Below are 52478 nucleotides of genomic sequence, written 5' to 3' on the forward strand. Positions count from 1 at the left end.
TAGTAGTGCACTTTCGTAGGCCAGCATCATGGGCTTTTGCCCAGGTCTTTCTGTTGTTTTAAAAATACTGGCATAACATTATTTGAATTAAAACTTTTTAATAAAATTTTGATTTTGTTCATGTTTTTCTTGACTGTTTGTTTCCTACATTTTCTGGGGAATCTAATGTCATGAAAAATAACCTTCTTTTAAGATTCATAGCAGTTCTTAAAATTATGTTAGAGATGAACTACAAACATGGCATATTACACTGTATAGTTATTTATTTAGGAAAAATTAGGCCAAAATGCAGAAGCAGTCCTGTGAAAAGCCAACTATACCCTTACTGCTCTCATAGAAATTAAGAGAGCACTATTAACTGATCGTCAGCAAGTGTGACCACCTCTATAAATGTTTAAAGTAATTACACTACAGTTAGAAAAAGAGTGAAGAAGGAAGTATCGCTTCCTTGGAAGAGCTGATTTCCCCAGCAAATGCTGTTTTGCATATCCTAATCCTCATGCCGTATGTTTCACCATTAGATCCCATCGTCACCATAATATTTATGGACTGATTAACTTTTTATTTTTTCATTGTGGTGAGAGTCGAGAGTTCCCCTGTTGAGACAAGAATATGACTTGACATGGTCCTTTTGGATCAGCCCCTGTTTCATCTAAATACAATCATCTCATGATGCAACTCAGTGTTTTTGTTCAAAAGGTCAATTGACCTAGTGGGAACTATCCTTTTCTAGCCCAATGCTAGAAGTGCTAATGCAGGGGTGTCGAACTCCAGGCCTCGAGGGCCGGTGTCCTGCAGGTTTTAGATGTTTCCTTGATCCAACACAGCTGATTCAAATGGCTAAATGACCTCCTCAACATGTCTTGAAGTTCTCCAGAGGCCTGTTAATGAACTAATCATTTGATTCAGGTGTGTTGACCCAAGGTGATATCTAAAACCTGCAGGACACCGGCCCTCGAGGCCTGGAGTTTGACACCCCTGTGCTAATGTTTCGATAAACATTAATGTCAGATCTTGAGCATCATCCACACAAGACGCTGCAGCATAATGGAAAGAATTGATGAACACAAATGGACAAGGATTAACACAAGCGACTAAATTTAAAGGTATAAAAATCAATTCTCATTTCTAATGTTTACTTGAAATCATGTGGGGCTCATTTATAGACCCTTCAACATCCCTTATGACAGTCATTTTCTTTTGTGGTACATAATTATGTAGTAGATTTTACTTTGGAATAAGATGATCTTGTCTTTGGGAGGCACAGAAATGAGGAAGTGGTGAAGTGTGGTAGAAGGAAACAACGTTTTACTTAAGTAAAAGTACCAATAACACAACTCAAGGTGAGATAAGTACAATCTCAAGGAGTAACATTGTTCCCTAAATTATGGTGAATGTTAAGAAGTAACATTAAATTTAAATGCCTATGTAAATTGCATGCACATTAGGTACACTGTGAGAAAAAATAACTTTCCATGGCTAGTGGTGAGGGTGGTGGTTAGTGATAGCTTCTCTCAGCAATGATATTTTCATTGTGGTGAGCTGATATTATACATCTGTGCAGTAGATGGTGCTCTAGTGCCGCAACATGAACATGAACTTGAAAGAAGAAAGTAGAAGAAAGAATATGGTTAAACATGGTTTGACAAGACTGTATTTATAATATTTGGCATCCTCTATCCTCTAAAATTTTGTAGTTTACTATAGGCAAAGTAAGCCAATCTGCAATACGCTCACAAACTCATTGCCACTCTTATTCATTGCTAAATTAAATATTTTAGTAAAAGGATTTAATTAACCCTATAACAATAGTGAAAAAGTTACAGTTTTCTCTCAGTTAAATCTTTATGTGCATCATCCATGAAAATAATGAACGATGCACACAAATCTGGTCATTTGAAAATCTTATAATGCAGATTTTCACATTAAGCTGCTAGTATTCAACACTATTATACACTTTGAGGATGTGCACTTGAGGTTTTAGCTTTCCCAAGTAGAGAACATAAGTGGCAAAAAATTACGACAGTCACACTTGTGTTGAAATTGCTTCATTAGTGTTTGGTCAGCGCTGTTTTGCTTTAACTTGACAATCCTCTGTTTTTGTATTTTCTGGTCTGGTGTTTCATTTTATCTTCCTCTTTCTTCTTCTTTCTCATGAATGATTTCTCACAGTTTTCAGCCACATGGTGCAATATTGACTTTTGGGGAAAAACTTGGCGAAAGCTTCTAATTTTCACAGAGTGAGCACCATTAGTCCAGCGTGCGATTACTCCCTAAAGATGTTTATTTAGTGCTTATTGCTTGTCTCAGTCTTAAATACTAAACAAAATAGTTATAATTTAGTCAGTTTAATATCACTTCAGTCCTAACTAACAACAGTCTATTTCTTTCAATCATATTGATCATATGCTTTGCAAATGTGCAGTTGATCTTGTGAAAGATTTATATGGTGGTTAGATGAACAAACCTGTCAACACCGTCTTTAAGCAAACATGACACCACAGCAGCTGTGGGTCTGACTTAAAACTTCTTTCTCATCAAATTCAAAATTAAGAAGAACTACAATTGCATCATCAGAGTTCTTCTTGTGAAAATTACAGAGAATTTGTGGGTTGTTTGGCTTCTTGACCCTCAGTGCATTCATAGTAAAAATGTGTTAAATGCATAAACAGTGAATAAAAAAATAAAAACACAATATGACAAGAGATCAGTAAAGGTCACAACACATTATGTTATTTCCCCTTTAGGGGATTTTTGCATTTAGCAATCCTATTATCTCTTTATCTCTGTCTAATGGCTGTTGACATGTTCAGGAGTAAATGAGGTTATATGACGTGTGGCCAGCAGCATTATCTGGAAACCAGCACGTACTTAGAAATACGAACTGAAAAAAGGGGCATCGTGAAATACTATTAATTTCTGCTTAGTAAATAAGAAACAACTCTACAGTTATATTTGAGGATACAGACAGACAGCTTACAGACTAGACTGCAACTAGCCAAGTACAGCCATGGCGTAACATTCACTAAAATGATTGCAGAAATGAGGAACTAGGAGACAAGGTTTCACTGAGGAGGGGGTGTTGTGCTGTGCAGTGTGCAAGTAAGATGCTGAAATCTTTTTCCTACTAATGATAAATTCATTCAGGGTAACAATGAGTGGGTGGTCTCCCCTTACTGTCACAGGGCAAGAACAAATTTCAGGAAACAAGAGTTTTAGAGATTTAAATAGATGTATCATATATCATCTGTGACTGGTTACTGTTGCCTAATATTTGGCAAATATTACATTGTTTATACACTGTAATTTTTCCAGAAAAGATTATGAAATGATGCTGTCAAAGAGATCAATATTATTGTACGCTTATTATTTGGTTGTAGTTTGTGGTGGTGGTGGTAGTGTGGTGGGTCAAACACACTGCTCGGTAACACAGTTCAATTTAAACCATTTCTATCCAACAAACACCAACCACATCACATCAGCCCCTGACAATTTATCATAATTGTTGTAATGGATTGCAATAGAACAGTGACGGCGTAAACGACGAGGCCGTTGAGATTACTGATACACGTGTGCTAGTGTTAGTAGAATAAATCCAGTCAGGGTAGGTTTAGCTGATATTTCTTTAACTATGCAATAAACGGCAACCTTTAACTGTTAGGCAACTGCCTTGTCAACATCATCACATATTCACTGTGAACATGCAGAGCACACTCTACATGAGCTGTGTACGTTTACGTATCTGTTTCAAGCATTAACGTGTCCCCATGACCACGCCCCAGTTACACTGAAAGAAAGTGTGCACTTCAGCACGTTCCATTGACCGCAGCAGTACTGCAAGCCTTTGCACATCCACAGTTCCAGAACACCAAACAGAACAACAGACAAGGACTGTGCTGCAGCGGCCTCGCATCACAGACCCTCCCCCTTACCCCAATAGCATCCCCTGACACCCCCCCCCCCCCCCCCCCCCCCCTCCAAAATGCTCCCATGTAGTTCAGCAGGAACGTGTCACATGGCTTTTTGCACACCAACTCATATCCATTTGTACTGTGCTGATTGTTTTAAAGGATTTTGCCTCCATCAACAGAAAAGTGGGGGGTTAACCTTTTGGAATTCAGCCTAGGCCATCCTCTTTGACATTCGCTCACTCCTGGCTTGCACTCTCTCTCACTCTTTCCCTAAGGAAAGCCTGATACTTAAGAGGGTTGATTTATCCTGAGGAATTCAGGTGAGATGATGGTGGGGGAGGATTTGTTAATGGCAGTAGAATTTATAAACTAGAATGGATAGCACTGGCTGGTAACCAGTTTTCATGCACTGTGACTATTTCGTAATAATGTGTGTATATTTCATGTTTCAGGGTCTTTATTTTCAGTATATTCATAGATAGTTTTAAATAATACATCAAGCATTTCTAATGATTCTAAAGATTTCATCCCATAAAGAACTTGAGATTCTAGACTTGTCTGTTTGTTTTATATATCCTGACAGGAATATGACGTTCAGATGTTACACACCAGTGTTGCAGATGTGTGCTGTCTCAATTTTGCTCTTACAGCTCAGAGAAAAACTGAACCCACATGTCTTGAAACAGATGCTTGATATGTTATGTTTTTAAAGTTGTTCAATATTTACCAAGGCTGATAGTGCAAGTGCATACCAGTCGGATAGTTGGTATTGTAGCTGATACTGTTTTCAATGTGTATGTGTGTGTGCCATAATAGCAAAATGGAAACTGTTACTGGAATTTCCACAAAGGCTGTTTTGAGTGTTTATATCTGTCTGTACGTGGACAGAATTTGTTAACACAAGATATAGTCGTGAAACTCCACAAATGTTTTGCTGAAATTAAAGTAAAGGATGAGTATGAAGATGGGTTTAGTCTGATCCATGGGTGCTGATTACTTATGCAACTATACCCTTACCCTAAAATGACCTCTAGTTACATCCAGATTTTATTTGTATCAGCTGTCACTGCCTTTCACAGCATTGCAAGTTATTTGTGTTTGCTGATTATATTGCCAGTCTATTTCCTTATTTGGTTTTTTGTGGCAGTTTATTTGCTGCAGTTGTAAGCACATAAAACACATTCAAAGAGTGAGCGAGAGAGCACGTGTTGCTATGAGCTGATTGCATTGCAGGTGGCACGATTTGTTTATCCAGGTCTGCAGCTGTCCTTTGCTTTGTTGTGAGAGATAACTGCGTCGATAAAACAAATTATATGCATAAATTTAGATCAATTAACTATAAGACCCACATAAAACTTCATGTTTGATAGAACATGATAAAAAATATCTTTATTAATAATGCAATCGCTTTGTTTTGGATTGACTCACAAACTGACTATGTGTCACGCTAGGATTCAGGGAGTGCAGTGGTATATATTCACTAATTCCTGGAAGTGAAGTGGTTTTAGAAGAATGCATTTAGCCTTTCTGATTTAATATAAATGAAGTCTGAATGAATGCAACGCCATAGTGACAGACATGTGGTGGCAACTAGATGTGGGCAGTTTTTGTTTTTACTCTTTCCATCTACTTCTTCAGGGTGTTACTGTCTCTTAAAACCATTCCCTACTTAATAAACATTAACATTATAGCACCAAGCTGTAAAGAAAATTACTATTTTCTTTCCTGCAGCTTTACTCTTGCACCACTGATTCCTATCTTCTTTTTTCTTTTGACAGTGCATAAAGCTTTAACCACAGTCATAGGATCACTCATGATGTACAGCTTCATGGGAGGGGGCCTTTTTTGTGCCATTGTGGGGAACATCCTGTTGGTGGTCTCCACAGCCACAGACTACTGGATGCAGTACCGTCTGTCTGGCAGCTTCGCCCATCAGGGCTTGTGGAGATACTGCATGTCTGGAAAGTGCTACATGCAAACTGACAGCATTGGTAAGTAGGGAAATTGTCCTCCACCCAAATTCATTACATTTAAAACTTTGTAAGGAACAGTGATCCTCCCCGGAGACAGTTGTTTATCTGGTCAGAAGCCAACTTTTCTTACTTTTAAGGTGCATCAACAGGAATTTCTTGACTTTCATTAGACACTACGTTTATACTATTAGATTGAAAGTCCAAGACCAAGTTTATAGCCGACCTCTGTGGTATTTGCTCTAATGTTAGTATGCCAGTATGATCACAGTTACACTGCTGATGCTTAGCACATATAATGGTTTACCTTTTATTCTTAATAAACTTATTTCCATGCTAAAATTGGCTCATCGGTGTTTATAATACAAAGGACTGCTGGGGCCCATTCTCATTGGTTATCTGGTGACAGTCTGATAACCAATGAGAGTGGGCAGTTTTGGACATGACAACTGCAGACAATGAAAAATCAGTTTTTCAAATATATAATCATTTAAAATGATCATTATGTCCACTACTTGAACTTTCCGCCTCATCCAACTAATCTATGTCATTCTGAGGACAAAAATAATAACTTTGGATCCCTGTATTGGTGGCAATAACCCATGATGCCCCTTGGTTTCAGCATTACATCATACTAATGTTTAGCTACCCTAACAGCTGCTGCTGATGTCATAAATGAAATAGGAATAAATTGTATTAATTGCAATTAAAACCACACAACGCACAAGGAATCGAAGAGTCAGTACCCCAAAATAGATCTCAAATATTTTTAGTAAATATATGAAATTATTAATATATTCCAATGCAACAGTTCGAGTTGATTAAAGTTGTCTTTTGTTTTTTAAAATTTATATTTATGCATTACAATAGAGAAAGTTACAAGTTTATGAGTTATATTTGGAGAGAATCTTATTCTGAACTACTATTCAAATTTGTTTATTTATTTATTTTTTTACATTTAAAATATATAATAAATACAACTGTAATTTCCTGGTTAGTGCTAGTATATAGTTCTTCTAGCATACATCTTCATAGTATTTTCTTGTTTTACTCCTCCTCAGCATACTGGAATGCCACTCGTGCTTTTATGATCCTGTCGGCCATGTCATGCTTTGCTGGCATCATCGCAGGAATCCTCTCCTTTGCCCACTTTTCTGCCTTTGAGCGGTTCAACCGATCATTTGCCGCTGGAATCATGTTCTTTGTTTCAAGTAAGTCATTGATGCAGAAAACAATTAACATTTTAACATTTATTAAAGTGATTATTTGGAAACTGATAGTATCATTATTTTTACACACAAGAATTATATTATGTCTAACTGTGTGTCCACTATACCAGCTCTCTTTGTTCTGCTTGCAATGGCCATTTACACTGGGGTGACTGTGAACTTCCTGGGCAAGCGCTTTGGTGACTGGCGCTTCTCTTGGTCCTACATACTAGGCTGGGTGGCCCTTCTAATGACCTTCTTTGCAGGTTTGTTTATGTAGATGAATCTAGTATCAGTACTCTGATATTAATCAGTTTTTGGAAATGCAGAAAAGCATTGAATAAACCAAAATTACAGCGGCTCTCATTTATTAATTTCTTAATTATAAAAACACAAATACATTTGCGTTTTATGAACACTTTCATTTTCTGAAAATGTTATCCATACTTATATATGTTAGAGCTGCTGGATTTCTGAGTTAGTACAGTCTTTACAGGTCAAACTATCCAGTATATATTTTCTAAATCTTCTACTCCATACACCAAATATATGTCTTACTATCAGAAAACAAAGTCTGTTTGGCATGTTATATTATAGAAAATGTCTCTATGTCTCTTTAAAGATGACTGTTGTTGATGTTTTGCAGGTATATTCTACATGTGTGCCTACAGAATGCATGAGTGCAGAAGAGTGGCTGGCCCACGTTAATGTAAAGAGGAAAAAGTGTGTCAGGGCTGCTGAAGACATTAGTTTACATTTAAAGATTGGCACCGTGGTGGAAAACAATAAAATTTGGAAAACTGCATATGTACCAAATGTGTATTTTTTTTTTTTTTTTTTTTAAAGAAAATGGTCAAGGATAACACAATCCCATTAAACAGCTTAGGATCATAAGCAATAGTGAGATATGCAAATTTAAGCTTGAATATTTTAAAAGATTTCAGATACAGCTCTGTATGTATGAATTGTTAAATATAAGACTCAAATCCTGATATAATTTCTGTAATTTATAGTAAATTAATAGAATAAAATGAATATATACATGTGATATTAAATATGAAGTAATTTTTACATTTTCAATCTTAGCTAGAGCTGTTGGTCTGCGCTTGCAGCCTTGAATCAGTGCACCTACACTTCCTAAAAAAAATCTTTTCTCTGAAGAAGCAGAAGTTGGAGGAGGAAAAGTAGAAGATAATGGGATCAATGCAAGTGTTGAAACAGCTAAGCAGAAAGGTGTAGTGCCTCCACTCTGGGCTTTGTCCCTGGATGTAACCCACTAAATGAGATAAATTGTATGGCAGAACACAAATAAGGAACACAGCAAGAGTCCCTGAGGCCATGCCAATGGCCTTCTGTTTCTGCATCTGGGATATCCTGGACAGGCTGTACAGAATCGAGATGCAGCGCAAGTAGCAGTAAACACAAATAAGAAGAGGTATGAGGCAGAGTACAAAGAAAAACTCCAGACGTACTGGGAGGAGGATCTCCAGCTGCTTTTTTGTGATGTGTTCATAGCACACACTGGAGTTATTGCTAGACAGAGATGGGTGATGCTGGATGATGAAAGCGATACTGCAGTGTGCTGTTGAGATCAGCCAAATAACAGCACTGATAACAATTGCATACACGGGTTTGTGCAGCTTCTGATAGGTGACAGGAAATGCTGCTCCTATGTAACGAACCACGCTGACTGCCATCAGCAGCAAGGAGCTGGTGTAGATAGTGGAGAAAAAAGCAAAGGATGTGATGGAGCACATGAAATAAGATAAATTCCATTTCATACCAGATGCTGCCTCGTGCATCTTGAGAGGCAGAATGATCAAAAACAGCAGGTCAGAGACAGTCAGATTGAGCAGCAGGATGTCTGTTGGAAGTGGCTTGGAGTGGATCTTGACACTAAATGCATAGAGAGCTAAGAGATTGCAGGGGAAGCCAATCAGGAATGAAATGATGTAAATGAAGAGAATGATCTCACTGCTCACAGTGGACTCCATTATGGACCTAAACCAAAATAAACAACACAGATTAACTTCTTCTTCTATGCTTCTCATACATCTTATACATATACAGTATTATTAAATCTAATATATCAAGCCAATAATGAATGAATACAATAAATTTACAGATGTTAATTGGCAAGTAATGTAGGAATTTTCAAACTTCAGAAAGTGAATGTCTCTAGTCACACAATAAAGGAAAATCAATGTCTTGCAGTTATGATCAATAGATAATACTAAAGCATCAGTGTTGCTTGCTAAACAATTAACATTTTACGTTAGTATAGATACAGTTATTTAGGAAAATGTGTTTCATTACTTCAATCACTTAGAGGTGCTAAAACAAATGAGGCAGTCAGCTGTCATCAGTAGATGATTTTCAGTAGCAAATAGGATCTTGGTATATTTTTACTTACCAAGCGGTATAATATTTCTCCGATGTCAAAACTTCACAATTAACACCCCGTTCTGTTCTTTTCATCAAAGACCTCCAGTTTCTAATCCAAGTTTAAAGATGAGTTGATATAAAGTGTTAGAAGCTTAAAACTCCATGCGACACACTGGGGCACACTATAATGACTAACAGCAGACGCCAGTAGGTTAATATTAACTAAAATAAATAACCGCAGCTCATGTTGACTTTCATCTTAGATATGTTAACAAAGGACTTCCTGTTACCAAAATAAATTATTATCATAGTAATTTGGATTTCATTAGGTCAGAAGCCTGCATTTATTAGAATTTATGATAAATTATTTTCCATTGATCCATGAGACATTTGTGGTTTCAGGAGCACTGTGGAGATTACCTATACATGTAGCCTTTAGTATAAAAACTGTTTTCTTTGACTTAAGGAGAGTTTAGATTTTGATTCCCTTTCCATTACCATGTAGACAATTAAAAAAAACCTTAACACTCTAACAGGAGATTAACTCAGACACCTGTATGTTAAAATATCACTGGATGCATCAGGGGCGATTTGTGGTTCATAAGGTCAGAAGCCTGCATTTATTAGAATTCAAGATATTTTCCATTGCTCCATGAGAAATTTGAGATTTTAGGAGCACTGTGGAGATTACCTATACATGTAGCCTTTATTATAAAAACTGTTTTCCTTGACTTAAGGAGAGTTTATACTTTCCTTAAGTCAAAGTCACTGGATGCATCAGGGGCGATTTGTGGTTTATGTCATGCCTAAGGACATTACAGCACATAGACTGAAAGAGCTGAAGATTGATGGTCTGCTCTATATCCTGAGTTTAGCCCATATACTCCTTGTTACACGGGAAACCTCACCCGGCCCGGACACGGAAAGGATTGACAGATTTCTCGATTGTTATATCAAAACACTAACACTGACCACCAGGGGTTAAAGTGGGGTTTGACAGATGGGAAAAAGATACATAACATAGTGGTTTAATGTGTGGAAAACATAATTTAAAAACAAGTTACTGTAATTTCTACTGCTAGCTCTACTAGATTTTTTTTATGTACTGGCTGTAAATAATTGTTGCTGCTTCGTGATTCGCTGCCTCAACTCTCGCGGCCCGGTACCAAATGACTGGCCCGGGGGTTCGGGACCACTCTCCTAGACAATATAAAGTTGGTATCAAAGGTAAAATTTGGTGAGTGAAGCTAATCATCATCGTGAAAAGTTCATCAGAAATCTCCTTACTTAAAAAAAATCCCTCTGAAAAACTCACAAAAACAGAAAAAAAATCAGTTCACTCCTCTTCTGTAGTACAAGCTAGATGTAGATTTAGTTTGAGGGAAATTTATCTTATCTGCACCGTGCCCACATCACAGTGATGAGCAGGACAACAGGATGTGTTAAGGATGTAAGGACGACTGTGGGAAGTGATTAATTCTTAGTTTTTGAGCAACTATAACCATGCACTCTGATATTATGCATTAATCGGCACCTCAGATTTAATTTCTCATTTACCGAAAATACTGAATGCCTTACCAGATTCTTCTTGCCCAGTTTAACCCTTTGCTAAAAGCCAAAGTACATCTGCTGACTTTCTTTACCTTTCAGACTTGTATCTTTATTCTTGTTAGTCAAGAATAATATGTGACCTTAACCAAGCAATTAAAGGTCTCTTTTAAATTTAGAACATTAGAAATACATTTGTGTAAATTATTCAACAAAATATCCAGTTTTATAGTTTCAAAGATTAAACAATACAAAACAATCTGATGGTGGAATATATTTTTTATAACAGAACATTTCACAGTCAATCAGGATAACAGTTCCAACTTCTAATAGTTCTAATGCTAATGCGGTCCAAGCACGACCACATTAGCAAAGAGGCCATCGAGAATAAAGCTTTTTGAGTAACAATATGACACACACTCAATAACTTTTAATCAGAAATATTACTAACATACACACATTGCCTTCAGACAGCTGTCTGGTGTTATTTCTGAGTGTTATCCAGGTTGCACTGTTCATAGTTTAGCTGGGATCCTTATTTTACCAGAGACCAAATTTTTGCATTCATTTGTCGAGACAGAGTTGAATGAGCACTAAAGAATCGCTTGAAATAATATAGAGGTATCATGTTGTCACACAGCACGAAGGTCCTGAGTTCAATTCCACCGTCAGGCCAGGGTCTCTCTGTGTGGAGTTTGCGTGGTCTCCCCATTTTTCTGTGGGTTCTCTCCGGGTACTCTGGCTTCCTCCCGCAAACCAAAAACATGCAGTTAGTGGGGTTAGGTTAACTGGTGATTCTAAATTGCCCATAGGTGTGAATGTGAGTGGGAATGGTTGTCTGTCTATGTCTATGTGTTAGCCCTGTGAGAGACTTGCGACGTGTCCACGGTGTACCCTACCTCTTGCCCTCTGACAGCTGGGGCCCTGAATTGGAAGAAGAGAATGGATGAATGGGTGTGAAAGGTATTGTGTCTACTTGGCTGACACTTCTCAGAACATCTTGTTTCAGGAGACAGGTAGACTGGGATAGGATAACTGGGGGATCTGAATAGATCAAATTTAATCAAACCTATTGAACATCTGCTTATTAGGCAAGGCAAGGCAAGGCAAGGCAAGTTTATTTATATAGCACAATTCAACAACAAGGTGATTCAAAGTGCTTTACAGAGACATTAAAAACAAAAACAAATAAAAAGCACGATTTAAAATTGATTAAGACAAGCAAACAAACAAACAAACAAACAAAACAGTATTTAAAATCAAAAATCAAAACAGTAGATAAAATCAGAACAGTAGATAAAATCAGAACAGTAGATAAAGTCAGTAGTTAAAATGTAAGTTTTGAAATTTAAGCTTAAAAGTGTGGATTTGGTGCTTTATTCAAAAGCAGCTGAGAACAGGTGAGTCTTCAACCTGGATTTAAATAAACTGAGTGTTTCAGCTGATCTGAGGCTTTCTGGGAGTTTGTTCCAGATATATGGAGCATAAAAGCTGAATGCAGCTTCTCCGTGTTTGGTTCTGACTCTGGGAACTGATAAAAAACCGGATCCAGATGACCTGAGGGATCTGGAAGGTTCATACTGGGTCAGGAGGTCACTGATGTATTTTGGTCCTAAACCATTCAGAGCTTTATAAACCAGCATCAGAACTTTAAAGTCTATCCTCTGACGGACAGGCAGCCAGTGTAAAGACCTCAGAGCTGGACTGATGTGGTCCACTTTTTTGGTGTTAGTGAGGACTCGAGCAGCAGAGTTCTGAATGAGCTGTAGTTGTCTGACTGATTTTTTAGGTAGACCTGTAAAGATGCTGTTACAGTAATCAAGCCTGCTAAAGATGAATGCATGGACTAGTTTTTCCAGGTCCTGTTGAGACATCAGATCTTTTATCCTTGAAATATTCTTGAGGTGATAGTAAGCCGATTTTGTTATTGTCTTAATGTGTTTTTCTAAGTTTAGGTCTGCATCCATCACTACACCCAAATTTCTCGCCTGGTTGGTGGTTTTTAAGTGTATAGATTGAAGTTCTCTGGTGACCTGTAATCGTTTTTCTTTGGCACCAAAGACTATTACTTCAGTTTTGTTTTTGTTTAGCTGGAGAAAATTGTGGCACAACCAGTCATTAATTTCCTCAATGCATTTACCAAGAGCCTGTACAGGGCCTCGGTCTCCTGGTGACATTGTGATATATATTTGTGTGTCATCTGCGTAGCTATGATAGTTTATTTTGTTGTTCTTTATAATCTGTGCCAGTGGGAGCATGTAGATGTTAAACAGAAGGGGTCCCAAGATGGAACCTTGGGGAACTCCACATGTGATACTTGTCTGCTCAGATGTGAAGTTACCTATTGATACAAAGTATTTCCTGTTTTCTAAGTATGTTTTGAACCAGTTTAGTACAGTTCCTGAAAGACCTGCCCAGTTCTCCAGTCGTTTGAGTAATATGTTGTGGTCAACTGTATCAAATGCTGCACTGAGATCCAGTAAAACTAAGACTGACATTTTTCCACTGTCTGTATTCAGACATATGTCATTAAACACTTTGGTCAGAGCGGTTTCAGTGCTGTGGTTCTGTCTAAAACCTGACTGGAAGGCATCATAGCAGTTATTCTGTGTTAAGAAGTAATTGAGCTGTTGAGAAACTGCTTTTTCAATGATCTTACTTAAAAATGGGAGGTTTGAGATCGGCCTGTAGTTATTCATTTGTGTCTTGTCAAGATTGTCCTTTTTCAGTATAGGTTTAATTACAGCAGTTTTTAGTGATTCTGGAAACACACCTGACGTTAAAGAAAAGTTTATTATCTGTAACAGGTCTGACTCCAAAGTCTTTGAGACCTTTTTGAAAAAACTTGTTGGCAGGACATCTAAACAGCAAGAGGAGGAGTTCAGTTGACCTAAGATGTCCTCCAGGTCTTTGTTGTTAATAGGGTGAAACTGTTTGATGGTGTTTAAACAGTTTTTTGGTGGACACAGTACATGTCCTGGATCTGCTGTTGATGTACCAATTGCTTGTCTAATCTTTTGGATTTTTTCTGTGAAGAATTTGGCAAAGTCATTGCAGGCCATGGTCGAATGAAGTTCAGCTGCCACTGACACAGGAGGGTTTGTTAGCCTGTCAACTGTAGAAAATAGGACCCGAGCGTTATGACTGTTTTTGGTGATGATGTCAGAGAAGTAGGACCTCCTTGCACTCCTCAGTTGTAAATTATAATTGTGAAGTTTCTCTTTATAGATGTCATAATGAACCTGGAGGTTTGTTTTTCTCCATCTGCGCTCAGCTTTCCTACACTCTCTTTTTTCATTTTTCACCAGTGTGGAGTTTCTCCATGGAGACTTTTTCCTTCCAGAGATAACCTTCACCTTAATGGGAGCAATAGTGTCCATTACATTTAACATTTTAGCATTGAAGCTAGTGACGAGCTCATTGACTGAACCTCTGGACAGGTCAGGTGTTAATGGGAAGACCTGGTTAAAGATCTCACTACTGTGTTCAGTTATACACCGTTTTGTGATCACTGCTGTTGATATATTTGTGTGGGCTGAGATTTTACTTTCAAAGAAAACACAGTAATGATCAGACAGGCCCACATCAGACACAGTAACCTTTGAAATGCTCAGGCCCTTGGAGATCAGTAGGTCAAGAGTGTGTCCTCTATTATGTGTGGCCTCTGTTACATGCTGAGTCAGCCCAAAGTTGCCCAGAGTGTTACTCAGGTCTTTAGTCCCTTTGTCCTGAGGGTTGTCCACATGGATGTTAAAATCCCCAACAATAATTACACAGTCGAAATCAACACAGATCACAGACAGCAGTTCACTGAGGTCATTAAAAAAGTCTGTGCAGTATTTGGGAGGCCTGTAAACATTAAGAAACACAACTTTGGATGGAGCCTTCAGCTGTAACGCCACATATTCAAAAGACTGAAAGCTTCCAGGAGATAGCTGCTTACATTGAAATGATTCATTAAATAAGACGGCAACCCCTCCTCCTCTCCTGCTCACCCTGGCCTCACTGATAAAACTGTAGTTAGGAGGGGTCGTCTCGATGAGAACAGCTCCACTGTTACTTTGGTCCAACCAAGTTTCAGTTAAAAACATAAAATCAAGGCTGTGCTCAGTGATTAAATCATTAATTAAAAATGTTTTCCCAGCTAAAGATCTAACGTTTAATAAAGCCAACTTAAGTGTTTTAGAGGTATTATTTGCCCCCTCGTGTTTGGGAGCAGTCTGTGGCACACAAGGTATGTTTACTACATTTAAAGATCTTTTAGAGTGCAGCTCTTTGTGTTTTGACCAGGCCACATGTCTCCTTCTGTCACCTAAAAGTACAGAAATTTTGAAACCTTCTAATAAACAGGGTCCCAGCTTCTCCTGGGAAAAGTCACCACTGTCATAATCCTCGCAGCCCGGACCCTCCACACATCACACATCAGACTGCGGAGACAGAGCATGAAGGTGGTAAGGAGGAACTAAGGGCGGCGAGGCTGCGCAGTGTAACTTTGATTGCTCTGTTGAGGGCGGGGCTCGATGGCGAACCTTTGGCTGCTCTGGTGGGGGGTTAATGGGGGACAAAAAGGGATTTGGCCGGGGGGTAGATCTGAGCCCAGCATTGACCCGCTCCATCATCTCCTCAGTGAATTTCAGGTGTGGGGAGGAGGGAGAAAGGGAGGGGGAGGAGGGTGATGGCCTGTCAGGGGTTTGGGGGACTGGGGAAGGTCGTGGTCCCTGGTCCTGGTCGTTGGTGTTGTTGAGAGAGGTGGAGGCAAATAGGGACCCCTCTTCTTGCCTCAGATGTCTCTCCTTTCTGAGGCTCTTCCCGGGTGGGGGCAGATGGAGCTCCTCCTCAAGGTTTCTGCTGGGCTTTGTTTGTTCTTGGAGTACTGTTTGTTCCTCTTTATTAGATAACTCCTCGTTTATCTCAGCCTTGGCACCAAGCACAGATGGATGACGTATGGAATAAAACAAGTTGGAGGTGAACAGTTTCACCCCTGACTTGTTAAAATTAAATCCATTTGCTTTAAACAGATGCCTGCGTTCCCAAAAAATATTAAAGTTGTTGATAAAATGCACTGAGTGGTCAGTACATGCTGATATAAGCCATTTATTCAGTGCAAACAATCTGCTGAATCTCTCGTCTCCTCCTCTGACGGGCGGTACAGGCCCACTGATGAATACAGCTGCATTCAGAGAGTTTACAGTATTTAATAATCCAGTAAAGTCCCGTTTCAGAACCTCCGACTGTTGTTTGGACACATCGTTTGACCCTGTATGCAGAACAATATTTGTCACAGTTGGATATTCATCTGCAATCTGAAGAATTCTCTCCTTCAGGTTGTTGACCATATCCTTAGGAAAGCATAGGACTTTAGTGTTCTTACCGCACATCCTTTGTACATCCTTTACGGCAGAGTCACCCACAATCAGGGTTTCAGGCCTAGCCTTTAGCTTTCCCTGTGGCCTTTTACTTTTCAACAGATTTTCAGACCTTACTTCGCTACTTTTAGATGGATGGTTGTCCGATATAGATCCAGGGTCCTTTGATAGTGGAGCAAATCTGTTCTGCAGTTTCACATTCAGTTGTTTTGGAGGTTTGTTGTTAACCTTTCTATTCACGGTTGTCCAGTCCTGTTTCCTCCCGTATACAGGGGTAGAAGAGCTTCTCTGTCTCGTAGGAAGTGAAGGCCAGTCGGTTTCAGAGATTTCAGCTCGCTGTGTTCTGCCTGTGATACGTCCTCCCCCTTCTAGGAGACATGATTTGTGTCTTGGTTTTGCACCAGGACAGTCCAAGGGGGGATTATCGCTTGATAATTTATAGTAATGCACAGAGTCTACTTTCTTGGTCATGTTATCTGTGCTCCTTAGCTGTGTACTAGCTTGCTCATCGCCATTGCTTTGAATCAAAGGCAAGGTTGTTTCATTTCCACACAGTCCATTTACCTCCACATTTACTTCTAAGCGATGAATTTTTGTCTCCAGTACTGCAATCTTCTGCAGGAGTTTGTGGTAGTCATCTGTGGAGAGGGAAGGCATCTTGTTGCTAGTTAGCCTAGCTAGTTAGCCTAGTTAGCCTAGCAGTTAGCACCTTTCCAGGCTATTGAGGCTGTTCGGAGTCCAGACGCTGTAATCAGGCTTCAGCTGTGTCTAGGCCACAGACACACGGAGCGCTGAGGATAAGGTAACTAAAAATGTTGCTGTTTCTGTTAAGAACACTTTAGTCCTAATGATCTATAAGTGTCCAGAAGCTCTCGCAGGTAGGCTCATACAGAAAAAAGGGAAAAAATCAGCATAAAAATCAATAAAAATCAATAAAAGAAGCAAAGCATTTGAAGAGCAAAGAGAGGAAGCGTCCACACTCACAAAAGGGGGCGGGCAAAAATTACTAATTTCACCTTTCAAGTATCTTCGATAAGAAGTAAATTATAGTAAATGTCAATAAGTTTAACCAGAAGACTATCGGTTTGACTTGATATGATGTTCTTCTGTCCTTTATTATTATTATTATTATTATTATTATTATTATTATTATTATTATTATTATTATTAACAATAATTACCTTTTTGGGTGTTAAAGCCTTTGCTGCTGTGTCCATGTTCTTTGTTTTCAGTGAGTCATGGCTACACAAACCAAATTAATAATTAATCTAGTGAATTTCCATATGATGCAAAATAGTTCCTAAAAAGTTCTCAGCAGGTAGAGAACTATAGTTACACCTTGTAACTGCCAACAGAATTGAGCATTACTTTTAGAATGATAAATTATATTATGTGCACCTTTCTGCATACCAGACCAATTTTCTTTGAAGTGCGTGCAGTGACCATTTACAGTGCTGTGACAGGCAAGTTTCCAGGCAAGCGTTTGAGGCTGATTGGCCCAGTTTATGACCTTCTGCGCAGGATTGTTAATATAAATGAGTGCTCTCAAGATATGTAATATTAAGGTATTCTGCTAATAGTAAAACAAATCAATAGATAGCATTACAGAATTAGAAAAATGCCATCTTTGCTTTAAAAAAATAAAATCAAAAATACATTTCAGTTTTATAAACACTTCTATTTTCATTAACATTTTATTTTGAGTCATTGAAAATGCAGCAGTTATGAGGAAGTTCAGAAAAACCCTGTACAGCTTTTTCAAAAAATTCTTATGTCTCGCTATCAGTAAACACATTTTCTAAACACATGCAAAGTGACTAGATCAGGTAATAATGCATCAGTTTATATCAAAATGACCTCACTTTTCCACTATGCGCCACCAGTGTTACGCAGCAATGTTTTTTTTTTTTGTCTTTTTAATCACCAAAATATTTGGAGCAGAAAACTTGGATATATTTTAGATTAAGATAAAATGTGCCAGATATAAAAGTTAAATAGACTGCAATGAGATTACATAATGCATATTATTCTATCTCTGTAATATGCACTCAAACAAATATAATCAAACTAAATATGAACAATTACTAATGAAATGAAATGTTAGTCTTAGCTAGAGCTGTTGACAGGTCCTTGGAACCCTGAAGGACTGAGCATACAATTCCTGAAAATGAACTTTTCACTTGACAAGCGGAAGATGGAGGAGGAAAAGTAGAAAATGATTGGATCAATACAGGTGTTGAAACAACTAAGCAGCAAGCTGTAGTACCTCCACTCTGGGCTTTGTCCCTGGATGTAACCCACTAAATGAGATAAATTGTATGGCAGAACACAAATAAGGAACACAGCAAGAGTCCCTGAGGCCATTCCAATGGCCTTCTGTTTCTGCATCTGGGATATCCTGGGCCGGCTGTACAGAATCAAGATGCAGCGCAAGTAGCAGTAAACACAAATAAGAAGAGGTATGAGGCAGAGTACAAAGAAAAACTCCAGACGTACTGGGAGGAGGATCTGCATCTGATTTTTTGTAAAATGGTCATAGCACCAAGTACTGGAATTATTGCTGGGCAAAGATGGGTGATGCTGGATGACGAAAACAAAGCTGCAGTGTGCTGTCGAGATCAGCCAAATAACAGCACTGATAACAATTGCATACACAGGTTTGTGCAGCTTATGATAGGCGATAGGAAATGCTGCTCCTATGTAGCGAACCACGCTGACTGCCATCAGCAGCAAGGAGCTGGTGTAGATTGTAGAGAAAAACGTGAAGGAGGTGATGGAGCACATGAAGTTGGGCAGATTCCATTTCATATCAGATGCTGCCTCGTGCATCTTGAGAGGCAGAATGATCAAAAACAGCAGGTCAGAGACAGTCAGGTTGAGCAGCAGGATGTCTGTTGGAAGTGGCTTGGAACGAATCTTGGTACTAAATGCATAGAGAGCCAAGAGATTACAGGGGAAGCCGATTAGGAATGAAATGATGTAAACTGAAAGAATCACTCCACTGTTCACGGTTGATTCCATTATGGACCTAAACCAAAAAAGAAAAACAAAGAACAGATACCAATCACAGTTTATTACAAATATACTCCATAATACTAAAATATTGAGCTTTTTTCTGACAATTTAAAAACAGAGTAAACGACAGCTGCCTATTCAAATGTTCACTGACCAATCACATTATATTGAACAGTTTTATTTCCAACCTGTCTATGTAAATAGTTAAATGCATAAATAAAGAAGTAAAATAAGCACCTTAAATATTGCTCTGTTGATACTTTGGATATTTACATTTTATATTGTGGTGAATAAAATGTCTTTTATTCACTTTGATCACTGATCAGTGCCAAACAAATGAGGCAGTCGACTTTTTCATCAGCTGTAGAATCTTCTGTATTTGGTGAGATAAGGTAAATGTATTTACTCACCAAGCAGAAGAAAGTTTCCAGACTCCACAACAACTAAAATTCCATTCTGCAACGTTCATCAAAGACTTTCAGGTTGTAACTCGTGAGTTCAAAGATGAACTGATATAAACTGTTAGAAGCCGGAAACAGTCACGCTGAAGTCACATGTGACACACCTCTTTGTTCATCCTATAATAGGTAAAAACTAACACCAGTGGTTAATATTAACTACGATGCAAAACTGCAGCATGTTAACAGTTTGTCTTTGATGGGTTAATAAAGGACCACTTCCTATGTTTTACTCTCCTGTAATCATTTATGAACTTATAATTAGAATTAAAAATGATATAGTTACACCTACAACAAAACTCAGGGAAGAAATAATCATTTTATATATACATTTTTTCCCCAAGTAGACAATTAATTCATAGTGTTTTAAGATATTTGTGATTCCAGCAGCGCAGGAGAAAATAACATGTAGGCTTTAACCTCTATAGTTCTGTTTTCTGTTGCTTAGGAACAGTTTGTCAATGATTTCCTTTTTCCGAAATTGACATCTCTTGCAATAGGAAATAACTATGGTATCAAGTATTTTAAAAATATCACTGGTCTTTTTCAGGGGTGGCTCTAGAGAAATTTTCTTAGGGTGGCATGAGGGTGGCAAAGAAATCAAATGGGGTGGCAAAATCAAAGCCTTTTTTTTTTTCAAACACATATGCAGGTGGTTACATATGGTTAAAATAATTCATATGCAGTAAGTATACACGTTTTTCATATAAATATAGTCGATAACTTAATTATTGTCTGTAGCCCACATAATTACACACTTTAGTTACATAAAACATGTGAGTTTTGATCTTATGTACTGTATAGCCTGTATAATAAATAAATATGTAGCCCAATAAGTATAAAATCCAGAAAGCTACACAACATGGGGCGGTTCATTTACAAACACAGGTCTAACTTAAGTTTCACACTGTTTTTTGTTAGAAAACAATCACATTGTTACATGCTTAAATTACACAAAATGTCAGAAATCTGCACTGTCATGAACAAAAATTTAAACCTAATTTTTCATGATTTGTTGGATTAAACCACTGAGGTCTGAAATACAACTGGCCATTTGTGACTCTTTTCGAGTTTACGTTTGTATTTCACCCTCAAATTGTTTCATTTTATTTTTTCCCCCTTGCATTGTTTGGTATCTTTTCAGCTCAAATGAATTTAGTTGTTTGTTTCACTGACATACTGCATTAGTATTACTGATCTGAAATCACACAAAGAACTGGTAGTATTTTTTTACAGTAAAAAAAACACAGACATGTTGAGTAAATGTTTATAACTTGAAATGCAAATATAAATTGTACATTTTGTAAACATATACAACTATTTATCTAAAAATGCAGCCAATACGCCTGCCGTTTTTTTCATTTTGTACAACCATTTAAAAATATTACTAAAACTAAAATGAGAGAACAATCAGGTGTCGCAATGAGATGCCCCACAAATGATGTGTGGCAGTAAAAAAAAAAAAAAGTTTGTCCACCAAAACAGCGGTCCCCAACCTTTTTTGCGCCACGGACCGGTTTATGCCCGACAATATTTTCACGGACCGGCAATAAGGTGTCGCGGATAAATACAACAAAATAAAACTAGTGCCGGTACTGAAAAAAAGAAGATTTATTCATAACACACTTGAAAAGACCCAGGAAAACTGAGTTAACGATAAAAATGATAACAAAATAACGCTGAAAACCGATAAAAACCCTGAAAACCATACATTTCACACCTGAGCCTCAACTCTCGCGGCCCGGTACCAAACGACTCACGGACCGGTACCGGTCCGAGGCCCGGGGGTTGGGGACCGCTGCACCAACAGACCTATGGAACGCCAGGACTGCCATAATGAATTACTTAAATACACCATTAAATAATTAATTAAATGTGGCAATAATTAATTAAAATTGGAATTAATTAATTAAATAAATAGTTATGACACATGTAATTAATTAATTATTGACACATTTAATTAATTATTTATGTATTTCACATTTTAATTAATTATTGACACATTTAATTAATTATTTAATGATATATTTATTTATTTCATTTTGGCAGTCCTGGCGCCTGGCTCTCATCATGAATTAATTTTATCTGTCAGCCTCACCCATCAAAATTAGGGGGCGGGGTTAACGCTGATCGACTCAAAACCATTGCTTTGGCCTGGTGGCCATTGTTTATAGCCCACAACAACCGGCAGAACTGAACTTTGAAAAACCCTGTTTGTGTGTCACCAAATACAGTTTTAATATTTTTTTTAGCCGAGAATGTAGTGGTTTAATCTTCATATGTGTGGTCGGTTTGTCAAGATACAGCCTCTTTGCAAAAGTGCTTCGATGATTTCGGAGATGTCTGCCCAGTCTCACGGCAAAGCGTGGGATAGACCTGCTCCCTCGCAAGCAATCAGCTGTTATTACCGCCGACAAAGCGCAGGCCCCGGTACACAGCTGTAATAATCCCCGCTGACACGGACTTCTTTTACTGAGGTTATATTTATCGGAGTGTTATTTCCTGATGTTCGTATGTGTCCTACGTGTTTCAGTCGCCAATTCTGAAGTATAACTAACATTAAAAACATGTTTAAGGAGGAGAGAGAGCAAATAAATTCGATTAACAGCTGATCTTTGGGTTTCTGTTCAGTAATCTGCGTGACCTGCGTATAAACGCATACAAGAGATAACGTTGGTGTTTCCGTCGTGTAGTAACTGATGGCTTTAACTGTACAAAGGTTGTTCGACACTATGAAACACATAAAGACTTCATGATGTTCGGCTAATATTTTTATTGTGAATATTAATCATGAGGGTAAACGGCCCTGTACACCACGGAGCGAGGTCAGCATCTCCACGATATCTTCAGCTCTCTGAGTTAACCCAGAGTTTCCCAGCTGACTAACTGTCATCTATGAATATGTCACGGGTCATATCAATTTGATTTTACAGAAAAGCATCCTTATTACTGCCAACTATTCCAGAGACTTGAAAATCTACAGCATAAAGAACACAAAAATATAGCAGTCTAACGCAACACTGTAACAGAGATGAACCGTCAGTTTGTCGCAGATCAAAGTGGAAAGAAAGTGATTGGTTGAACAGGTGTTCGTTATCTGTGTTTTCTGCATTTTCATCAGGGTAAGACTCAGCAGCAGATTAGAATAACACGTATACATTTAATAAATTACCAAATGAATCCACGATCGAACCTGTTCTGACAGTTTGAGTTTGTATTCCCTCAGCTGCAGACTCGCTGCTGTTTAAATGTTTGAGAGGAAGATTAGATATAAAGCAAACGTCAAACATAGACTCAGTCTGCGTTCACATTTGATATGAGGCCAGCACGTAAAGTGGCTGTGTCCTGTTTTAAGATCATACATGTAAAATTGTTGTCCAGCCGCTCCGAGTTAACTGAAGTTAACTTGGATAAATTACAGTTAAGGAGTATCACAGATAACACCCACGTGAGCTGTGTGACTGTTCACCACTACACTGAAATCAGTAGGTTATTACTGAAATACACGTGCTATTTCATATAAATAGGGAGGTCCTACTAACATGTTTAGTTTTAAAGGACACCTTCCTGCCTTTAGTCTCATTCATGAGCAGTATTAGTTTTCTTCTAACATCCAGAAGTCTGCACGATGTGTTTCATAGTTTGTAACAAACCTTTGACAGTTAAACACAACATGACCGAAAAAGCCAAAAAATAAATAAATGAATAAAAAGAGAGAGAGAAAAAAATCACACAAATTATATGTTAACCTCATTTATTTTTAGTTAAGTAAACTCTAAAAATTCTAACAGATAGCTGGTGCTTAGAATACAGTTGAATAACTATTAAAAAACAGATGATATAATATTTCAGTGAACCATTAAACGTCTGTAAAACTCTGCAGTTATGAAACGTAACTTTAGCCTCAGCCAAACTGATTTGCTCAGTTGTAAATAAAACAGCGAAGTAAACGTGACCCGACAGACAAAACCTGAGTGAATTAAGTCCAGCGTTTAACCACTGAGAGCTAAAACTCAGGTGAGGTTTCAAAGCTGTGTGCGGTGATTGGACATCAGCCGCTGATAAAGTGGCTTCGCCTATAAAGTGCTCTGTAAGGAAACAAGCTCCAGCAGCTCTGCGCTCGGGAGAAATACTATATTTACTTATCTTATGCAGAAAAATGCGCTGACATTGCGTTATATCGAGCACCGGCTGCCCAGTTAAACTGTGACGATCACCAGGTAAGGTGGGCTGTTTCTTGAATTGGCAGCAGGTGTTAAACAGCTGACAGGTGAGGAGTATGCATGCAGGTAAACTGACGGTCTGTTGAGCTGATCGCTGGTGTCGTGAGAAACATGTCAGCTCGTTCTTTATGTTACAGAAGCACAGACACACAAGACCAGGCGGAAAGAGACGATCGTTCGGTGAAAATGAGAATCTGCGAATGCAACATGTGGAACACGGAGAGTGGAATATGTAAACAAACCGGTTGACGTAACCCCCTCGGTGCACTCTGCATGCTGACTGTTAGCAGAGCAGTGAAATCTCTGAAAACATCTGAGCACTTTTGCAAACATGTTCAATGTTGACAACCTGACCAGACATGTGAAGATTACGGCGCGACATTCGTGGCTAAAACACTGTTAAAAGTGTAGTTGGTGACAGAAAAACAGGGTATTTTAAAACTACACCACCACCATTGCTGCCTGTGATTTGAAATGCATTCTGGGATACCTGGCTGCCTCAAGTCTACAGAAGCAATCGATTATCTAGGATCGACCTGTTTTGACTTACTTTGCACGGCAACCAATCAAATGTTAGAGAAGCTGCATGGGCAGCGTTAACCCCGCCCCCTGAGTTTGATGGGTGAGGCTGACAGATAAAATTAATTCATGATGAGAGCCAGGCGCCAGGACTGCCAAAATGAAATAAATAAATATATCATTAAATAATTAATTAAATGTGTCAATAATTAATTAAAATGTGAAATACATAAATTATTAATTAAATGTGTCAATAATTAATTAATTAAATGTGTCAATAATTAATTAAAATGTGAAATACATAAATAATTAATTAAATGTGTCAATAATTAATTAATTAAATGTGTCAATAATTAATTAATTACATGTGTCATAACTATTTATTTAATTAATTAATTCCAATTTTAATTAATTATTGCCACATTTAATTAATTATTTAATGGTGTATTTAAGTAATTCATTATGGCAGTCCTGGCGCTCCATAAAGACAGAGGAGAAGAGCACAGGGATAAACCTGCAGGCCTGACAACAGGAGGTGTATCACTCCGCTGGTTTTCTACTTAGTGACAGTGTTTACGTTGCAAATGTGCCTTTGTGACGTTCATTAGTGCCCTCACCGACACACAAAACAAAACGACTACACAACAGAACAACTTCACAAGACAACAGAACACACTATGTATATTCTCCACACTAAACGTTACAAATCTCCCACATCTAAACTCTCTCTCTCTCTCTCTCTCGCTCGCTCTGTCTCGCTCCAAAACTCTCTCCTCTTCCTAAACAACCAAATCCTACCTGTTGACTTTTTTTTAATTGACCGACATGGTACATTTTTCCACCGATAGGAAAGATGTGGCTTTTTTTCTTTCGCTGTCGTTATAAAACGCTTAAAACACACACACAAACGTGATGACAGTATTTAGAAAAAAAAGCATATCTTATATATATTATCATAACTCTGGATTTACTGGCCTGTAATTAAAATTTAAAAACTTTGAAGTCCGAACTTTCAATGTGGGCTGAAATAGAGACTGTACGAAGCAAAAGAAATAGAGGCGTGGCTGCAGCTTCTTGCTATGTCAGCTTACATCAGTCATGTGATTTGGAGGTGCAGCGTGTCCGTGGACCACGGAGGGTTAATAACACTCACCTTCCTTCCATTTTCAGAGTGTAACATCCAACCACCTGTGTAAAATCTGAAATTCTAATGGTGTTGTTCAAAATGTGCTCTGGCACAATCATAAGCATGCTTGCTACTGAAAACAAGAAAAAAGCCGGTCCTGCTATGGGCTGAACCATTTGTTAATGGGGGGGGGGGGGGGTGACGACGACACTATGCAATATATTCAGTTTTAGCATTTATATTCACTGTTGACTGTAACTAGGCTCAAACTGTTAATGCTATCTTATTTTAATAAACAACACTGTCATATGCAAAACTGGGGTGGCACTTGGGGTGGCAAGGGATCATTTTAGGGTGGCACTTGCCACCCCATGCCACCCTTCTAGATCCGCCCCTGCCCACATCACAGTGATGAGCAGGACAACAGGATGTGTTAAGGATGTAAGGAGAACTGTGGGAAGTGATTATTTTTTAGTTTTTGAGCAACTATCACCATGCACTCGATATTATGCATTAATCAGCACCTCAGATTTAATTTCTCATTTACCGAAAATACTGAATGCCTTACCAGATTCTTCTTGCCCAGTTTAACCCTTTGCTAAAAGCCAAAGTACATCTGCTGACTTTCTTTACCTTTCAGACTTGTATCTTTATTCTTGTTAGTCAAGAATAATATGTGACCTTAACCAAGCAATTAAAGGTCTCTTTTAAATTTAGAACATTAGAAATACATTTGTGTAAATTATTCAACAAAATATCCAGTTTTATAGTTTCAAAGATTAAACAATACAAAACAATCTGATGGTGGAATATATTTTTTATAATAGAACATTTCACAGTCAATCAGGATAACAGTTCCAACCTCTAATAGTTCTAATGCTAATGTGGTCCAAGCACGACCACATTAGCAAAGAGGCCATCGAGAATAAAGCTTTTTGAGTAACAATATGACACACACTCAATAACTTTTAATCAGAAATATTACTAACATACACACATTGCCTTCAGACAGCTGTCTGGTGTTATTTCTGAGTGTTATCCAGGTTGCACTGTTCATAGTTTAGCTGGGATCCTTATTTTACCAGAGACCAAATTTTTGCATTCATTTGTCGAGACAGAGTTGAATGAGCACTAAAGAATCGCTTGAAATAATATAGAGGTATCATGTTGTCACACAGCACGAAGGTCCTGAGTTCAATTCCACCGTCAGGCCAGGGTCTCTCTGTGTGGAGTTTGCGTGGTCTCCCCATTTTTCTGTGGGTTCTCTCCGGGTACTCTGGCTTCCTCCCGCAAACCAAAAACATGCAGTTAGTGGGGTTAGGTTAACTGGTGATTCTAAATTGCCCATAGGTGTGAATGTGAGTGGGAATGGTTGTCTGTCTATGTCTATGTGTTAGCCCTGTGAGAGACTTGCGACCTGTCCACGGTGTACCCTACCTCTTGCCCTCTGACAGCTGGTGCCCTGAATTGGAAGAAGAGAATGGATGAATGGGTGTGAAAGGTATTGTGTCTACTTGGCTGACACTTCTCAGAACATCTTGTTTCAGGAGACAGGTAGACTGGGATAGGATAACTGGGGGATCTGAATAGATCAAATTTAATCAAACCTATTGAACATCTGCTTATTACTAATTTCACCTTTCAAGTATCTTCAATAAGAAGTAAATTATAGTAAATGTCAATAAGTTTAACCAGAAGACTGTTGGTTTGACTTGATATGATGTTCTTCTGTCCTTTATTATCATTATTACTATTATTATTAACCCTTAAGGACCCACAGTGACACTGGTGTCACCGCCCCTTTACACTTAGAGAAAAACGATTTATAATGGTTTAACATTGACTTTTAACTAATAAAGTCCCTAAGTGACGTCTACTGCACAAACTAGTTCAGTCATGTGACAAGTGAGGCACTCTGGGTGTTCAAGACACCATTTTCAAAGTCTTGGTCCACCTGGTTAGCTAATGAGACCACTATGCTCATTTTAAAAACTTTTTTTTCTTTTTTGCAAAGGTAAGCTTTTACTCATTCAGCAATTCTAAACTTTAGATAAGATGTCATAGGTCACTTGTAACCTAGTTTGGTAATATTTCTGAAACAATTTGATCTAGAATCAGTTTGTTAAATATCGCTGTGACAAATATGTCACATCGGGCATTAAACTCCAAATTTTCTTAAAAAAACTGATGTCACATATTTGTCACAAAAAGACAAAAACTGATCATTTGCTTAGTCAGTTTAGCTTATTCAGTTATTTTAAGTAAATGTATTCTTTGTTGTTAATTCTCAGTCATATTTAACTAAATTCAAGCATAACTAATTTATTAAATTACCTAAATTTGTGATGGAACTTTACTTTAGCTTTGTCGAGGCGTTTTTCAGTTACCCCCCATTTTTTGTCATTTTCACTCTTTTGTAGAATGGATAAAAAGAAAAAATATAGTGTTCAAGATGCGCTAGAGTTTATCACTGCAGAGGACAGTGAGTATGAGGGATGTGAAAGTAGCTCAGATGAAGATTCTGAAGACCCTAATTACATCCCCCACAAAGATGTGGAGAGTGATGAATCAAGTGAATCCAGTGATTCAGACAGTTGTGATTCAAGTGATTTAGAGACAGAGCCACATTCAAGCCATATGGACACTGGGCAGCCCAAGGCAGCTATCAAAGGACAAAAATTCTCCTGGAGAAAGAAAACGTTCGAAACCCCTGAGGCCACATTCAAGGGACCCTGTGCCAAACCTCCAGATGAGATCCACACTCCACTGGAGTACTTCAAAAACTGCATCACAGATGATATGCTGCTGTTGTTAATGGAACAAACAAATTTATACAGTGTACAAAAATACAACCATCTGAGAAATGTAAATACCACTGTTAAAGAACTAGAAATACTCACTGGTCTCTATCTGAGGATGGGTCTATGCCAAATGACTGGAAATCGAGCATACTGGGAAAATGACACCAGGTGTCCTATGGTAGCAGATAACATGTCCCGCAACCGATTTCAAACCCTGTTGGGATCTCTACATTTCACTGACAATACAGATTTATTACACAGAGATGCAGAAGACAAGTGCTGGAAGATCCGTCCATGGATTGAAATGTTTCGCAAACAATGCCTGGATATCGTCCCAGAGGAGTACAACTCTGTTGATGAGCAAATGGTACCCTTCAAGGGGACACACAGCCCAATAAGGCAGTATGTGAAGGGAAAGCTGGGCCCGGTGCTCATCCTCTGGTATGCTCCATGATTTTGTTGTTTATCAAGGTGGTACTGGGAAGAAGACTTTACTTGGGATTGGAGGAAATGTTGTGGTGAAGTTGTGTGAAACTCTGCCAGCTGAGCAAAACTACAAAGTTTTTGCTGATAACTTCTTCTCCTCAGCCCCACTTGTGCTCACACTTCTTCAGCGACAGATCTACTTTGTAGGAACACTTCGTGGAAATCGCTTAGCAGGTTGCCCAGAGAGGCAGAGGATCTGTTGATGCCAGGGTGAATAAGGAGGAGAGCATGGTTATTGTGAAGTGGTATGACAACAAATCTGTTACCCTCATCTAATCCTATTGTGCAACTGAGCCTCAAGATACAGTCCGTCGCTGGAGCAAATCGGGCAAGGCATTTGTTGAGGTCAAAAGGCCACACATTGTGAAGGAGTACAGCACATTCATGGGGGGTATTGACCTGCTTGACGCCTGCATTGCAAGGTACAAGTACCACATGAAGTCACGGAGGTGGTATCGCTACCTGTTCTGGCAAACCATCATGCTCGGTGTTGTCAACGCATGGTTGATTTACCGTCGTGACTGCAAGCTACTTGGTGTCCAAAAGCCACTGAAACAAAGAAGCTTCCAGGCAGAAGTTGCCACAAGCCTGATCCTTTGGAAATCACACAGGGGGCGCCCATCACAGAACATCTCATCACCACCTCCACCACCCAAGAGAGTTCGTGTTGGAGTTCCAGAGGATGTCCGGACTGATGAGGTTGCACATTGGCCTGTAAAATGTGAAAAGCGAGGTCGGTGCAAAAATTGCAAGGTGAATGCAACTACCACCCTCTGTGAAAAATGTGATGTACATCTTTGTTTCACAGAGGAAAGAAATTGCTTCAAAAGTTACCATTACCAAAGTTAAACTTCTAACAACTGCAATGAATAAAGCCATTTGAGCAAGTTATTGACTTTATGTAACATTCTTTTCTATTTTGGCACAATGTTTTTATATGCTCATGTTTTTAGTTCATTACACCTCTCTAATGTTAATGTTTTTTCAGTGACATTTTCAATTGTACCTCCAACATTGGGCTGATTTATTTTATTTTTTTTCCAAGAAGCTTGTTGAAGTAAACCAAGAAGTGTTACCATCATTATCCATGTTAAGAATTTGAAAATAAAAAGGAAATTCTGTTTTTAAAAGCAAGAAAGTGTTTACAGAATTACTTTCTAAATATGGAACAAATGTACCTTGTATGCCCAATGTGACGCATATGTGACATTTCAGATCTGGGGCAGTGGGTGGAGCTATTACAAAAAAAACTTCAGAAATGTGTTATATATGATTCATTTGATATAACTTACAACCCCCGTAATTTTCATGAAAGTAGAAATAGGTCTGGGTTCTTAAGGGATTTATTATTATTATTATTATTATTATTATTATTATTAACAATAATTACCTTTTTGGGTGTTAAAGCCTTTGCTGCTGTGTCCATGTTCTTTGTTTTCAGTGAGTCATGGCTACACAAACCAAATTAATAATTAATCTAGTGACTTTCCATATGATGCAAAAAAGTTCCTAAAAAGTTCTCAGCAGGTAGAGAACTATAGTTACACCTTGTAACTGCCAACAGAATTGAGCATTACCTATAGAATGATAAATTATATTATGTGCACCTTTCTGCATACCAGACCAATTTTCTTTGAAGTGCGTGCAGTGACCATTTACAGTGCTGTGACAGGCAAGTTTCCAGGCAAGCGTTTGAGGCTGATTGGCCCAGTTTATGACCTTCTGCGCAGGATTGTTAATGTAAATGAGTGTTTTCAAGATATGTAATATTAAGGTATTCTGCTAATAGTAAAACAAATCAATAGATAGCATTACAGAATTAGAAAAATGCCATCTTTACTTTAAAAAAATAAAATCAAAAATACATTTCAGTTTTATAAACACTTCTATTTTCATTAACATTTTATTTTGAGTCATTGAAAATGCAGCAGTTATGAGGAAGTTCAGAAAAACCCTGTACAGCTTTTTCAAAAAATTCTTATGTCTCGCTATCAGTAAACACATTTTCTAAACACATGCAAAGTGACTAGATCAGGTAATAATGCATCAGTTTATATCAAAATGACCTCACTTTTCCACTATGCGCCACCAGTGTTACGCAGCAATGTTTTTTTTTTTTGTCTTTTTAATCACCAAAATAGTTGGAGCAGAAAACTTGGATATATTTTAGATTAAGATAAAATGTGCCAGACATAAAAGTTAAATAGACTGCAATGACATTACATAATGCATATTATTCTATCTCTGTAATATGCACTCAAACAAATATAATCAAACTAAATATGAACAATTACTAATGAAATGAAATGTTAGTCTTAGCTAGAGCTGTTGACATGTCCTTGGAACCCTGAAGGACTGAGCATACAATTCCTGAAAATGAACTTTTCACTTGACAAGCGGAAGATGGAGGAGGAAAAGTAGAAAATGATTGGATCAATACAGGTGTTGAAACAACTAAGCAGCAAGCTGTAGTACCTCCACTCTGGGCTTTGTCCCTGGATGTAACCCACTAAATGAGATAAATTGTATGGCAGAACACAAATAAGGAACACAGCAAGAGTCCCTGAGGCCATTCCAATGGCCTTCTGTTTCTGCATCTGGGATATCCTGGGCCGGCTGTATAGAATCAAGATGCAGCGCAAGTAGCAGTAAACACAAATTAGAAGAGGTATGAGGCAGAGTACAAAGAAAAACTCCAGACGTACTGGGAGGAGGATCTGCTTCTGCTCTTCTGTGAAGTGTTCATAGCACACACTGGAGTTATTGCTGGCCAAAGATGGGTGATGCTGGATGACAAAAACAATGCTGCAGTGTGCTGTCGAGATCAGCCAAATAACAGCACTGATAACAATTGCATACACGGGTTTGTGCAGCTTCTGATAGGCGATAGGAAATGCTGCTCCTATGTAGCGAACCACGCTGACTGCCATCAGCAGCAAGGAGCTGGTGTAGATTGTGGAGAAAAATGTGAAGGAGGTGATGGAGCACATGAAGTTGGGCAGATTCCATTCCATATCAGATGCTGCCTCGTGCATCTTGAGAGGCAGGATGATCAAAAACATCAGGTCAGAGACAGTCAGGTTGAGCAGCAGGATGTCTGTTGGACGTGGCTTGGAACGAATCTTGGTACTAAATGCATAGAGAGCCAAGAGATTACAGGGGAAGCCGATTAGGAATGAAATGATGTAAACTGAAAGAATCACTCCACTGTTCACGGTTGATTCCATTATGGACCTAAACCAAAAAAAAGAAAAAAAGAAAAAGAAAAAAGAACAGATACCAATCACAGTTTATTACAAATATACTCCATAATACTAAAATATTGAGCTTTTTTCTGACAATTTAAAAACAGAGTAAACGACAGCTGCCTATTCAAACGTTCACTGACCAATCACATTATATTGAACAGTTTTATTTCCAACCTATGTAAATAGTTAAATGCATAAATAAAGAAGTAAAATAAGCACCTTAAATATTGCTCAGTTGATACTTTTGATATTTACATTTTATATTGTGGTGAATAAAATGTCTTTTATTCACTTTGATCACTGATCAGTGCCAAACAAATGAGGCAGTCGACTTTTTCATCAGCTGTAGAATCTTCTGTATTTGGTGTGATAAGGTAAATGTATTTACTCACCAAGCAGAAGAAAGTTTCCAGACTTAACAACAACTAAAATTCCATTCTGCAACGTTCATCAAAGACTTGTGATTGTAACTTGTGAGTTCAAAGATGAACTGATATAAAATGTTAGAAGCCGGAAACAGTCACGCTGAAGTCACATGTGACGCACCTCTTGTTCATCCCATAACAAGCAACAGCTAACACCAGTGGTTAATATTAACTACGATGCAAAACTGCAGAATGTTAACAGTTTGTCTTAGATGTGTTAATAAAGGACCACTTCCTATGTTTTACTCTCCTGTAATCATTTATGAACTTATAATTAGAATTAAAAATGATATAGTTACACCTACAACAAAACTCAGGGAAGAAATAATCATTTTATATATACATTTTTTCCCCAAGTAGACAATTAATTCATAGTGTTTTAAGATATTTGTGATTCCAGCAGCGCAGGAGAAAATAACATGTAGGTGTTAACCTCTATAGTTCTGTTTTCTGTTGCTTAGGAACAGTTTGTCAATGATTTCCTTTTTCCGAAATTGACATCTGTTGCAACAGGAAATAACTATGGTATCAAGTATTTTAAAAATATCACTGGTCCTTTTGCAATCTATGCTAATTTTTTAAAATGTATCGGTGCTCATGCTGAAGTAGAATAACTTCAGCAGTAATAATGTAACTGAAATGGGGACAACTATGTGGAACCTACAATGTAAAGGGATGGCCGTAGCACGGAACGTAGAGCAGGCCATCTATTAATTGCAAAGTTGGTGGTTTTATCCCCGGCGTCTCTAGTCTGCATGACAAATATCCCTGGGCTAGACTCAAACTCCAAGTTGCTCTTTGTGGCATCCACTGGAGTATTAATGTGTGTGTGGATGGGGGAATGGGGAATGTTGTATAAAGCGCTTTAAGTTCTCAGGTAGAGTAAAAAAGTGATATAAAAGAACCAGTCCATTTACCACTCAAAACAAATGTCCTCATGTCAGTAGTTTAAAAAATGTTGCAATGCACACCCTGTAGGGGCTAAAAGTCCAGTGCATCAGCAATAAAAAAAAGTTAGTGTAATTCAGGAAATGTAGTTCTGTTTGTAAGAGTCTATATTGACTTTCAGTCTGATTCATGCTCTTCATGCGTTTTATACTTGAAACAGTAATGGCCAGTTATGAAAATGATTGTACACTTATCGCTGGCTGTATTTCAACCTAAGAGAAGTATGTGGTGTTGCTGAAGGAAGTGTTTTACTCTCAGCTGAATTTATTCTGCCCTGGTTCAATGGCTTTCTGAATCAGTGTGTAGATAGGAGGTTACTGTTAGCGACACACCAATGCTGCAACCCTCCACCACAACTTCCTTTTCCAGTTTCACAGAAACAGTAAGACGTTTGTATGTACATGTCAAAATTTATAACAAAACGTTAGATCCGACAGTTAAGGAGCTTGCTTCATTTTCACTTGCTGTTTTGGTTGCCTATTGTTTCTTTTGGTTATATGTACTACATTCATCTGTATGGCCGTTTTAGGATTCTTTATGAGAATGAACACTGCCAAGTGACTGGACTGTATCAATAATAAGGAAAACCAAAATTACAATAGAACTAGGGTTGGGCGATTGGACAAATATATGGAGTATCGTTTTTACAAGGGCGATTGATTTATTTATTTGTCCATGTGTAAATCTGCTCATAATGATGGAGCTAATAGAAGTAGTCAAAAGAAAAAATAATATTTGCGATGTTTTAACAGCACCCTCTTTCATCCGCGAGCAAATTCTCGCACTAAACGTCTGCACAAGTGGCACACCGCTTTGGTTACATCCTTAGATTGACCTCTTTCATCCGGTTAAAAGCCAAAGAAATCCCAAATTGGCGACTTTATATTTTTTGGCAATTAGTTCGTCCATGTTTGGACTTCTTCTGTTTTGTAAACGCGCAAATCAGTCTTTGCATGATTACATTGCTCCGCCCTTTAAAAGTCTGCGTATGTGTGAATATATTGCCCATATTCGAATATTGGGCTTACGATTGTCGGTTGGAAATTTTTTACATATTGTCCAACCCTAAGTAGAACTAATTAATTGTGTACCAATTTCAAACAAATCTCAAACATTTCAAATACTAACATCATTTGTTGCCATCAGAAAACACATTTTCTACACAACAGTTTTCTGTGAAACAAAAACTCATGTTTCTAGAGTAGAAACATGAGGCATTAAGAGATTAGGTATTAAGCTTAAATATTTCAGAGATATTAGATGGTGATCTACATAGCATCTGCTAAATATCTTACATATCTGATAACAATACCCAAATACTATTAAATAATATATTGAGATCCAACTCTCTCTTTCTTAAATCTTTTTCTACTTTTTGCCACATATTAAAGCTGTTCCTATACATTTAGTTAGCAGACACTTTATGTACTAAACAGCACTGAAACAGTTTTTATTTGATGATGTTGGTTGAGCTCTTTAAAAAATTGCAGCTGAAATCACCTGTCACTTTAAAGACATTTTCTACGTGCTCTTCTTCAGCAGCCCTTGCTACGTGTGCAAGAACAGAAACTGATACTTTATCTTATCTACACCACGTCCACTTTACAGTGATAGAGGTGGAAAACAGGATATGCTGAAGGTGTAAGCAGAGCGTGTGGGATGCGACTATTTTTTTATTATTGAGCAAATATCTCCATGCCCTCAGCTGTAAGCAATGAGAGCTTATATTTTTTTAAAAAATAACTTACTCAATGGTATTATGCATTCATCACCCTATTAGCATTAATTGCTTAATAACTGAAGGTGCCAAATGCCTTTCTGGATTGTTCTGGCATAATTTAGCCCTGCTAACAGCCACTTCTGGTTATAGCTTCCTTCACATTTGAGAGTTTTATCTTTATTCTTGTTAGATAATACCTGCTAAATATTTGACCCTATAGCAATTAAAGAACTTTTTTGAATTCAGAGCATTAGAAACAAATTTGTGCAAAAGTATTTAACAAAAACATACACTTCCATAGCTCCAGAGATTAAACAACAATACAAACAACCTGATGCTGGAATATATTTTTGTAACAGAACATTTCACATTCAATCAGGAAAACAGTTCCCATGAGCAAGAATCACATCAGCAAAGAAGCAATTGAGCATAAACCTTTTTGAATAACAATATGACATACATACAAAAATGTAATCAGAAGTGTTACTTACATATACACATAACCTTTGCCTTCAACTTGCTGTTCTGTGTTACTTAGCAGTGGGTTCCCGGTGTCATGCTGGCTTTCTGTCACTCTTTTTCTCTCTCTTTCTTTCTCCCCTGTCAATCTGTGCATGTGTTTTGTGGGTATAGTGTTTACCTTCCCTCAGTGGTTGCTCAGCTGATCTGAATCACCTGCAGCTGGTTGAACAATCAGGCCGGCTACTTAAGGTTGGAGCAGACACTCAGTCATTGCCAGATCTTTGCGTCAGGTGGGTACATAACTCTTTCTCTTTGATTCTCTGTTTCGTGTTGGCTTGAATAACCTGTGTCTCTGTGCAGACCTTTCCATGTTTGCCTGAGGCCTGTGAGCTTTATACTTCAGGGTGTGTGTGTGCCTTGGAAACCCATAATACCTTCGCTGCCACTTAGGGACCTTAAAACGCCTCACTGATTGCATTATTTTTTTCCTCAAACAAACCTGTAAATAAACCTTTTGAATTCTTTTCAGTGCTCAGCATGTGGGGTTCTGTCGGTCTCCATGACTCCAGGTTGTGAAATAGATAGTTTGGCTGGTATCCTTATTTTACCAGTGACCACATTTCTTTCATTTGTTGAGACAGATGAATATGCACAGTAGAATTCTTTGAAATAATGCAGTCCATATAAGTAGATATAGGTGTCAGTCAAGCAGCCACAGCTCAGAATATTTCCCTTCAGAAGACAGGAGGATAGAGTTACTGTGGGACCTAAAGAGACCAAATTTAAATAAACCTGTTGAACTGCTAGTCTTGTGCGGTTGCAATCAGGCCCCCCTTTCAGTTTTTGGGCTGGTTCTTTTGGTTGCTATCCAGCAGTGACTAACCTGATGGTTCAGGTTACGACAGTGCTGCACCTGTTATCTTTAATCCCCTTGCTGATTGCCTCTGCAATAGACTCTAGGATCTGGTCCTTAGCTCGGTCCCATACAGCGAGTGTTCAAGATGTGCTCGAGGGTCCCTGTCCCTGAACAAAGGCGACAGGCTGGCTTCTCAACCTTGTACCATGAGAACATCTGGGAAGAAAGTCAAACTTCCTGGATGAGGAATTTAATCCTCTGGGGGTTACACGAGCAGATATCTTGCCAGGTGACATTTTGCTTCATTGCCTGCTCCCACTTTATCAGAATAAGTGCACCTCCTCAAGAACTAGTTTGTCTTTCCTTCTTGTTGACCAGGACTGAAGGAATGCTCCCAATCCCAGCACTGCCTCTTCTTCCTTCCATCTCCTCTCAGTCTTGCTTGGACAGCAAGACTGGGAGGAAATGGGACTATAGTCATGGGCACCTCATATACGAGCGAGGGCCAGATAATTCCTGAGCGAATCTGCTGCTAAATCCATGGCTTGAACTGCCCAGGGAGACCAGACCTGTCTATCAACTTCATCCACCCTTTGAGTTTGATGCTGGTTGCCGTGATAAAATCTGTCCTTTAAACTGCATTTGAAGACCTTACTAAAGCTCTTTGTTTTTGTTTTTCTAAAACAGATGTACTCTGTTTTCCTAGGTTGAAGTGGAATCGGTCTGTGACCCTCTGTTTCTTCAGGACCAATAACTGGCGGGTTTGAAGTGCCCAGGACATGAGCCTTTCTAACTCTGGAGGAGCCACTTGGTCCCTGGCACGGCTCTGATGGGTGGTTGCCTTATTCCCAACTCGCTGAAAATGCAGAAGATAACAGATGAAAAAAAATCATAACTGAAACTTGTACTGGAGAAATAACTCTTGGAAACAGGAGTACTGAAGTTTGAGGGAACCAGTGTTGGGGAGTAACAGAATATATGTAACGGTGTTACGGATTTAAAATACAAAACATGAGTAACTGTATTCAGTTACTATTTAAAAAGGTGGTATTCAGAATATGGTTACTTTCTTGCAATAAAAGGATTACACAGCGGTCTTTTCCTGTTTCAGGTGTTAGGCTATGCCCTCTCTAACTTTGGTAATTCCACGCATTGCTGGAAACCCAAACGAAACACGCAATAAGAGGCTCTAATGCCTGGGTCTCAATCATGTGGCCTATGTCACCTCTATTTGTGGCCTAATGACGTGAAGAAATAAGACTCGACTATACACTGTGTTCGTGTTTTCCTCCGAAACAATTAGTTCTGTTGGAGCAGCCTTTCAACGCCTCTCTGTCTCTTGCTAGCAAAGTTGATCCAGATGTAGCGAGTAAAAGCCACCAAGTAACCGCTAAGGGCCTCTATACTACTCATACAACTTTCAGGCCCAGAGCTCTTACAGGAACGAGCCCAGAATAAACGGGACAAGAGGGTCAATGTCAGTCAAATACGTAAAAATTTATTATTTTAAAAGAAAACACAAGGGGTTTGCAAAAGGCCTAAAACATCAAAATGGAAAAGGTCACTAACGACCACAATATAGTCTTATTGGTGCAACCTGCCAGCAATGCAATTATCACCTGAGGGCTTGCTCTACCCCGGTGGTCCCAGATGCTCGTTACTTTAAAAGAAAGAAAATCCACCCCAAATAAATACGAGCCCAACAGAACACTTATCGCATGCACTAAGTGTTTTAGTCCAGGCAATAATCGGTGGCACTAAAATCACTCTTAATAAAACTTGTTCACGGCAAATCCACACGGAGCACTTCTAAAAGACCAAATTCCCCTAAGGTAAGAGCCCAGCTCAGGGATTGCACGTTGCCCGACTAATATTGCACCAGCCCAGTAGAAATAAAAACAAACCCAGAATAAAAAACAAACAGTTTTAAAAGGTGACCCTACTAAAACCAAAAACGCAACAAAAAGAGGAGGAGGAAAAAACAGTGACAAATTCACATGTGCAGCCTGTCCTGCAGGAGGCAATACAATATAAATTAGATTATAGTGCATAAATATACTTTTTTTTAATGTCAAATATATTAAGTTAACATACCTCCAGCAGACAACTGTGTTTGCTGCACACCTGGCTTATCTTCTAAAAATCACTACTAAAAACATAAAATACAATAAACATCAAATACATTTCAACAGATTTAAAAAAAAGAACTAAAAGAAAAACAGCCTGTACCTCGAACCTCTGCTGTAGAGGTTTAAAACAACTGTTTGTGTAGCAGACAATTAAAACTTCTCAGGCTCTTCACCTAGTCACACAACCATTGTTCACAGCCGCTCGTCAGTGGGAATGAAGAGCACCTGCTGCTACTCCCTCTTTTATACCCTCCATTGGGTCCCCTGGGTCCTAAAGCCTTCCCCATTACAATTGCCCCCGTTTTGAAAGGTCCAGAGGTTTAGAAGCCACCAGTCCCCCCCTGAATGTACGAACTTTTGGTTTCACAGCCTTTGCCAAGACACAACGATTGCACTCCTGACAATATTTCTCAATGTCACGTGCCATAAAGGGCCAAAAACACCTTTCTCTCACCAGGCTGGTAGTGCGTCCAATGCCTTGATGCCCATGATCATCATGTAAACTTCTCAGAACCTCTGTTTGCAAGCACTGGGGTAGCAACAGTTGAAACAAAACTTGGCCATCACCAGGTGTCTGAACTTGACGATACAAGACACCTTCCTTCAACTTGATTCTGGGCCACTGTTGCACCAACTTTCTCACTCCCTTACTTACGTTACCCATTTCCTGCTTGGTAGGCAGCCTCCCTCTTTCCCAATACTGTGAAAAAGGGCCAATTACCGGGTCAGCAGCTTGAAGGGATATTAGATCAGCTTTAGGTCGGGATGGAAAGGCAGCTATGGCTCTACACGTAGCGGCAACAGCATTTCCCAGTTGTCCTACATCTGTCTGATCTTGCACTTCCTGTGGAACCTTCAACCCTGGAAGCAGGCCAGATGGACTCTGTGGATGCAGTTGCCGTGACAAAGCATCAGCGTTGCGATTGCTGGGACCTGGCCTATATTTGATCTCAAAGTTGAACACAGCTAGTTCTGAGGCCCATCGCTGCTCTACGGCTCCCAATTTAGCAGTCTGCAAATAGCTAAGGGGATTGTTATCCGTGAACACAACAAACTTATTTCCCAACAAATATTCACGGAATTTTTGAGTGACAGCCCATTTTAGTGCCAAGAATTCCAACTTCCTAGAGCTATAATTGGACATATTCCTTTCACTAGGTCGCAGGCCCCGGCTAGCAAAAGCAACTGGCCGTCTCTTTCCTTCTTGCTCCTGAGATAAAACTGCCCCTAAACCTGCCTGGCTAGCATCTATCTCAAGGACAAAAGGTTTAGCAAAATCTGCATATGCCAATACTGGGGCACTAACCAGCAGCCTTTTTAGTGTTTGGAATGCATTCTCACATTCCTCACTCCAAAGATGACACATTGCCCCACTGGCACCACTTCTACGTTTTTTCTTGGTACCTCCCAACTCGCCCACCAGCCGGTGGAGCGGGGCAGCATACTTGGCAAAACCTTTAACAAAACGCCGATAGTATGAGGCAAATCCCAAAAATGACTGTAGCTCTGTACAAGTAGTTGGTCGTGCCCACTCAGCCACTGCACTAATCTTAGAAGGGTCAGTCGCCACCCCAGAAGCAGATATTACATGCCCGAGGTATTGAACCTCTGGCTGGAAAAAGTGACACTTCTCCAGCTTCAACTTTAGATTGTGCTCTTTGAGGCGTGTTAAGACCAGGTCAAGACGCTCCAGATGCTGCTCAAAGGAGGATGAAAACACAACAATATCATCCAGGTACAATAAAAGGGACTGGAAACTTTGATCCCCAAAAATCCGCTCCATTAGCCTTTGAAAGGTGCTAGGGGCATTACAGAGCCCAAATGGCATTCGATTGAATTCGAAAAGACCAAAAGGGGTACAGAAAGCAGTCTTAGCTTTGTCCTTCTCAGCCACTGGTACTTGATTATACCCACTTGCAAGGTCCAATGTAGAGAACCACTGTGCTCCCGTCAGGGCATCTAATGACTCCTCAATACGGGGTAATGGGTAAGCATCTTTCCGTGTCTTGGCATTAAGCAAACGGTAATCGACGCACAGCCTAATCTCTCCATTTTTCTTGAAAACCACCACAATCGGAGACGAATAAGGGCTACTGCTTGGACGCACTACCCCCCGATCCAACAAATCTTTAATATGGGCTTTCACTTGTTCATACTGAGAGGGTGGAAGTCGGCGATACCTCTGTCGCACTGGGGCATCATCCATTAAAGGGATCTCATGTTCCACCAATGTGGTACATCCTAAATCTCCCTCCCCATGGCTGAAAACTGAGCAATGCTTCTGCAAAAGTGACACTCCCTGTTGTGACTGTTCATTGGACAAGTTAGGCCATGAGAGCTTGGAAAAATCAAGGGGCAGATGCGCCTGTACAGTCACTTCGTGTATCATTATCTGCATCGTGGGATCATCAGACTCTTCAATGATGACAGAGTCCGAAGATGATGGCGGGTCAACCACATGCAATTCACCTAATTGTGTACAGGGCGGTAACCAAACATCCTCAATTCCCACATTAACCACCGGAATCTCAACAACACCCTGTTCAACAGAAAGGAGGGCCGGGGAAACCAAGATACCCGCTGGGAGGGGATTACCTGTTGCTATGGGCTCCAGGAGCACTGATGGAAAGTTAATGTTAGCAGCAGAGGGGCATCTAGTACGTATCCATTTCAATGAACCAGCAGGGACACAAACGGCTCGACCGTAGACTTTTGCTTTACCTAAATACCCGGATGTATTCAAAGCCTCAATGCGCTGACACTTGTGAAGTGTCTCTTTCCACGTCTTACTGGCATTTTCAAGGGCAGGAGATTCAAACAGACGAGGGCCAAACTGCTCAAAGAGTAGGTGGTAACAACGGCTAATGATATTCATCCCCAAGAGGCCAGGCACACTCTGTGGCTGCTGGACGCTCCCATCTGGAGGGTCCTCCACCACTAACACACCCATTTTTGTCAGGGTGCCGCCAAAAACAGTCACATCAAGCTCCATGTAGCCTGTATAGGGGATTCTCAACCCATTAGCTGCCCTAAGGCGTAACCATTGACATTTCTTTAAATGCCCCACCCCCTGTGACCTGAAGTGCTGCTCAAAGAAACTCTCTCGAATAGTGATGACCATGGACCCAGTATCCAAAAGGCAGGGAACTATAACACCCCCCATTTCTATTTCCACCACTGGACAATTCCCAATTAATCGAGAGGGATCTTCCATAACAACTTCAGCTGAGCCTGTAAACCCTGTTCCTGATGCCTGGCTCTCTGCACCAGAGGGACCTAGTTTCCCGATGGCTGAGACTCAGGGCCTTGTTCCACAACCTGACTTTGTACATGTGCATGTGCATCAGCATGAGACCCACCACTATTCTTTATAGCTGGATGTTTTACCCTACAGAACCTGGCAATATGACCAGCCCTACCACACCGATGGCAAATTGGCTTTCCATCTGCCTGGAAACGAAAAGGCCTAGTTGTGGGAGGGGTCGGGGCTAGTCCAGTCTGAGAGGGCTGTGAAAAATAGACAGACATTTGCTTCATGAGCGTATCCAACTGAACCTGTTGTTTACGAAGGCATTCTTTTATCTGTAGAATGTCATCATTAGGCCTAGCGGTGACTGCATGCATCTCTGCATTAACTCCCTCTACTATCTGACAGTTCGTATCACAAGAATAGGCTCGGGACCTAGTTTTCCCTCCCTGCCTACCTACATCGGGCCACTTAAGGGCAATACTGCGTAGGGCAAGAAAGGACATGTCTGGTGTTTGAAAGACCCGCTGTTTTAACTCTCTGCGCAGCATATCATCATGGACATGTTCAGTAAACTGGTCCCTTAGCAATATATCAGAATTTGGAATACCACCTGGTGTCTTACAGATTACAGTGTCCATTAAAGATTTAAGGGCATGAGAGTAATCTCGCAGAGATTCCCCTTCTCGCTGGGTGCGCTGGAAGAACTGTAGCTGAGCAGCTACATACGACTGAGTACAGCTATTGTTCTCAACTAAAATGTCAAAAATCTTGTCAGGAGAGTCTCTACTGGTACTCGAATGAAAACAGACCTCAGATTTAGCACTGTCATCAAGATGGTCCATCACAAACATCACTTGTGCTGCTCTTGACATAGGACGAATCTCCAGGCATCTACGTACTTCTTCAACCCACTGGTCAACAGTTAACAAGTCCACTGACAATTTACCAGTAAACCTTGGGCATTTACGCTCCTGAGGTGCATAAACGTAACAGACATTTGTAGCTTCATTTATTGGGTTCATATTTGATGGCACAGTAGATGGACCCGGCACTGGATCTGGCACTGGATCAGTCACAGGAGAACGTTCCTGTAATTGGTCTCTCAACTGTTCATTTGCTGCTTTTAGCTGCTGCAGCTGCTCCAAGAGGGCCTGTACGTCGTCCATAGGGTCGTTGAAGGAGGTTTATTATCCCCGCAGACAGCCCAACCGTTGGCTTCCCCTCCGTAGAAGATGTCACTGTTTTTCCTCCTCTCCTCTAACACTCTTACTAAAATAAACAGGGCCACACGAAAATAAAAACAAAACACTGTAACTGATATGACTTGGATCCTGTCGACAACGCCAAATAATGTAGCGAGTAAAAGCCACCGAGTAACCGCTAAGGGCCTCTATACTACTCATACAAACTTTCAGGCCCAGTGCTCTTACAGGAACGAGCCCAGAATAAACGGGACAAGAGGGTCAATGTCAGTCAAATACGTAAAAATTTATTATTTTAAAAGAAAACACAAGGGGTTTGCAAAAGGCCTAAAACATCAAAATGGAAAAGGTCACTAACGACCACAATATAGTCTTATTGGTGCAACCTGCCAGCAATGCAATTATCACCTGAGGGCTTGCTCTACCCCGGTGGTCCCAGATGCTCGTTACTTTAAAAGAAAGAAAATCCACCCCAAATAAATACGAGCCCAACAGAACACTTATCGCATGCACTAAGTGTTTTAGTCCAGGCAATAATCGGTGGCACTAAAATCACTCTTAATAAAACTTGTTCACGGCAAATCCACACGGAGCACTTCTAAAAGACCAAATTCCCCTAAGGTAAGAGCCCAGCTCAGGGATTGCACGTTGCCCGACTAATATTGCACCAGCCCAGTAGAAATAAAAACAAACCCAGCATAAAAAACAAACAGTTTTAAAAGGTGACCCTACTAAAACCAAAAACGCAACAAAAAGAGGAGGAGGAAAAAACTGTGACAAATTCACATGTGCAGCCTGTCCTGCAGGAGGCAATACAATATAAATTAGATTATAGTGCATAAATATACTTTTTTTTAATGTCAAATATATTAAGTTAACATACCTCCAGCAGACAACTGTGTTTGCTGCACACCTGGCTTATCTTCTAAAAATCACTACTAAAAACATAAAATACAATAAACATCAAATACATTTCAACAGATTTAAAAAAAAAGAACTAAAAGAAAAACAGCCTGTACCTCGAACCTCTGCTGTAGAGGTTTAAAACAACTGTTTGTGTAGCAGACAATTAAAACTTCTCAGGCTCTTCACCTAGTCACACAACCATTGTTCACAGCCGCTCGTCAGTGGGAATGAAGAGCACCTGCTGCTACTCCCTCTTTTATACCCTCCATTGGGTCCCCTGGGTCCTAAAGCCTTCCCCATTACACAGACAACAAAGTAAAGCTAGTTTTCGGCTACGAACCCGACGCGGAACCCAACTTATTAGCCAGAGGTCCCTTTACTACGGTTCATAGCCGCGGACTATGAACCGTACGCTGAATGGTTTTCTATACAAGATCGCTGCAAAACGTGCAGCCTTACCTAATGTCCACCCTATTGTTACTCATTTTTATATTAAGATTTAAAAATCTAGTTGGTATTGGTATGACGAGTAGCCTTCAGTAACAGTAATAAATCACACAGCAATAGTACATTCATGTAGTTGTAAAAAGCTTGATAATTGAGTAATCCAAAGTATTCAGAGTACGTTACTCAATGAGAGTAACGGAATACGTTACAAAATACATTTTGGGCCATGTAATCTGTAGTGGAATACATTTTAAAAGTAACCTTCCCAACACTGAAGGTAACTAATGTTCTGTCAATTGACAAAGGGAGACTGAGACAATATATATGCCAAAGGAGAAATGGAGACACATATGGGGGGGGGGGATGCATAGCAGAGCTGAATCAAACTAATGAGGCAAGGGAAGCAAAACTGAACATAATGCACACAAGACGAGAGACCACCAAAATAAAACAGGAAGCAGACGCAAAGACACAAACTGTCATGGTCCCCCAGCCTTCCCTGAGTGCTGCCAGGGTATCTCTATTTGTATTCTATTTTATTCTATTGTATATAGTATTTTATTTTATTGCATTCCAGTGTTTTCTAATTTCTGCTACATAACTTTGCACTTTTGCTGTAACGAAACAAATTTCCCACCTGTGGGACTAATAAAGGTCATCTTATCTTATCTTATCTCACTTGCTCACTCTGTGTTCATGTCATGGGTGGCACTCATTCCGAGTCCGTGCCCCGCACCCCTGAGAATTGTCACCCACCTGTGTATGATGGGCTATTGATACTGTTACAAACTAGGAGAAGCGCTCAACACCTTCTTTGCTTGGTTTGGGTCCAAGGGTCTGTGGTCAAACCTGCATGCATCAACTGTCAGGGATCCTCACCAGGCTGTTCAACCTCTGCCTGACTAATGCCACCGTTCCCAACTGTCTGAAGGTCTCCACCATCATTCCCATCCCCCAAAAGACTGATATAGACAGCCTCAATGACTACATACCCATAGGCCTCACGTCTGTAATCCTGAAGTGTTTTAAACAGATGGTATCACAGCACATCAGAGACTGCTTACATCCCTCTCTCGACCCCTACCATTTTGCTTACAGAGCAAACCTGTCCACAGAGGATACCGTCACCCTTCACAAAGTGTTGAACCAAATGGAGAACAGGAAGAGTTATGTGAGGATGTTCTTCATGGACTACAGCTCAGGGTTCAACACCATGATCCCAGACATCCTTAACACCAAATTGTACCACTGCCACATCCCCTTGCCACCTGCTCCTGGATCAAAGATTTCCTCACCAACCAACTTTAATCAGTCAGACTCGGCCCCCACCTCTCCCATCCACTGTCACTCAGCACTGGGTACCCGCAGGGCTGTGTTCCCAGCCCCCTACTGTACACCCTGTACACGAATCCAACCAACCAATGTCATCATCAAGTATGCCGATGACACCAGCGTGGTTGAACTTATCTCTGATGGAGATGAGACGGCTTACAGGGTGGAGGTATAGAATTTGACCTGCTGGTGCTCCCAAAACATTTGCCAATTAATTCTTGTCATCTGCCAAAAACCATAACCTCAAATTTAATGTGTGTAAAAAGATCAATACGGGTGTTGAAACAACTAAGCAGCAAGCTGTTGTACCTCCACTCTGGGGCCTACTTCTAGAAGTAATACACTAAATGAGGAAAACTGTATGACAGAACACAAATAGCACAGAAAGAGTCCCCAAAGCCATGCCAATGGCCTTCTGTTTCTGCACCCAGGATATTCTGGGGCTGTACAGAAGGGAGATGCAGCACAAGTAGCGGGTAGCACAAATTAGAAGTGGTATGAAGAAGAGCATAAAAAACAAAAACAAAAACAAAAAAACTCCAGACGTACTGGGACGAGGACCTCCAACTGTTTCTCTGTGAAGTCTTAATAACACACACTGGAGTTAATGCTGGCCAGAGATCAGTGGTTCTGAATGATAAAAGTGATACTACACTGTCTCACTGAGATCAGCCAAATTTCAGCAATAGGGCAATTGTATAAACAGGCAGTGTTGGGGAGTAATGGAAAACCGCCGTTACGTATTTAAAATACAAAATTTGAGTAACTGTATTCCGTTACAGTTACCGTTTAAAAAGGTGGTATTCAGAATACAGTTACTTTGTTGAAATAAAGATTTACACGGTGGTCTTTTCCTGTTTCATATGTTAGGCTATGCCCTCTCTATTTTTGGTAATTCCACACTGGTGGAAACCCAAACAAAACACGCATTAAGAGGCTCAAATGCCTGTGTCTCAATCTCGCGTCTCATAATGACGTGAAGAAATATTTTAAAAAATGATTTAATATGAATGCAATAGGCAGAGTGTTACAGGCATACCCCTAAAGAATGTAGCCTCATGGGCAGTGTAGTCCGTGCTGCAGGGAGAATGGACTACCATACCCGTTATGTGTCTGTGAGCGCGAGGGAGGAAGAAAAAGAAGAGTCGAAAAGTATGAGCTGTCACCGAGCAGAAACGGGAGCTGGAAGCATGTAAATATAATAATAACCACTGCCTAAAAAAGAGTGCCTGACGAGCCCAGTTGTAAGTAAGCTATTAAGACTCGACTGTACACTGTGTTCGTGTTTTCCTCCGAAACAATAAGTTCTGTTGGAGCAGCCTTTCAACACCTCTCTCTGTCTCTCGCTAGCAAAGTTGACCCAGACAACAAAGTAAAGCTAGTTTTCGGCTAAGAGCCCGACACGAAACCCGACGTACTAGCCAGAGGTCCCTTTACGGTTTTACGGTTTTACGCCTTTACGGTTCGGAGCTGCGGACCTGTTTTATATATAGTTTTCTATATGAGATCGCTGCAAAAAGTGCAGCCTTACCTAATGTCCACCCTACTGTTACTCATTTATATTAAGATTTAAAAATCTAGTTGGTATTGGTATGGCGAATAACCTTCAATAATAGTAATAAATCCCACAGCAATAGTACTGTGGCGAGCTCAGACAAGGAGGAGACAGAGGTAACGTTTGGTTTTGCTTCCCGCGAGCTAGCCAGGGAGCACAGCCGTTTATTAGCATTCCACAGACGAACACACAACGCTTACACCACCGCTCGGCGCAGCTCTAGCGTAACAACAACAACAACAATGCAAAATGTTTGCACGCCATCTCCTGTATAGGAGGCCGTCGTGGGTCTCGAGATTGTTGTACTGGGAGTAGTAGGCCTTCACTTCGAGCCCCTGTCCCGACACCCCCGTCCAGTCTGGGCGTCGTGCCGCCTCCAGCCAGGCCCCCACCTGAACCAACGTCGCATCAGCCTCCTGCTCCTGCTTCAGCTGCTGCATGGTCAACGAGAGTCATCCCCCTCCGCTGGCTGTGGCCCGAGCAGTAGCCACGCCCAGTGCCTCCTGGGCCCGCTCCCCCTGCCGTTTCGAGAAGGGCAGCTGGTGTGGGCGCAGACAGATGGGTTGAGCAGAGCCGGTGTCGATGGTGTTCTGAACCAGCCGCGTCTGCCTGCAGTCTCTGTCACTAGCGGCAATGATGTCCACATTCTCGCCCAGGAGGCACCTCAACTGCTGGCGCTGCCACAGGTCATCAACAGCTTGGGTTGTCTCGGTTGAGGGAGGTTTGTCGGGCCTAGAGACTGGGGCTGAGGCGACTAGAGATGGTCCAGAGCCACCGGCGTCCGAAGTCTGTTGAGCGGCAGCTGCCTGAAGCCCGGCTTGTCTGTCTCTGGTTCCCTCTGTTCCCTGCTTTTGACCGCACTGGAGGGCCAGAGTCTCTGTACCAAGAGTGATAGCCAGCTTCTCGGTGTCAACACAGGCCCCCCAGCGGGTCAGCAGATCGAGGCCGATGATGCACTGGTCTTGGATGTCAGCAAGCCAGACGTCGTGCACCAGCTCCAGATCCTTCACTCGGATCCGCAACGGTTTCTTCCCCCGCATGTCAGTTCTCTCCCCCATCACCGTCATCAGCTGGGTGTCGGTGGGCTACCAACCCATCACAAGCGGCCCGGACGTTCCAGGGAACACACCAGGTCGTATTAGGGAAATGGTAGACCCCGTGTCCACCAGGGCCCGGCAGGGCTGGACCTCAACACAGCAGCTCAGGTATAGTCCCTTGAGGTGCCCGACTAGGCCCACCACCGTGCATCGTTCTTGGAGGGGGGCAGGAAGCTGGAGCGGTGGTCCCCTCACTACACCGCTCCCCCTCTCGTTTCCCTGAGGCCACATAGTTCTGGTCTTTGGTGCGGGTACCAGGCAGTTGCGCGCCACGTGACCAGGCTCATCGCACCGGTAGCAGCGGTCGGTCAGTCGACAGGGACGCCTCCAGGGCACCGAGGGCTGCAGCTGGCATATCTCCGCGACCTCCCCCTCCCTGTTGCAGTCTGCGGTTCTGATTTGGGGGTAGTTTGGGGGGTCACCTGCTGGTTAGGTCGCGAGGCGAGCACCAGCTCGGCCCTTTCAGCCTCAAGGAGCACCTCACGGAGAGTCTGAGGCATGGCCAGGCGGACGTGTTGGCGCAGTCGCTCTGGAAAGAGTCCTCGCAGAAAAGCATGCAGGCTAAGCTCCTCATGGGCTGCTGCTGAGAACTCCGGGTAGCCACGACGAGCATACAGCAACACACCCGCTGGAAAGGTGCCCAGGCTCTCCCCCGGCCAATGGCTCCGGTTGGTCAGCTGCTCCCTGCTCTGATCAGTGGAGTGCCGCTGCCCAAATCACCTCTCGAGTGCTATGGTGAGGGCCTGGAGCTTATGCTGCTCTGACGGGGCTAGGTCAAGGAGTACCTGCAGTGCATCTCCTTCCAATGCTAGCGCTAGGTGTGTAGCAGCCTCTTTGTCGCTCCAGTCACTATGCCTCGCGGCTAGCCGTACTTGTGAGAGGTAGGGCTCTAGCGGGGTTAGCCCGTTGTATTTCGGTACCTTAGCTTAGGCATCACTGCTCGCTGTCGGGGGCTCGGCGTGTCGGTCAACAGAGGCAGCCCATGAAGCATTGTCCTAGCGTCTGTTGCGACGGGCCGCTGCCACGGTGCGCTCGCGCCGTCGGGACCCGTCGGGGGACTTACATGGCCGATCGCTTCCTCTCTCTTCGATCGCCAGCTTCCCAACCAGCGAATGCTCTCCTCGATGGCTTGCTCCAGCCTCTGAGTGTCTCTCTCCATTCTGGCGAGGGTGAGCTATCCCACTTCTGACACCAATGTGGCAAGCTCAGACAAGGAGGAGACAGAGGTAACGTTTGGTCTTGCTTCCTGCAAGCTAGCCAGGGAGCACAGCCGTTTATTGGCATTCCACAGACAAACACACAACGCTAACACCACCGCTCGGCGCAGCTCTAGCGTAACAACAACAACAACAACGCAAAATGGCGCTCTCTCCACCCAGAAACACACAGTCGCAGAGAGAGAGAGCGTCACCTGTAACCGTGGCAACACAACAACAGAACATAGCCGTCAAAACAAAACCCAAACAGCCCTGACCCGCTACAGTACATTCATGTAGTTGTAAAAAAGCATGATAATATATTAAGTAATCCAAAGTATTCAGAATGCGTTACTCTCATTGAGTAACGTAACAGAATACGTTACAAAATACATTTTGGGCTATGTAATCTGTAATCTGTAGTGGAATACATTTTAAAAGTAACCTTCCCAACACTGTAAACAGGTTTGTGCAACTGACAACAGGGGACAGGGAATGCTACTCCTATGTAGCGAACTAACCACATTGCCATCTGCCATCAGCAGCAAGTAGCTGGTGTAGATTGTGGAGTAGTATGTGCTATATTTGGTTTAATAAGGTAAATATATTTACTTACCGAGCAGAAGAACAATACCTAAAATTCCAATTAGTATCTTTCATCAGAGACTTTCAGATTATAACTTGTCAATTAAAAGATGAACTGATATAAAATGTTAGAAGCTGGAAACCATAGCTGGACCAACGGGCCAATGGTGAATTTTCGTTTTTATCGGCCGATTTTTTATTTTTATTTTATTTTTGTAACAGTATTAACAATGATTGTGGTGGATTGGCCAGTTGGTCATGATCGACTCTGGGCTGGACCAATTACAGCCGAGGAGGTCGGCTGCACCCTCCCCTTGCTTGGGCAACGGCTCTGAAAGCAGTCTTATCACTGACAAACAGTTGTTGCGGGAATTGCCGGCTTGTGTGTGGCTGGGTGCAGTGAGGAGTGTATGTGATGTGTGTGTGAGCATGCGCGTAAAGGAAGCGCGGTGAGCGGAAAAAGAAAAAGAGTGTCACGGGTAGAGAGGGCGACCGGGAGCAGCGTTCTAACGGGCTACAGCCTATGCATTGTGCTTTGAAGTGTGCAGTACTGTTATTAAAGCCTCATCTCTTCAGTACTCTCCGGTGTCTCGGCTGATTTCTGCCTGCCTCACTACTCCACAAAGTGAAGGGAGTTAACCCCGAAGGAGGACAAACTTCGGCCCTGGAGGAAGCATCTCCACTTGCGTCTCCCGACCACGGTCAGGGGACTGACGGCGAGGAATGGTTAACACAGTAGAAAATGGTATGGAGGTGAAAAGGAACGCGATTTGTCCCGTACTTCAGCTAGAATGAAAAAAAGACACAAAGCTGGAGTTATTCTGTGTTTACGCTGCAGCTGCGTCATCTCCTCTCATTCTCTCCCCCTCCCTCTCTTGTTGCTGATTCAATCATGAAATGGATTAGTGATCAGGCCCACTTTGCGCCAGAAAAAAGAAACCAGCGGATGTCGCTCTAAACAACAGCAGCATGTTTAAGCTTGATAAGCTGTTGTTAGAATGTATTTAATATTACTTTCTAGTACCAGCTGATGTTCTTACTTAGTGTATTGTCTGTCTTTGTTACTGTTTATACTGGAGCACTGTAACCAAAATAATTTCCCCTAGGGATCAATAAAGTATTCTCATTCTGATTCTGATTTGCTGGAGCCACAGCCGTAAATGCTGCTGGTCATGATATCGGTTTGGATATCCTGGTGAGAGGGAAACATGAAGATGAAACTAGGAGATATCCTTACTGAATCATCAGAGCTGAACAGGTGATGGAGAAACAGGTTTACCTTTTAGGTGACTGGAATGAATTGAAGGGAAGTTATGAACTGTTTCTGAGAGACAAATAACACCAGGATCCTTTTCTATATAGCTGACAGCTGGTAACTGTGCAGGGGCGGGTCTAGCAAAGTTTTGCCAGGGGGCCAGGTAGGGCATTAACAAGGAAAGGGGGGGACAAAGAAATAATTTTCTTTCTTATTCTCATTTAAAATGTCTAGCTTTCAATAAATAATTATCTGAATCTTACAACCTAAGTGGTCATCAGATGTAAAATGTTTAGAAATCATACATAAATACTAACAAGAGAGTGTACATCACTGTAACAACAGCGTTTGTTTTCATTCAAAGGCTTTATGGTTATTCCTATAATACCTGGTGGGCCGATATCTAGCCAAAATGCCTGGGCCGATTTTTTGTCCCAGTCCAACCCTGCTGGAAACAGTCACACTGCAGCATGTTGACTTTTGTCTTGGGTATAATAATAGACCTCTGTCACCCTGCTGAAATAACTTCTGAACCTGATTATTAGGTTTAAATTTGGTCTGCATTCATCCAAAGTTATGCCTATGCCATAAGTGAAGAAAAAAATCTGAATTTTTTTTTCCCCAAGGAGACAATCACGTTTAGATTTGTGACAATAAGTGTAGTTCAAAAACATCACTTGTGTTTTGGTGAACTACGGTGGAGTTTGAAATGTATAGATGGACCAGTACAATATCTATTCAAATAGAGACCCTAGACATCTGGCTAGGTTCCGAATGAGGTTTTCATTTTGGGACTCACAAAAGGAGTTGGCTTCGAAGTGAAGAACTGGGACCCTTAGTGCCTCAGTA

General features: G+C 40.6%; 4 protein-coding genes across 4 annotated transcripts; 1 reads left to right on the forward strand and 3 right to left on the reverse strand.

Annotated features, from left to right (window-relative positions):
- Nucleotides 1-3293: 3293 nt before the first annotated feature.
- Nucleotides 3294-9083, reverse strand: LOC134635505 (free fatty acid receptor 3-like). Its single transcript, XM_063484884.1, has 2 exons — nucleotides 8263-9083; nucleotides 3294-3345 (listed from the first exon to the last, which is right to left on the reverse strand). The coding sequence occupies exons 1-2, from the start codon at nucleotides 9081-9083 to the stop codon at nucleotides 3294-3296; spliced, it is 873 nt and encodes a 290-aa protein (XP_063340954.1).
- On the forward strand, nucleotides 4158-7852 carry lim2.5 (lens intrinsic membrane protein 2.5). The gene is made up of 5 exons (XM_063487187.1): nucleotides 4158-4231; nucleotides 5690-5902; nucleotides 6943-7092; nucleotides 7221-7355; nucleotides 7736-7852. The coding sequence occupies exons 2-5, from the start codon at nucleotides 5725-5727 to the stop codon at nucleotides 7795-7797; spliced, it is 525 nt and encodes a 174-aa protein (XP_063343257.1). The 5' UTR covers nucleotides 4158-4231; nucleotides 5690-5724; the 3' UTR covers nucleotides 7798-7852.
- Nucleotides 9084-18494: 9411 nt separating the features above from the next.
- LOC134635506 (free fatty acid receptor 2-like) lies at nucleotides 18495-19409 on the reverse strand. Its single transcript, XM_063484885.1, has one exon. It carries the CDS (start codon nucleotides 19407-19409, stop codon nucleotides 18495-18497), a length of 915 nt encoding a protein of 304 aa, XP_063340955.1.
- An 11543-nt stretch (nucleotides 19410-30952) lies between these two features.
- Nucleotides 30953-32735, reverse strand: LOC134637144 (free fatty acid receptor 2-like). The gene is made up of 2 exons (XM_063487496.1): nucleotides 32657-32735; nucleotides 30953-32250 (listed from the first exon to the last, which is right to left on the reverse strand). The coding sequence occupies exon 2, from the start codon at nucleotides 32241-32243 to the stop codon at nucleotides 31332-31334; it is 912 nt and encodes a 303-aa protein (XP_063343566.1). The 5' UTR covers nucleotides 32244-32250; nucleotides 32657-32735; the 3' UTR covers nucleotides 30953-31331.
- Between the last annotated feature and the right edge of the window lie 19743 nt (nucleotides 32736-52478).

This window comes from Pelmatolapia mariae, linkage group LG10_11 (genome assembly GCF_036321145.2).
Source record: "Pelmatolapia mariae isolate MD_Pm_ZW linkage group LG10_11, Pm_UMD_F_2, whole genome shotgun sequence".
Classification (NCBI taxonomy): Eukaryota; Metazoa; Chordata; class Actinopteri; order Cichliformes; family Cichlidae; genus Pelmatolapia; species Pelmatolapia mariae.

What these genes read in the sequence shown, in the direction of transcription:
- lim2.5 (XM_063487187.1), top strand. Translation starts at nt 5,725, where the DNA reads ATGATGTACAGCTTCATGGGAGGGGGCCTTTTTTGTGCCATTGTGGGG. An exon ending in CATGCAAACTGACAGCATTG is followed by an intron (nt 5,903 to 6,942) that starts GTAAGTAGGGAA and finishes ACTCCTCCTCAG; the next exon opens with CATACTGGAATGCCACTCGT. An exon ending in AATCATGTTCTTTGTTTCAA is followed by an intron (nt 7,093 to 7,220) that starts GTAAGTCATTGA and finishes CCACTATACCAG; the next exon opens with CTCTCTTTGTTCTGCTTGCA.
- LOC134635505 (XM_063484884.1), bottom strand. Translation starts at nt 9,083, where the DNA reads ATGGAGTCCACTGTGAGCAGTGAGATCATTCTCTTCATTTACATCATT. An exon ending in ATCTTCTACTTTTCCTCCTC is followed by an intron (nt 3,346 to 8,262) that starts CAACTTCTGCTT and finishes AATAATATTGAT; the next exon opens with CTCTTTGACAGCATCATTTC.
- LOC134635506 (XM_063484885.1), bottom strand. Translation starts at nt 19,409, where the DNA reads ATGGAATCAACCGTGAACAGTGGAGTGATTCTTTCAGTTTACATCATT.
- LOC134637144 (XM_063487496.1), bottom strand. Translation starts at nt 32,243, where the DNA reads ATGGAATCAACCGTGAACAGTGGAGTGATTCTTTCAGTTTACATCATT.